This window comes from Cavia porcellus, unplaced genomic scaffold (genome assembly GCF_034190915.1).
Source record: "Cavia porcellus strain 051 isolate PalLab524CR breed Dunkin Hartley unplaced genomic scaffold, mCavPor4.1 scaffold_24, whole genome shotgun sequence".
In the NCBI taxonomy this organism is placed as follows: Eukaryota; Metazoa; Chordata; class Mammalia; order Rodentia; family Caviidae; genus Cavia; species Cavia porcellus.
Window position 1 is genome coordinate 8,770,362 of NW_026947507.1, and position 72,089 is coordinate 8,842,450.

Below are 72,089 nucleotides of genomic sequence, written 5' to 3' on the forward strand. Positions count from 1 at the left end.
AACATGATACGACTATACTGAATAAAGCAAGTGACGAACTATGTCTGATCATATTCTATGGCCTGTTTCACATATATTTCATCCAAAATTTTGTTTCAACATTGTTTTAGCAGCTTACATACACTTTCAGAGTGATAGCACATGGTCTGTATAAGATATTTCTTTGACTTGATATTGTCAATGTGTAGGACTATTGCTGAACTCTGCAGACAGCCCATATGTACAAATCATAGGAAAGAAGGAATAACATTTGTGGAAATCTTTGTCTAATGGTAAACAAAACTTAGTTGTATAACTAATTCTATTCTTTCGTATCTAGATCAACCAACACATTTGACATATATATATATATATATATCTTTGAAATTCTCCCAGAATAAATGGGCCAATAACCCCAGATAACTACTATTATTCAGCATAAAACATACATGTGCATTACATTCCTAATAAACTACATGCATGCAAATCAGGTTTTACTTTGGAGTAAAGTGAAAGGAATCCAACCTAATAAATCTATGAATGATTTGATTAAGTAATTTATATGCTTTGTGTGGCAAACAAGCACTTTTCCAGAGAAACTACATGTCCTCATATATTCACTATGCCTAGATAGGATGAATATCAGTGAAAAAAAACCCCTGAAATTTATAGACAAATTATGGGCACAGAAGTATTAAAATTACAGTAATAGTAAATGAAAGACAGTTTGATAAAGTATTGAAAACATAAAGTCATCTTAAAAGTGTCTGCATTATAATATTTTACTCATTCATCCATGTATCACTTACTTTTACATTTATTTTTCTCATACTCTTGGAAATGACAAGTAATTCAAAGCTCTCAGATTCTGCATGGTTCTGCTCATTAGTTTTTTTTCCCCCTTTTTTGACTGAGTAGTGATTGGGTAGACATAATATTGTGGTATATATATCTAAAATATTCTCCACAATGTCTATCTTTAGAGGTAGACATTGGAAGGGGAATAGATCACAGTAGCTCTGTATTTATCAGGGGATTGACCTACTGCATAGTTCATACCTGAATATGCTGTTCGGAGTTGGGGCTGGTGGGAGGAGGTGGGCCACTGGCGTTTGACCAAGAAGTTATATTATTATCCCCTGTGCCTTCTCTCTCTGCCTCTTGGCAGTTGTGGATCGAGCTGCTTTCCTCCACCATGCCCTTCCACCACACTGTGTCTGCCTTGGAGCCAGTCAGGCATGTAATGAGCTAACCTACAGTTCAAAACAATTCTTTCCTTCTTTAAATTGAGAGTTTTGGATATTTTATCCCAGGGTAGGAGCACATACTAATACTTACAATAATGAATACCAACCCTTTATCATAATGTCGGTAGTTTGAACAATACTTTTGCACTCATGTGGAGGGAGAGGCATACTCCTATTAATGAGCATCAACAGAAAAAGTCTTGTCTCATACTACATTTTTTTCTTTTAATTCCTATCTTCTTTGAAAGAAACTTTTATTACTAGTATGTAGTAAGAGTTTTAGGTTTAGCCAAAATTTTGTCTTATATTAGCTGTTTATCTATTTATTTTTGAAATACTGAAAATTGAACTTTGCAATGAGCTACATACCTATTCTTTATTTATATTTTTCATTTTGAGACAAGTTAATACATTTCTCTGAATGGGCCTCAACTTCAAGAGTACAGGGATTACAAATGTGTGTCATCGAGTCAGGATTTAATAAACTACCTTAAAAGTCAAAACATTAATCAGATATATAGTGGCTAATCCCTATAAACCCAGAACCTGGGGAGGCTGAGGCAGGAGGATTACCAAGTTTCAGGTTAGTCTGGCAATTTAGTGAGACCCTGTCTCAAATTTAAAAGAAAAATAAAATGAAAAGGAGTAAGAATGTAAGTACAAGTCCTTGAAATCACTCCCCAGTTATACCAAAACATGATACATTGTTAAATATTCTGACTTCATAACCTTATTATAATCTTCATGTGAGCCATAGGATAAAATATATTGGAGATTTTAACCAACATTAAAATCATACCTTCATCGAATCTGGAGACAATGGACAAATGCTGCTCCCTAATCTCCAGGGAACATTTCAAGGTGCTAAAAGCTCTGGGGGAAAACAAGTCAGGATGACAGAATGTGGCACCTTGTTTTGATAGTGTTGTATCAGTGGGGCAAGATACTGTACTTTCAGGACACTCTCTAATTCCAGTGTGTGTGTGTGCATGAGTGTGCTTGTGTGCGTGTGTATATGTGTATGTGGGGGGGGGGGTGAAACAGGAAGAGGTGAAGAATGAGGAGGAGAAAGCACTTGAATAAGTAATATAAATGGCATGATTCCCAATTAGAGGAAATGAGAAGATGCTCCTTGTAACTGAAAAAGTGATGAAACTAAACCAAAATGGAAACCACACCTGCCCCTGGAAGTGGTTATATTAGTTGATGGAAATTTTATAACATTCTGGGAAGGCCCAGGATTCCCAGAAGAGAGCCACAATGCTCCCTCAGAGAAGATGTATTCCAATCCAGGGCTCTTTAAGGAATGCAGAACTTTGGAGACATTGGAGTTCTTCCTTTTTGCAGAAAACTCAGCAGGGGGACACTGTTAATTGAATCTGGAAAATATATGTCAGTACTTTGCCAGGCTTCATGGTGTAACTGACTTAAATATACTATATGCTCATAAATTCTTGCTGATGATGAGGTTATTGAGGCTAGATTAATTATATCAGGAGTATAGGAACCAATAGCATCACTTGTCAAGACATATGAAAGAGACAGATACATTGTATAGGATGCTGTTTACTTAAACTGTATCAAGTGGTACAGAAATCACTTAGGATATTTACTGATTTTAAAAAGAAAGAAAAATAACCTTGGGAGTGGTAACACTTACAAGAATGGTAACAAAGATAAGGAAGTTAAAGAGTGTACTATAAACACATTCAGAATGTACGTAAGATAAAATTACCATTCTATCTGTATTTTAGCATATGTGCTGCCAAAGTGAGCACATTTCTACCTATATTTTACATGAACATTAAGAAAAGTGTTAAGAATTACAGTCCCTCATTTGAATTTTGTCACATAAAGGAAATAGTGCCTCTAGTCACTGTCTCAGAAGCAAATTCATAACGATTTTCACTCTTAATCTCCTAAGAGGACAGGAGAAATTCAAAGTATATTGGTATCAGAAACTGAAGCTAACACAAAACAGATTGCCAAGTGTAGTAACTGGAATTTTCTTAATGACAAGTTAATAGATGCCCAGAAAATTGTTGATTGCCTGGCATAGAACTTCTCACTGGCCAAATAACAACTCAAGGCGTGTTGCCAAATTACTAGCACAAGGCCAGACTGATTCATTACCCCAGCCCACAGTGCACACCCGTGCACCCTCCCTTTTCGACAGGTATTTAATGAGAAGTTGTACATGCAAATGCATCTTTATAAAATATCATAACAGCAAGCAATTCCAATATTTTATACAGGAATAAAATAAGCTAATCAGGTTCAACTAGCATTCATGTTGAAAATATTAAAGTGTTTTTAGTCATGTTTTAGCAATGACTGTTACATAATGTCCATTTAATTTTTTATCTTAAAATTTTTTATTAATGTATCTATGTGCCTAAGTAGAATATTGCCTTCCCATAATTACTTCTAATTATCTTTGCATATGTTTCATGCATGATAAATGCCATTGTTCCTTTTTTAGTTTTTAGAATTACTTATTGTGATTGGCAGTAATGTTTTTGTGAAATATTTTTACATGACATTTGGATTTTGACTTGTACACAAAGATTCCCAAAATATTTCACAGTTTAATCTTTATAATCCACTGCCATGAAGCTGAATCATTTCAATGTGGACTTCTCTATATTTTAAAGTATGTTTACTTCAGAAAGGGTTTAGCATCTTTATAATTCTTTCTGGCTCAGTTGCCTGCTGCTACATCCTTCTTCCAGTGATTATGGAAAAGTTTAGCATTATAAAATATTTGCTTGTCTGACATTTTCTTCATTCAGAGTTATTTCAATCCATGTAGGTAAGAGTTGAATCTGAGCACTTGATAGTTTCCTATTTCTTATTTACTGTCATGAATACAGCACACACACAGGCTCACAAAGACACACACACACACACACACACACACACACACACCCACACACACACACACACACAGACACACACACACACAGACATACACACAGACCGCATGGCTCTTATCATATATCAAGCCTTATCAAAGGTCTTCTACTAAATGTATGTATAGTGTTGCATAATGGGTTTGTAGGGTTGGCCTGCCAGAGTTGGAATCCTGGCTCAGTTACTCACTGACCAATTGATGTGGGCAAAGTTTTTTAATCTCTAAAATATAGGTTTTTCAAATTGTAAAATGACAAAAAAGGAGTATCTATCATTTCAGTTTATTTTCATATTAAGAGGAAATCAATGTAAAGAAAGTGTCAGTGCCATGGCTAGCACATAGTAAATGCTTGATGCATATTAAAGTTTTCTTCAGTGAAACTGTTAGAAAATGTCTGCATACTGACCTAAGTAATAGAAGTAGAAATGAAAGCAGTTCAGTTAAAACTGCTAAGTGTTAAGAAAATTGGAAAATGTAAGTCATGTAGACATCTAGACATCTCTGTAGTCAATGGTGGTGGTGAGTACGATGTCTCCTTTTCTTGTAACAGCAAAAATAAATAGATAAATAAATAAGAAAACAAAACCCACTTAGTTTTCTCCTAAGAGATCTACTTCATGTAGTTCAAGTAAAGTGACATTGTGTGTCGCCTTTTTCTATATGTGCATATGTTTGAGGTCTTGCTGAACAAACCCCCAATTTACTGATCATAGTGTTCTTTTGGGGGAAAGACATATGCATTGATAGCCTTTAATGATACACAACTTACAATTTGAGGATCAAAGAGTCTTTGTCTTACTTTGTTGTCATAAACCTTAAGAACAAGTCAGCTATCAACTTTTTTTTTACAAAAGGTCTATCTACTGAAATATAAGACTGAGTGACCAATAAATTTCAAACATCAGAGAGACAGAAGAGGAGACAACACATTTGGTGGATTTCTTGAACTCTGGGGTCTGATTATACCAGAAGCTACATATCATCTTGGACTTAGTAATTTTGTGAGGAAATGGAAGATAGATTTCACGATTTGACTTTATTCATAGGTATTAACATAAGCTAGTAATTCGGAATCCTTAACTATAATTTTCTTCATAATAAAATAAAAATATCAACCTTTACTTGGCTCATAAAACTTTAGGAAGTTCATGTAACTGTACTGTCTGCTTATCCATGAGGAATGTATTGCAAAACTCTCAAAGGATTTTTTCAGACTGAACATAGCACCAAACCCTATTCATACTGATTTCTTCTACATACATATGATAATGTTTAATTTTTAAATGAGGCACAGTATCAGGCTAAAAAGAACTAATAATAAAGTAAAACAACTATAGTAATGTAGTCATAATTTTTTAAAAAAAATTAAGAGTTATTTATTTTTGAAAATTACCATGCAATATTTCCAGACTACAGATGACTATGGAATTGAAACTGCAGATAAGGGAAATGGCTATGTACAGTGTGGACTATAAAACAATTGGTATTACATTTTGAAGTCATTAAAGTAGTTGTCTGGAGTGTTAGAAATTTCTTTTGCTGTTGAGAAGTACAACTGTAAGTCATAAATACTCACTTGCCTTTACACTTAAACATTGCAAACACAGAATTTAATAAGATAGAGCAGATCTAGGCATGGTAGCTCATGCCTATAATCCCAACACTAGGGAGGATTGCCATGAGTTCAGAGCCAGCCTGGGCTACGTAGTTCAAGGCCAGGCTGAATTATGTAGTGAATCCTGTCTCAGAAAAAAAAAAAGAATAGAATAAATAGAATCTTTCAGTTTATAATATATAAATCTCAGTATCTACTGAATACATAATTTCAATGTTTTCTGAGAAGAATTATTGATCACAACCTTTAAAATTGTATACTCAGCTTAATAACCAGGGCTTTATTACTAATAAAATGCACTCTGGTTCATCACGAAGAAGGATATCTTGAGGACATATTTAAACATGTGAATTTCAAGCACTAATTCAGTGCACGTTGGCCTTTGTGTCATGCGGTTGATATTCTTCCTTACTGAACATTTGTAAGTTTACATGTATGTACATGCAAATATGAAAGAAGGTAAATGAAATATTATTTATACTTGATATTTTCATTAAGCATGTTGCTAGTGTTAGTCTTCCAGAAAATGTTTAAAATACATCGACTTTCAATTAGAACCAGTAGCTGAAATTTTCAGACTTTAGCATTATCCTGGAAGGATGAGTTGATGAGAAGTAATATCTGGAGTTCTTTTGATATAGGTCACCAGTCTAATTTTCTTCTATCATTTGAGCTAAGAACTAATAATGCCACATTCACTAATCTATAGTGTAAATAGCTGGTTTACCTCTCAGTTCAGTAATGCAAAGCATAGGCAACATCAAGCTGATTGGAATGTATGACACAGGTTATGAAAAGGCTTTCAGAAGGTGGGGAGAGGTGAGTGACAGGAAGGTGGAATAATGAATGCCAAAACACAGTTAAATAAGAGTAATGCGTTCTAAGTGTTCTATAGCATAGACAGGTGACTTTTCTTTGCAATAATCTTGCATGAGTCTTATTAATCACTAGAATGGAAGATCTTGAAGGTTTCAAACATAATGCAATGATAAAACATTAACTACCTTCTGTGAACACTACATACCAAATATGTCTATTAATATATCACACTGTATCACATAAATAGGTGCAATTATAATGTGTTAATTAAAAATGAAGAAAATGCTGAAGTTGAGAGAAATGTTTTATATTCTATTTTGATCATTTTCATTGTATACATATATTGAATTTGATGTTTTACCTCATACATTTGTAGATAAAATTTAAAAATAAATTTACAAGATAATGTTGAGAAAATAAATTGAAACCATTACTGTAATATTAATGGTTTTGTCAGAAAGGACATACTTGGCTTCAAAGCGAACTTATCTTTTTCCAAGCCAGCACTGAGTTCCTGATACACAACTGTGGCTGAAGTGATGTCTTAAAGCCTGAAGCTGCCCTCATTCCAAATTCTATTCTTTGTAGGTGTTCATGTAATATCTTTAAATTTAAGATTTTTTAAAAGCTGTATAGTTTTCTTCTTGGTCTTGTTATTTTCTCAGAAGAACTCTTAACAATTCGTATTGTGTTCCATGCACATTGGGAGTGTGTCCAATCCGATCAAGCATAATCTGATCGTAGGGCCAGAGTGAGCTGAGATCTGTAAGAGTAAGATACTGTCAAGACCCGATTTTTCACAATAGTCTCCAGATTTGTGCTGTGTTAGACAGATTGGAGGGGCTGAGTGTGCTTTATCACCTTTCATAATGTCAGCAGCCAGGATATTGTATCGGGATTGTGATCTCTCCTTGAGATCTCAGCTCAGGAATTTAAGTCTGAGGTCCAGTCACACAAATCTTAAAAGCATTTCAATCTGGGTGAAGACTTTGACATTTAAGGAGAGGTATTCAAGAAGGAATTCAAAAGACATTGCTACGATTACATACATAATCCCTCATGATCTTGTTTTCAATCTTGTTCTAAAACTACTATTCAAAAAAAGGTATAAAGACGTATAATTGTGTAATTTTAAATTTGCAATGTTACAGGATTTAATTCCTCTATTGTAACGACCTGCACGGAGAGTGGTGTCCTGAGGGGGGCAATGGGAGATTAAGAACCAAAACACACGAAAAGAAAGCTGAGACCAGGTGGGACGTGACCTCTCTGCTGGAGAGGCAGCGACAACCAGCATGGCCTGTGTCTTTATTTATACACAGTAAAAGGGGGAAGTGTGCATCGGAGTCAAAAGGGCAAGGGTCTCAGTGTTTGCTGAGAAAGCTGAAAGTGACACATTCTCAGAGCTGTCTGTGCTGCAGTCGGCGGGGTGAACGCCAAGGCTGGACACCTGCTGGACTGGCTTTGCTTAGGTCCCCAGGAGTTCGCTGACCTCTACTCAGCAGCAGCTTAGCTGCTCCCTACACTCAACTGTTTCAAAAAGGAAACTTGAATGTGCATTTTGAGAAAATGTCTTTGAACATAAATTTGTTTCATTATAAAACCAAATGTATTTTGGGGAAGCGCAGTTAGTTCCTATGATGGAAGATAGGGCGTGGGATTTACAGAGACACTGAATCTCCTTCAAAAGCATCTTTAGGCTTTGCTGAAATTATTGCTTGAGATGGTTTAGTTTATTAATACTAGAAAATTTTAAAAATAATTTGACCATGCTCTAGTGTAAAAATATAAGTATAAAAATTTGAGTTTTCATTCTTATTCAATAAAGTTTAAAGAAATCATTTTTCATTATAAAGTTTCCTGTACTTAAACCAGTGTATTCTTTTTTCTTTTCATTTACATTGGTATTGTAATATTTGGGTGCAGAATTCTGTGATAGTGAAGGTCATGAAATAAATTTTCCAGTTAAACTATGAAAATAGCTGCTTTAAACTTTATATGCACATGATTTATCAGTTTTAAAATGGACTCCAATAATAAATGTTTGCTAATGCTAACATTCTGATCACTGTTTAATCTTTAGCTTTTCTGAAGCCCTCTGTGAAGTTAGAGTTCACTGTGTCCAGGACACCAAGAGGAAAGGAGTAAAGTCTGAGAGACTGTCACTCTTAGGCAAGCTGTAGATTACAGATAGTTGCTATGGACATGTCCTAAGTTCCAAGTTATAATCAGAACCCATAGATATCTTTGCTTTCTCCTTACAGAAAGTCTTATCTGTTAATGTTAGTGGGGTCTAACTGTAGATGCATATTTACCTTAAGCATGCAGATAGTGAGATGGCCCAGTCTATTTACTTTGCAGCAATGGATTTCTATCAGATTTTGATTGACTTTCATCATTATGAAATAAGAGCTGCTTAGATAAAAAGGGGGAAGTTCGGCTTTTCAACTGGGAGAAGTGACAGCCTGGGCTGTGGCCAGCGCTAAGGAATTGGGTCAGCCCTATCATTTTGAAAACCTTATGTGATGACAAATACAGGATTTATATCAAACTTATTCCTTTATTATTAAATGTGAAAACTGACATTTTTAAAATTTTTTTCTTTAAGCTTAAAACTTAATATTTCTTTGATCTTATACTATTCACTGTATATTTAAATTGAAAGGGGTTTTTAAAGATCTTACTGAAATGCATAAGAATATTAAGGAGAAAGTAAAATAATGACTACTGAGCACTGATGAAGTGGTGTGCATTCTTGTATTTTAGAGAAATAATCTTATTTAAACTTTACTAAATTCTTTTGTAAATGACTAGACCAATAACATGAAAGGAGAAATGACTTTAATTGTGTCCTTTCTGTTGTTTTGCCCTTGTAAGTTCCATTTCCTTCTTAAACAATGCAGTAAGTTTTATTTTGCTTAAATTATTTAGCAGAAATTGAAGATGTGAAAAAGCCAGATACTCTCTTCTTTAAAAGTATGTTTATGAATTGAACAAAAGTGCGACATGAATCTCTTGATAGAATCTAAAGTTTAAAAAGTAGAGAAAAAAAAAGTGTGTGTTGATTCCAGGAAGGAATAAAAAAAAAAAAAAAAGATGCACATCAGGTGTGACTGAAAAATAACGTGAATGCTTCAATTTAAAAGATTTGTTACAGGAAAAGGCACATTGCCATTAGTACTCTTCAAAATTCTCCCTGTTGCTTTAAATACACCTATCATTCTTGTCCCTTTCCAAAGTAGTGGATTAGCAATGTGCGATTAAAAAATACAGTGAGTGCTGTTGCCAAGTGCCATCAATGGAAAGGCAGACTTGTAAAAGAAAAAGTACTGGGTTCCTTATTCACCTGATTTACAGATCTGGCAGGTCGCACTTCTGTTTGTTGCTGTTTTTTTTTTTTTTTTTTCCAAACTCAAAATAACCAAGAAAATAAATCTTATGAACTGATTCAACAGTTTGAGATAGTTACTGCAGCACAACAGAAGACCAAAGAAACTTCCAGAACTGCTTTGAAAGTGGCAAGCATGTTAAAAGTGTTGAAAGAAATATTTTTAATTAAACATCCACCATTTATAATGCATGCCTTATGTTATTATAGTGAATATCTTACAGACATAATGTGTAGTCTGTGATATTTCAGTGCTTCTTGGCTCAGTGACTTGGAAACAACTAAATGCTACTCCAAAAATTCTACACATGTACTCTAAAAGAAAATACTAGCTACAGCAGTCTTGTGTATGTATGAAGTCATTTGGAAGCTGGAGAATCATTTCCCACACATGAAACATTTGCTCATTAATGGAGAGCATTTGATTCATTGCACATCATAGCCTTTTTGGCATTTTGTGTTAGACAAATAAAATTAGGCTCAATTTTATAGAAGGAGAGTTATGTGTAGAGAAGGTACTTATGATCAAGTGTGATTGGGGCTGTAAGGAACAATAATTTGTCAACCTCGCTAGGAATTCAGAACCTGGGCTATTAATTCTGAGATATGAAAGGACTTGAATTAGATGTTACGTAAAAACACAGTTGATGAAATTGATGAGAAGGTGAAACTCAAATATCGTTTGTCCTTTGTAGATTTTATTTTGGTACCCTGTAAAAACTAGTACACACTTGGAATTTTATGTCATGCCTTTGAAAGGCACACCATGCATTATCCTAGCTCCGTACTGTGACCTACCTGTTAATTCAGTAAATGTGTCCTGACCTTCATGACAGATCTGAGTTATGCTGATGCCAGAAGCATAGCTTATGCTGAAAATGCTCTCAGAATTTGGTGCTCTCATTTTTATAGTTCACAGTTGAGGGTAGATATTTGGGTTGCCATAAGCATTTTTATTTCTGTACAATCGCTTTATTTCCTTGTCATTATTGAACATATGCTCAGTGCAGTTTTGTGGTCAGATGAAATGAACTGAATTGCCTACAATGAGCTGGTTTGCATGCTGATATTTAATAACTTGTTCAATACAAATGTATTTGTACTACTATAAAACTACTTACAAAATGATTATAATTTCTGAAGTTTTTGTGCATTCTCCTGCATTTTCTAACAGGTTAATATCAATTTAAATACACTAGCTTTTTAAAATCTATAAAATACTTTGTTGTAGAAAAAAATCCTCCTTGACCTCTATTCCTTCTTTCAACTACAAATTTTAAGCCAGTATAGGTCTAAATTGTTCATAAGTGGGGATTTTAATTCTCTCTCATATTCTATGTTTGAAATCTACTTTGCCTGTATCTGGGTTTCAAACTATGACATTTTCTTCAAGTATAGTTCAAGGCCACTCAAACAAAAGTGTGACAAGTTACTAAAATTTGATTGTTTTATAGGAAGTAGATGGTTCATATATTTCAATGCTTTTGAAACAAATGATCTTTTATATATAGTTCACAAAGTTTTAGTATATTGTTATCTGAAATCATTTTGGTTCATTGATTAAATAAGAGGCAATTTAACTTGTACAACGATATTTATATGAGGATATGTATTAATATTTGATTTTACCTGCTGCAAAATGTGACTATATCTTCTGTATTTCTAACTTGTAGAGATTGATTTGAAGTTCAAGAAGGTTAAATATAATTCTTACATGATACCTTGATTTATTTTCAAAGCTTTTACTTATTTCTGTAATTTTAAGTAATAGGTATATATTATCTATTATCTCTAAACATAAATAATATACAGTCTTCTTACTCATTTATTTTCTTCCTATAAGTGAAGTCAGATTATAGATTATCCAAAAAAGTTGTAAAGAAGGTAGATGGCAGGCCATTAATTTATTAAGCCAGTAAATCTTATCATTTTTGAGTTGTAGTGGCCCAAATACACCCATTCAGTTTTACAGGAAATGTAATATAAATAGTACATTCAAACTTGGGTTCAAATTCCTGTTTTTCAAATACCAGATAACTGATCTTGATCAAACTACTGAGGTTAAATGATTATTTGTTTTTTAATTTATTAAAGTGATAATTGTTATAGTAGATATGCAGAATAATTATTATGGTGCATATTGCCTTATTTATAAATTAATATAAATTATACAAAGAGTCTTGAGTAATTGGTGAAAATATATATATATTTATTTAATGAGGAAATATGGAATTATTTTTGCCTATTTTACGTCAAGAAGTTCCTATTTTTCATATTCAAGTGAAAACAGAAAGACAAGAGCACCATTTTGTTACAAGTGCACAATGTAATTTGTGCACTGCTTCATAAATTGAGGATTCCAGGATAAAATGTGCATTGAAGGTTTTAATGTCTCAACATAGGTCAAAGGCTCACAGCTATGGTATCAATCTTATGGTCATTTTTCTAGCATATTCTTCTCCTATGGGCAGATGTGTGGTGAACAACCCCCTACCTCCTACAAAGCCTACATTGAATCCAATATCACCTCGTGCTTTAATAACAAAATCTAAATCATTTTTTGAAATATTGAGAACGCATCTTTTCACCTTGAATTTACGTTAATGAACGGTGTGGCTCTTCTATCCATTAAATCTTACCAAATTCTTACCAGGCTCAATGGTTATATCTGGTATAAATCAGATAGCATGTGATTAAATTGATAATTAATAAATGGTTGTTTGAAGTTTTGTTCTTTCATAGTGTTTATTGAGGCTAGCCTAATATTTGCTACACTGACAAAGTACTAGAAACTGATTTCTAGCTTAAAAAGTCTGACTTTGAGACTGAACACCTTGTGTGGTAACTCTGAGTCACACTAAGCAGGGAAAGGTGTGGCTTGTACTATAGATGGGGTGTGTTTCCTGAAGATTCTTTGTGATCAGTTAAAGCAGACCATCATGAAAAACATCACTGAGAGGGGGATGTGGGTTTACCCTCTTGTTATAACAACTCACGGAGAAATAGTTCCTACTTTTTTGAGAGTTAATGAATGGTGTGGCTCTTATATCCATTAAATTCTTACCAAATCCACTTTTGATTCTAGGCCAATTCTCTTCCCCGATCAAAACAATTCCAAAACAGGGGAGCAGTATTAAATAACCAGGTTAAGAGCAAAGAAGACTGGCATTAACAATGTGCAAACTGGTGTGGGTAAATACCAGTATTTATGTTCAGTTCCAAATGCAACCAAATCTCTCTTATCTGGAAATTACTTGAGAATATAAGAACGAAAAATGTATCTAGAGCCATGTTTTAGTATGAGTGTGTCAGAAATATTGTAATCCAAGTTCTTGCACAAGATGGTATTTCCCTGTTGGGCATCTGGCTGATCTGCTGAAAACAGCCTTCAGTGGGAATGATTTGTTTTCATATAAATATGGAAATACATCAATAGAGGTTTAGTACTGTAATCATACTTTGCTTGAGTATATTATTTTCTTTTAGCAATTGCAAATTTTACTTTTCTCTTTGCTTATGTTAGGGAAGATAGACTCATTTTTATTCTACAATCACAGTTACTTTTACATTTTTAGCAAGATGCTCCCAGAAAACAAATGAGGAAACTGTATACATTATTTCTGCAGGTTTCCAACTGTGTGGGAAATAAATATTTTGGAACTTCAATGTATTACATATAAGTAAACATACTTCATTCATCTCATAGGTAACATTGATGTCTTTTTGAATAAATGATTTGATCAGGCCGTAAAGCAATAGACAAGGTTTGTGTCTGAAGGATTGCTGTTATATCCTGCAATTTTTCTTTGCTGAGGTGCTGGTTTAACAAAATATTTCTAATTTAAATTCTGAAACACTCTCATTTTTCTTAGGAATTGAGTTGTTTCTTGAGTCTGGTATGTCTATAGGTGGCAGTTACTCTACACTGTTGCAGTGGTATGGATTTAAATTACTTAATTGTAAATGGAGCATGAGTTTATCAAGTGAAATCCAACCTCATGGGTGTACTTTCAAGTAGGGTTATCTAGTTTTATGAAAGTAAAAGCTTGTGTTGTTTAATTTGCAGTAAGGAAAAACTTCAGCCACCAGCCTAAAGTGGTAAAATGATCTATCATAGTTTCTGACCTTATAGCATGGGAGACTTCTGATGGGGTATCATAATTTCTTCTTAGTGTACCTGAAACATGATAATTGACTCATTATGCAATGCATTATGTAATGTGTTTCCCATATCCTTTTTTTTTTTTTTTGGATGGTACTGGGGATTGAACTCATGATCTCAAGCTTGTCAGGCAGGTACTTAGGCCACTGAGCTCAATTCCCAGCCCCTTTTCCATATCCTTATTTCAGGAGATTATTAATGGTTAAGCATTAGGAACGAATGGAAAACTTTTATTTTCTTCGGATTGATATGTACAACATATTAGAAAAAGAAAGGGGGCTGGAGGTTTAGCTCAGCGGCATAAGCACCTGCCTTGCAAGCAGGCAGTCCTGATTTAGATCCCCAATACCGATAAAAAGGAGAAAAAGAAAGAATGCTTTTTTTCTTTTATGAAATTCACATTTGCACTGAATACCATTGTAACTCTTTAGATATTTTATGTACTATTTGTCTTCATACTAATGTTAACATTTCATACAATTATTTTACCATACCTCCATTGCTTTAATGGCTTCAAAAATCTTTCATTAAAGAAATTTATTAGTAGGTAACTTTCTAAAGAATTTTCTTCATAGTGAAGGATTTAAAAATACAAAATAACCATGATGTAGAATTTCCAAAAGTTATTGAATGTACTGAAGTTTATGAACATGTGATAGATTGGCTAGGAGTAAAAATAGCGCCATAAATACTGTATTGGCCACTGAAATTTTTAGATGGAATTCATTTGAGTTTGCATAACAACTCCACTAGATTATTTTGATTCTGTGGTACGTACTTTCCCATGTACTAATCATTCTAAAGTTAGAATATATTTTAAAATTTTGATTTCCATTTGTGACCCATGAAGAGAAGCTGAGATAGTATCTGTTAGTATCTGTACACTTGGAAAACATCAAAATAACCAAGTTCTAGCTCAAGAAAATACATATCAGGAAGATAGAAAGGAAATTCCATTCTCTCAAGAACCAGAATTTTATCACTTGTCATTGTTTAGTGCCTTTTATTTGTGTTTCTGGACATAAGTGGAGAATAGAAAACATATGATTGAGAAGAAACTATCATGCATGAATATTGATAACCAACACTATATCAGTATGATATGTTAACTTCTGCTCATCAGTCTTTCTAAATACAGAGAAGAATTAATATTACTTTGGGAGCTCAATTCATTCTGAAATGTTTGTCTTAGGAGAATGTGCTCTGAGTAAGATGTTTAACTGGCATCATCTTACTGCAGAAAACATTTCTATCAGATATAGTCATTCTAATACCCAGCTTGAAACTCAATAAGATTCAAGTAAGTATGAGCCAAATATTTCTATTGACAATCCTAATAGTGCTTTAAATTTTTTATAATTTGCTATACTTACATGTCAAAAGTGGGGCTCGCTTGCATATGGTACATAATAGAGAAGTGATTAAGATTTCATTTTGGTAAGTAAGCATTTTTTTTTATTGTGCTCCTAATGTTTTTTTTTTTTATAACTGATGACTGACATCATGTATTTTGGATCACTGTGGTTACCATCAGTTTCTTCTTTTGGGAGTGTAAAAGCACATCATGCTGAGGTACTTTGAATTTTTTCATGCCGTGTTTGTTTCACGTTGTCTTTAATGTCATTGTACTCAGAATGCATCCTTTGGGAATAATTGCAAAAGGTCAATGGAATTGCTTCATAAATATCTTGGATCTAAGATTTAATTCTCCCTTTTGTTTCATTAATGCTTTTCTTTTCAAAGAGGTGAGTAGTTAACTTATTTTTTTTTGTACCGAGTATCAAACACAAGAACTTGGGTTTGCCAGGCAGCTGCTGTGCCACTGAATTAAATCTCCAGCCCAGGTAGTTAACTTTGAAAAAATACTTAGTGTACATTTTTGGCAAAAATTTTAAAGTGCAGTATGTTCTGTCAGCTATAAAGTTTACTTATGTCTTCTACTGTTATTATCTACATGTAAATATTTTATGTGCTGAAGTTATATATCTTGTCATAAATAAAGAGAGTTCCTAGTCATACAGCCACAATATTTGTCATTGAAAATCTATTATAGACCTCAAAATGGAGGATCTTCCCTGGAAAAAAGCCGTCTGTGGATGATAAGCCACTATCTAGGAATTTTCAACAAAGCAGTAAAAAGGTTCATGTTTCTTCCATGGGTTATAAAAATGATTTTAATTTACCTACAAACTATATGGCCAGATCTGACTGAATTGATATGTGCTAATAATACTGACATGCATGGGCCTTATAGAGTTTTCCTTTTCCTTTTCTGGACCTCAAATTGAATTTATGCCTGTATTATTAAATGTGTATAAATGTACTTTTGTTAAAACTGAAATATATTGATTTTTCTGAGAAAGTACTGTTGTTAAATGTAATTTGCAGCTACTGTGTTTTTACCTCCATCACCAACAGGGAATGCAGTTGCACAGGAGCAGCGGCGATCTCCTCAAGGTGTAGAAGCAAAGGGCTGAGCGTGGCTCACTGTTTACTAAACACACTCTGGGGTGTGACCTCATGATGTCATCCCTTCCCATATTAAACTTCAGAACATTTTTCCTATCATAACTATAAATGTTACAAAAATATTAACTTAAATATGATCTGTTCTTGAAATTTTTTGATATACTTGGAAATATTTCCCTAAGAATCTCATGTGGCTCCTTAAAACTTCAATCATTCTTTCCAAAAATCTTTGTTACTATCTCTCAGTGCCAGCCTATTGTAAATCCTAGAATTATAGCAAAAAATAAAGAAAAAAATTTCCTTGTGTTTAAGAAACTTTCATTCTCTAGGAGGGGACAGACAAAAACAAATTAGTGAAATATCAATATTGAAGGGTGAACAATACATTTGGAGAAAAATTTGAGTGGAAGATGAAGGGAAAGGTAGGGATGGAGAGTAGGAGATGAGTTGATCCGAAAATATCTCATTAAGAATGTGATGTTTAAAAAGGGCACAGAAAGGATAATCAAATGACTTAATGTGACTATGTAGAATTATATTTTAGAGGCAACAAGAGGGGTATGATTAGCATGCTAGAGAGAATCAAACAAGACACAGTGCTAAAGATAAGACTTCCAATTTTGCTTCTGTTCTGGAGTAAATGAGGGCTCATCATTCAAGAAAAAAAAAAAAAAGGAATGCCATAAGTATGTTGATAATCCCAAAATTCTAGATCAAAATATGCTATTTAATATATTTTTTCCAAAACGTAACAATACAAATTTAAGAAACTGAGAATTCCAAGCAGACAGGTTTTCGAGTTCAGAATTCTGAGATAACATTTAGAATCCAGAAAACTTAAAAGAAAGAAAACTAACATAATGAATACCAGCTGTCTCTCACGCCTGCATTAGTTTGCAAGTTATACTAATTTTTATGGAAACATTGAAAATTTGCATTTAAAATCAATTCAAGCTGCAAAATTTCCAGTGCTGCCAACATGAGAACATGCACAATCATGTCTAGAGAAAACAATGCAGCCTTTCCATGGAAGGACACATAACTTTGGGCATGCTTAATTGTTGTTCAAATTGAAGTTAGTTTCAAGAATCTGTTAAGTAGAAGGAACAAGATAAAATGATTAATATGATTCCAAAAATAAAAGGCCAATGGAAGAGTGGAAAATGTTTTGAAGGTCAGAATATATAGAAATCTTATAGTAGAATTTTTGCTTTGAAGAAATTGATACTGTAAAATAATGGAACCGCATCACAAATATGAGTCCAGCAATTTGGAGATGGAGAGAATGAATATAGTCAGGATATATTAAGGTTTAAAAAAAAATTGATATGTATGTATTATAATCTGGGCCAACATTAATCAGTGTCTGGATTGCAGATAATTTATGAATTGAGAAACAAAGAGCCATAAAACCTTAGTTATAATTCAATTTCTAAAAGTTATTTGTAAGAAGAAAGAGGCATATGTTTGGACACAAGGAAACTCCAGCAGAAATTAAAAGTCACCATGCTACCTAAAAGTGAGTATAATATATGAGAAGCATACTACTGATTTGTAAATAGTTTGGTACATTTGGATTGTATCTACATGGAATAATTAAAATTAAACTGTTTAGTGTGGAACCTTTTAGCAACTGTACCAACAATTGTTGCTATTTTGAAAACAAGTTTCACACTGTTAAGGAAAATGGCTGATCATCTGACTTTTGTGAAGTTATTAAAATAACTGTATTTGTGGTACAACCACCGTAAATGAATGTGACTGCTGCAACAAGTTTGAATATTCAATTTTTAGGTAACTGAAGCAGTCAACTGACTTTGCAGCTGAGTTCGGTCTACAGGGCACATTGAGTCATCATTTGTCTTCTTTGTTGATTGTCTGTTTCTGGAAAGTGCAGACGTTGATGTTGTTGACTACATGCTAATACTAAACTAGATATTGGGATTGAGGTGGTTTAAAATACCTGGAATGACGAGAACTGTAGTGAGTGATTGTTTTAGGAAAGCAAAGTTATAAAAGTAGAGGAAACAGCGAAAGTAATCATTTTAGTACCTACAGAAATTATCAGTAGAGTTTCCTAACATATTTTAGTTTTTATATCTATTTGATTTTCACAACTATTTTGAATATTTTGTGCTAATTTTCTTCTGTTTCAGATGTGGAAATAGAGTCACAAAAGCTAATAATCTTCTCAGTGTAATGAGTTATTGCATTTATCCAGGCATTCATTCAATTTAATTTAAGCACCAGATAGATTAAAAAACACATTAGAGACATTGGAAATTAAAGGATGTCAAGACTGACTTCTGCCTTTTGGGAAATCTCAAGCTGTGTCAGGTAGGTAGACATGAGATTTATGCATGTAATAATGATATCTTCTATAATAAACCTAAATTTTAATTACCTTAAAATACAGGGGAAGTATCCTATCCACAATATAGACAAGCATAAAGTGAGAGTTCATATCAACCATACTTAATAATATGCATGCATGAATTTGAAATTTGTCCATCTTTTATGTATAGTTTACTCATACATATGGCATAAGGTGGTAAACATGTGTAGAAATGGAAGCTAATTTAAATTAATTTAAGATGAAGAAATCATATAAGGTAAATACAGAACTTTCTATTACTTTATTTGATCTCCCAGTTCCATAGTTGCTCATCTGAATGAGAGGAATAACCTACTAATTTCTTTACAGAACCATTGAAAGGACTAACTTATATAAATACAATTTATGTCATCAATCAATAGAAATTTGTTTACAGAAATTTATTCATGAGGTATGTAATTATATATAAATATATAATATAATTTGTAATTATAATTTATAAAGTAGTTCATACATGCAGGATGCTTAGAATAAGGTAAGTACTTAGAATGCTACTTCGTGTGCTTATTAATATCAGCTTTTATGCATTTTGGAAGTTTATATAGCTAAATAGTCATAAATTAAATTAAACACAAATATAGAAACAATTAAGTTTGACAAACTTCACAGTGATATAAGTATCCTTATACCATGTTGACTAAGTTTTAGATTCATTTGTAAAACTAAAGAACATGAAAATATTTTGGTTAATTATAGTAAACCCTTTGCCTAACAGTTTTCTCTAAGGAGTGTCATACTTCAATTAGTAATTGTCTGTTAAACCCCTTCTTTACTGAGATGTCACTCACACAAAGACATTCTGGAAGAATGGCAGACACTGCTGTCAGGGCAGGCGGCTCCCTTTATGTGTGCCACCCCTGCTTAGGCCAACGAAGGGATGTGAGTGATATTGAAAGCTAACTGCACACTCAAAGGAAATCGGAAAATATCGGGCTATCCTCAGAATGGAAAAAGCCACTGATTCAACTTTCAAACACTCATTTTCTCTTAGCAGGAGTTCATGAAATTTGCAGCTCTTTTTATCCTGAAAACCATGGAAAGAAGATTTCTATAGTTGATTTTCATGGTTTGCATTCCATCTGAAAAATGGGTGTCATATTGATTGAACTTGGATACAGAACATGTTTCTCTAACTACCTCAAGAAACTGTCCATGTTTTGAGTTTTAATTTTCATGTGCAAAATAATAACTGAATTATTCTTTCGCATTTCGAGAGCTCAAATACTTAAATTTGTGTGTTTATGAAAAACTATGGAATCTATAGTCATTTTTTAACTTGTTAAATAAAATAATGACACATTGGAATTGTAAGTTTTGTGTAATGAGTGAAAATAAGTTGGTGTTTACAATGATTTCAAACTTGTGTGTAGGGTTACTGATGTGTGTACAGTTGCTTGTGTGTAGAGTTGATGATAATCAATACAGAGAGAGGTAAAACATACCAGGAATTTCTTTGAGGAAAACCATAAAACACCCTGGTATCATATTCTTTTGACATCTAAAATACATTTTTATAAAGTCTTAATGTTTTTTCAACATTGATGTGAATGAATGTTGTCTTGGTTACTTTTCTCTCATTGCTGGGATAAAAACACCTGACATCCAAAATGAAGGAAGGAAAGGTTTATTTAGCTTATAGTGTTTGGAGGTCTCAGGACATACTCAGCTGACTCCAAGGCAGGGTGGGGCCTGAGGGTCAACCATTCATGGTGGCTGCAAGCAATAAGAGCAAAAGATTAAAACGGGAAGGCATGCCTCCTTTCTTCCCTTATATTGTATGCCGGATACCTCCCTGGGTGGGGGCGGCACTCACACCAGCAATCCCAGTGCTAGACAATGAACCAATCACAGATATTAGACTCAGTTGCCTTTGAAAGGCCTGCCCCCATGACCACTTGAGGCTCTGGAGGGACATCTAGACAAAAACCACAACATATGTGTTAAGCCATTTTTTTCATGGTCTTTGAAGACATAAAGCATGAATCATTATTTCAAAAACAATGTTAGGAGGCCATTATGAAACTCAGTGATTTCACTGTCAATATCTGACAGTTTTTACATTTACACCAAAACTCTGCTTCAACTTGTCTATCTTTACAGATTTAACAATCTAATCATGTGATAATTGACCTATTATCCTGAACCCACAGTGATAAATGTACCTTACATTCTTTCTATAGTGCCACCTATGAATTTGGAAATGTTGGAACTTATTAGAGGAGGCTATTTTAGCTAGAAAGTGACTAACCTATAGATATATAAAATAACCATATAATTGGAATACTGCTATCTAATGGATTTGCTAATGCATAATTTTTCTTGTTTAGTAGGGTAACTAAGCATTTTGGATTAGTTTTTGAGCATCTGAGATGGAAAATCAGAGACAAAATAGTGAAGAAAGGGAAAGAAGGAAGTGGTTGAGGGAGGAGAGATGTGTGACGTAAACCTTTGCACCAAAATTTGTAAAATATTGATGCTAAAAAATAGATTTCAATGTACACTGAAACTTTATTCTTAATTCTAGCTTAGTGTTTCTATTATTATTAGTTTTAATAAATCAATTGCTTTACCATATGTGCATCATTTGTTAGTTTTCGAATTTCAGGTTGCTTTTGTCTCCTTCGTCCTTGGACCATTAAGAATACTGCATTGTAATTGGTTTAAATAGCTCTAAGAACAATCTTTACAAAGGCTCCTGACTCATCCCTCTGTATTAAATGAAAACCAATTACAAGGACCCTGAAAATGTATGAAAGTCTTGGTTATCGTACTATTTCTTTTATGTTCTAACAAATATTTACATAAAAATGTTGCATATATAGAGTAAGAAAAACTGTTGGTCATTTCCTAAATCTCTCACTTAGAATGTCATAAAAATCCAAAGACTTGGTTACCAAAATACGCAATTATTCATTTTCTTCATCATTTCTATAATCAATAATATTTTAAGTATCTGTATAATCTTCCATAGTGTCATTTAACATTACATAAATAAAACTGACTAGGTTATATGATATTTCAGAAAATTAATGTGGTCAAAAATTCAGCAGGGAAACTGCTAATACTTGAGATTTCTAGGTTCCATTTATGCAATTTTAATTAGGAAGTTCAAGATATGGTTCAGGAGTTTTCCTTCTAATCAACACCTAGATTATTTTGATGTGAGTGTTTTGTTACTAGTACAATGAGAAAATATTGATTCATGATACTCCAAAACATTGTTAATTTTTTTTTCACTGTAGCAGAACAACCTATGAGGTATAATAATCATTTATAAAGAGTTAAATTTGCAAAGTCTAAGCTCTTTTAATTGTCACAGTCAGGGAGATGGGAAGTAATACAAGCTTCATGATTGTACATACTAGGTATGAATCTCGGGTAAATAATTCTAAGTTTCTAAAATCAGTGTTCCTATCTGTAAAATAGGAGCCACATAAAAACACTATTAGATAATAGAAAGCATTCCATGTGAGAAAGAGGACTGGGTTAAAAGACATAAGTTTTTCTAAAAAACTGTCAATGCCAGGGCCAGCAGGAGCAAGCTATCACGCACCTAACATTTTTCTCTCTGCTCCATGAAAATCTTTATCTTCTGTTTTGTATATTGCAGATAAAAATCCAAGAAAAGAGAAGATCAAACACCTATACTTACAAGTGACCATTTCCCTTGCACTTGCTTTTTTAGGTTAAGTATTAAAAAATAAGAAAAAACCAGAAACAATATAATGATATTTAACACCATATTATAACAAATTCTTTGAGTTATTTTTCTACAGAAAAGAATTAACATTTTGATATGAATTTATCTTTAAAAATAAATCAGATTCTATATTTATCATTTATATATTTGTATCTCCTTTGGGAGATTTTGGTAATGTTTCAGAGCTCTCACAAATTAGCAAGCCTAGTGGTAATAGTGGAAATACACATTAACCTCGATTATGAAACGTAAGGAGTCTAATAAAAGGAACCAGCAGGAAGGCAGTGGCGATAGTTCAGACAACTAAGACAGAAAAGAAAAAGTAATCTTTTTTAAAGCATCAATTAAATTTAATGCTTTGAATAAACGAACAATCTCAAAAAGATTAAGTTGATTTAAATCGCTCATTTAAATGTTTCCTTACCTTGACAAATGAAACAATAGCCCAGAATTTAGTTTGCAAATGTAATGTTTCTATTGATTTTTTCTCTCATAAAGTACTACCATTGAATAGGATTATGTGCCTTTCTATTATAACCTGTTTCTTTATGAGTTTCCTCCAATTTTAAATTTAGTTGTTTCTCTTCTTTTAGAGGAGAAATTCTATTTCTATTTCTTATAGAGGAGAATTCTATTTCTATAATAGTCCATGTATCATGCATTTATTATCTGTCTGTATTTTTTTAAATGACAATTTATATTTGAACTACTTGTAGCAATATTTAACTGCTGAACCTTTTAATTACTTACACTGCTGACAAGCAGAGTACTTTAAGAGTTGAAGAAAAAAGCCCAGTGCTGAAAATGAATTGAAATTGCAAATGACTGTCCCTTTTCCATTAGATATCTGCTCTAATTTATAGCACAATTAAACTCAAGGCTGATGTCAACAGCTACTGAGGACACCCAATCTGTAGACAATGCATAGTACAAAAATGTAATTGACACATTCTGTTTGAAGCAAAATATGTATAGACATGAATGAACAATAAAAGAGGAATGCTCCTCCTCTTCCGATTAAGGATTGCAATCAAGTAGGCCTTTTCCGATGGATCCATTAAGAATTGTGGGGCTATCACAGGTTTCTGTTTATGGAATAAATATTCAACATGTATCAGCCATCTAGCTATAATTAGTAAGATGATAGAAAGTTGCTTTGCATACATTCCTCATTTTAGAAACGCTTTCATTTTTATTCACTGGACAAACAATAATTCTCAAAATTAGTTTTTCTTGTTTTATGCAGCTTATATTGAATACCACTCTGTTCTTGTATTTGTGTTTGCATAATTTATCTAATTTATGTAGAAAATGGCTTTCAATATTCGCTTAGCCAAATAAGCACTAAAAGTGTCACAAGATACATGCAAAATTAGATTGTTGAGTCCTAGTCAAAATAATGTCTAAATTGACTAAATCCTAGAACTAGTAATTCGCCAAAGGATGGTGGATCTTATATTGAAAGTTCTGATGATTAATCTCAATTGTCAACTTGATTGAATTGGGAAATTAGTAAACTACATTTTTGGATATGAGTTTCAGGATATTTCTAGATATTTCCCAATACAATTGGTATGTGGGACAACATAGTAAGGGGAGACCTTTCTAGAACTTGAACAAGACTATTCAATAAACGGGGTACCCTATGGGATAAAAGTGGAGGAAGACTCCCGTGCATGGCTCATCTCTCTTTGCTTTATAGTAGCCGAAAGGTGAGCAGTGTTTTTTTTTCACCACACCCTTTTGCTGTTACCTTCTGCTTTACGACAGGCCCAGAAACAATGCTACCAACTAACAGTGGACTGAAATCTATGAAACCATAAGCTAAAATACACTTTGCCCTTTCAATGGACTTTTTAGGTATTTTGTCACAGCTATGGAAAGTTGACTAAAAGAAAATTGAAGGCTGATCTAGAAATTATGGAAATAGAATTAATTTTCTATCCTTTGGCTTACTGTATTTTTAATGAAATTTTAAATTTTAGAATTGGTGTTCTTTAGTGAAAAATAGTATTCAAAAAATAATAGGAAGAAAAACTACCCATATATCTTGTTTGAAGATACTTAGTATTTTCTGTCACATTCAAATTTTATTTTAAATGCATACAAATGGTAGATACAAACTAGAATTCACTAGAGTGAAATTATAAAACAACTTAGTTATATTTCAGGTTTACTGTTAAATTTACCTCTCTCGAGGACTTCGTCTTTCTCTACATGAAATTCCAGGCAGTTCTTATAGTCTTTCTTCTAAACAAAAAGTCAGAAAAAATAAGATCGTCAATCCAAAATTTAAGATGTGATTGCTTTCAGTTGAGCTCCTGGTTTTATCATCCGCAAGCGCATCCTGTGTTAACAGTATGACTAAACCTTAGGGTCGTGGGTATTTGATATGTTTTTGGCCTCCAATTTCTTGAAGCAAAAAGGCACGTGGGATGTGGTTGGGTTTAAATGCAAATAAATTTATGTTTTTTAAATTTAACATTGTGTCATGAGCTTTTTCTACATTGCAGGGAGCAATATATAAATATATTTGATGTCTGTGGAATAGTACATTTTAAAGCATACCCCATCTTTGTGCCCACATTTTTACAACAGATAAATATGACTTAAATGATTATTTTACAACGTGTATTCTTGTGTAGTTTCAAAAGTATTTTTAAAGTATGGATTTTTTGAAGTAGGCTAACTGGATAAAGAACTAGCAGCACTTTAAGACTCTTGATGAATTCTGTAGAAGTGTAGAGATTTTAAGAATGAATTGGCAATGTCTTCAGCTAAATTTGATGTTACCCAATTTACTCCAATTTAAACAACATGAGGCTTTATTTCCGTGTTCACTTTATAATGAGTTTACAGAACCCTATTATCAATTTCAGAAATTTAAAATTATTTTACCTGTATTTTCTAAACTGTACTATAATCTACAAAAAATGATTATCATATTTTCTTAGACACATATGATAACTGTTTCTGTTTCCTGTTTTAGTCAGCTGTACATAATTCAAACAAAAGTTTTAAATATTTAAGGAGACTGCAAGGGTAACAAGGTAGACCTAATGCCATGTGATAACACTGGCCACTAAAATGTACAATCCAAAGCAGAATATATGCTTGATTTTGAGAACTGCTATTGGATAAAGTCATTCTCTTTTGAATTTGTTGAGATGTGACAGTCAGGAAGTCAGAATTAGCCATTTAGTATAATCCTGACTCCTTAACCAATGAAAATCTAAGAAAATGTTTACCTGTTAGAAAAAACAACAGTCAGTCAAGAGAAGCTACTTCCTCTCTTCAGTTTACTCTGAATTGGAGTGAAGATCTAGTGGAAAGATTTGGAATGTCATCACCACATTATCCTTCTAAATTAGAGAATGGTGATCCTGTCTCATTTGATTGTTACACTGAAATTGTTTTTCTAGAACTCACAGTACTATTCACTAGGTCAGGAAAGAGCAGAGGGAGAAAGTGAATTTCACAATGGGTAGCTGGAACTGGAGGCAGCCTGTTGGTCACATAGCAAGAAGCTCTATGTTGAGTCATCTGCATAGGTGTGAAATCTGACAGCAGGCAAAGCATTTAAACAGGAATACGTTTAGAATAAACAAAACTTCCATCTTTACACACACACAAGATTACCACCTCCAATAAACCATTTATGTTGCAATGTTCTTGATTATACTGAGCATACTTCATGAGTTTCGCTTTAAGAATTGTCTAGGTTATGAGATTGACAAAAAACATAGATTTAAAAATTATACCAAAGTGTTCTGGGTTTCTCCTACTATTGACTCTTCTACATGTTTCTATTTACTCTCTATCTCCTACAGTCTGACGTTTACTTTCAATACATCAGCAAAATAACTTTTGCTAATGTCAGCCAGCACCTCCACACTAAATTGTGTTCTGTTCTCGTTTTCCCTGCTTTCAGCATTTCGTTTGTTTGCTTTTTTTAGTGTAAGTAGTTGAATCCAAGGACTTGCACGTGCAAAAGCATTATGCCACTGAGCTACATCTCTACCTCTTTGGAATTTTACGCATATTTTGAGAGATTCTCATAGTATGCTCAGGCTGGCCTCGAACTTGGCATTCTTCTGCCTCACTCAACAGCGGGGATTACAAGTGTGAGTCATCGAGATTAGCTAACATTTTCTACTGCTGAACATTTTTCTTTGAGCTGGGGTATACCTCTATCTCCTGCCTCATCTCTGACCTTCCCAGCTGCACCTTTTCTGTGTGTTTCCAAGTTCATTTTGTTCTCTAGATCGATGTACTTTGAAGTTCTGGGAGATTTGTTTGGCACTTTTTTGTTAGATCATTATCTCTATTAACAATCTCACCCCTGGCCATTGCTTTATCAGCTACATAGAGATGATTCAGAGATAAATTTCCATTGCTCAAACCAATTTTAAACCTGAGGTAGGATTTTAATTTGTTTTCCACTCACATTGTTTTCTTCCAATTTCTCTGAGAATTATTGAACTCAATTGTCCATTTCTTATATTGAATTTTTATCCTGGTAATTTCAAGAACTTTTTCGTATTTTCTGATTTTTCTGCAAATTATGCTACTCTTTTTATTTTATTAAGTTCCCATATGATTTTAAGGTTGGCATTTCATTTTTGATGATATTTGTTATGTTTCTAAAATTATGTTTTCTTTGTTCTGGTAATGCATTTTTTTTGTGTTTTGCTTCAGTTCTCTGTTTTATTTGTTCTTTATATCATTTTTCCAGCTTTGTCCAAGAATGTGGAGTTTATTAATTAATTGGCCATTTGGATTTATTGGTAGGGATAAGGCAAACTGCTCAGAAATGCTAACTTCTGACCTCTGATTGTCTTTGCCTTCAGACCACCTTATTGGTGTTCTGAAAATCTTTTGGGTGCTAAAAAATCTCCTTTTTCCTACCCTCTATTTGTTTTTTGAAGTGTCTGTATTTTCTTTTGGTAACTGTAGTGCATTTATCAACACATTTTTTCTTATTGTTCAATAAATCATTTACAATTTTCTCCTTCTAGCTGAAAATTATTTTCATGGTCTATTCTAACACTACCTTTTATCTGCATCTGGCCTTTGTGATAGCTAAAGTGAGATTAATCCATTTTCCATTTCATTGTAGTCCTTATAGTTGTATGGTTCATAGTAATGGTTTAGTCAGAATTCAGAGGGAGGCAGGGAAGGTAGATTTATGTATTTCTTACTCCAAATTCTAATATTACATGTTCTTTATGGATAATTTTGACAGTTCTTTCAGATTGTACAATGATTTATTTTAAATTATACTTTCTGTGTTTCTGACATAAAGATAATTCCTAAGAAGTATTATTTCTTAAAATCACTTAAGTATTTCATAATACACTTCTTCCCAATAATTTCAATAATACCGAGGATATGAATTTTCAATTGTCATTCATGTTCTACTTTTTGGTTATGTCTTAATTCTAAATTTTCATATAATATTTAATTGGTTCTTAAAACAAGGCATTGTTATGGTTCAAAACAATTTTAACTTTATACAATAGAGCTCAAAATATATTTGTGATGAAAACAGTATTACATAATTCAGCTTCTACAGAAGACTCTGAGAATTTGAATACTTCATTTTTTAAAAAGTCATAGTTAGAGAATACATTAACTGTATGATTTACAACAGCAAATCACTTGTTTCTTAACCATTTCTCCTTTTTTAAAAACCAGAGACTTCTGACTTGAGGCAACACATAGGTGGTAAAATATTTAAAAAGAAGAGGCCATCGTCATAGGACCCTATTGAGACAAACTGGAGCTTTTTTGCAAGTAATTTTTTAGAATAAAAATTAACCTCAAGTTCTGATATCCCATAACTCCATGGAGCTTGAAAATAGGATAACAACAGTGTCCTCATTTCTGAAGTCTTTAGAATGTTTGTGACACTGCCTGATGTGGCCGTGGAAGTTCTTCAGTCTACCATTTTACCCATTAAATGATAAATATATTTGCTCCTATGATCAGCTGTTCTTGGAGAAAGTTGTTTGTGAGAGAATAAAGAGATTCACTAGAGGAATCAATAACTAATATTTTATAGGTAGACTATATTTCATATCTACATATGTATATGTACAGATATATGTAGAGCATACACGTTTGTATATGTGCATATCAGCATGCATATTTAATATATAATTGAAAGCTTTTGACTGTGGTATAGATATTTAAAGAGCTAGACAGATTAATAAAAGTTTGATGATCAACAAGAATCTCCTAGTAAATGCATATTTTTAAGCAGTCTGATACTTTCTTCAACAGTTTTTATTATGGAATATTTAAATATGAGTGCAGTAGTCTGTGTATAATATAATAAGGTGCCATATTATTCATAGTCTATCATATTTCTTCCACTAGTCTTTTTTCCATTCCTGTATTATACTGATGTAAAATCCCAAAAATAACATTACTTTGGCAAATGTGTAATTTTTCTAAAAGAAAGTAATTATCATGTTTATGCAACTATAATATCATTTCACATGTGAAATAAGTTATAAGTGATCCTTTATTTCCAATCAATGTGCAAATTTCTAGTTTTCTCATAAATGTGCTTTGAAAGACTATTTGGTATCAAAACAGGCATGAATGTTATATTTTTTTTTATCTTTTGCCATCTCTATAATTTCTGCATATCCTTTATTTTGTACTGAGAATTGAACACAGAGTCTTTACACTGAGCTACATCCCCTACCTCCAACTCCTTTTTTAAAATTTTGAGATAGGGTCATGCTGAATTGCTCAGTTGTCCAGGCTAGGGTTGAATTTCTGAACCTTCTCCCTCAGACGTCTAGAGTTCTGGGATTACAGATGTGGGACACCACTTCTGGCTTTAATTGTTTTTTGTTAATAAGTCTGAGACATTTTTAGGAGAATTCCCCACAATCTGAATATTACTGACTGCAGAATACTTTTTCTCCTCTCTGGTTTCCAGAATGCCAGAAATGCTACTTTCCCTAGACAGCCACTTGACTATGATTGGATATATTTTATCTTAGTAGGTTTGACCTTGAAGGATCAAAATTAAAAATTTACTTTTCCACACTACTTTAGTCATTTATAAGTTATAATGTGATACTAATGTTTATGCCAGTTTTATGTTACCATTATATTTTCACTCTCTGGAGATTTTTAACATATTAAAGAATGCACACACACTACCAGGAAAGAAAAATAAACAAGAAACCTGTGCAGACCATTAAATATATCTTTCTATGTTTACTTGTAAGCAATATGTTTCCTAATTTATCTTCTGACAAAATGCTTCCTTCAGGGGGAAGTAACATTATCAAAATAGAATGGCTTGATTCCTTCCATGTATTTTATTGTTAAAAATATTTAAAGAAAAATATGAAAATTTAAATAACTTTTGATTATATTTTAACTCTTTTTCTTTAGACAGTATCTTGATATATAATTCAGGTTGGCCTTGAATTTACTATGTAACCTGTGCTGGCTTTGAAGTCATGATGATCCATCCACCTCATTCTCCTTCGTGCTGGGATTACAGGTGTGTGTCACCAAACCTGTCTGTTTGTGTTTTAGGTGTTTATGCTCTTAGTTGCCATAGATTGCTTATTTTTTAAAATTTTTTGAGACATTGTAGTACAGGCTGGCATTGAACTCACTATGTAGCTTGGGCTGACCTCAAACCCATAGTAATCATTCTACCTCTTTCTCACAAATGCTGGGATTAGAGGTGTGTGCCACCACACCTGGGTCTGTAGATTATTTTAATGTAACATTGAGAGGATATAGGTACCATTAGGACTAATTTTGAAACTGTTAGAACAATACCACACTTCTTTTCATGACTGAGTTTTCAAAGTCACAGACTAACAATTGCCTACTCTGAGATGAAAGTTTGAAGCTTGGTTCCAACATTTATTCACTAACACTGTGTCCTTGGAACTGACTTGTCTTTTTAACCCTTTTGATAAAATGTAGATAATAACAATAAGAGTTATTGACAAGTAAAATGAGAGATGTAAAATAATCACTCATCACTTATCAACTCTTCAATTAGGCTTATTTCATTATCATTACTATCCCTTATTCTACTTTTAGGAAACTAATCAGTTCATTAATGCCAAAACTCATTTTTTAATGATGTCATAATTTTAGAAAAAGAGTATTAATTTTTTTCAAATCATACCCAATTATAAATATAGTTCTTGCATGTTGTGTATCTTTTCCTTTCTCAGAATATCTAACAGTAATGAGGTGAAATTTACCACAATTTTCATATTCTTTCTCTTGCTTACATTATGGACTTCAAGAAACATAAATTGGATATAAAATATTTCCTCCTGATTCATATTTTAGCTGAAAAGTGAAATCAAAGAAATATATATGGTATTTATATCTTTCTCTTTTTCTCTTCCAATCATGTCGATATCTATTTATCTATCCATTCATCTATGCACTTCTTAATTCTATTTTTATTTCTATCTACTTGTCATCTACCTAAAGCACATATAAAGAATATGTATGCATGTATATGTATATATTTGTATATATATATTTAGCATATTTTACTACACAACTTGAATCCAGATCATTGCATTTCAAGTAACATTACAATTTTTGGTACTTCATTCATTCAGGTAAGTATACTGTCAGCAATTTTTCGATACTGCTTTTCACCTATAAAATTATGGCTATCAATTTGTTATAAATGACCTATGTTTAAGGTGCATTTTATATTGTAGATGTCTTATAAAGTATTCTCTTAGTGCATGACAATTTGATTTTATTTTTAAGCATTACTTTTTGCTTGGCATTCTAATCTTGCAAGAATTGTTTTTCATCAGAAATATTTTTTTTCTGAGACAGGGTCTTGCTGTGTAGTTCTGGCTGACCTTGAGTTCACAGTGTAGTGCAGGCTGGCCTGGAACTCACAAGGATTGTCTTGCCTCAGCCTCTCAAGTGCTGAGATTACAGGTGTGGTGATACACAGCCGTGATCATTTTTAAATGTACTGTCTACAGCCATTATCCTTTTTTTTTCCCCAGGGGATGTGATTGGGCATAGAGGAAAACATTATTTGAGTCTGCCTCTCTAACTTTAGCTGCTTGGGTCTAAGTTATTTAAATGTTATCTCCTAAAAATTTGATAGGAAATAAAGATATCAGAGATAATGAATGCTAAATTAGTATACAGTTGACACTGAAACAAGTTAAAGTTACATACAAATAAAAATTATGGGGCAAAAGGAAGCCACAAATAATAAGAACACATGATTATGCAGCATGTAGAAGAGTGGGAATTTGAAGACCAAGCAGGTCAGGATCGGGTGACTGTGATGAGCTCTTGTCTTATCTTAGGAGCTCTGAGTTAGCCACCTTTCTCTTGATCTAGGATGATTGATTTGCTGGTCATTGTTTAAAACATGCCAGCTACAGCTTCCCTCTTCTGTTATGATTGAGATTTTCATATTCATATACTTTTTCAAATGTCCTTTTCTAACTATGTGCCAGTTTGCTATGTTAGTAAATTTTAAAAGCGAAATAACATTTAAACAAATGCAAGGCATTGAGAGCTTATACACAGGATATACTAGAAAAACAAAAGCTTTGTAAATGTAGAATACATTTATTTAACAAAATTTTGACCAACATTAATGCGCTATTGTGGGAGTTTTACTCTTGGACCACATATGTGCTGTTTAGGACACTATAAAAGTTTCTGGCCAATTAATAATTCATACAATTCCATACAGCTTAATATTAAAATCTTTAAATATTTGAATATAATTTTTTCAGGAAAAATGTCATAGCACTGATTAATATTATTAATCGTTGTGGATTGTGGACATAAAAACAATTATAGGTATAAAAGCATAGTAGACTATTACGATTGGGTCAATTTTATTGACTCTTAATGATGTTCATTGGACATGGCTGATTAACAGAATTACTAACCCACTTTCAACATAATTAGTGGACAGTTTTATATAATTTACATATATTGTGTTAAGAACTGAGTTTAAAACTATTTCCCAATTTTAGATGCAATTAGCACTACTTTTAAAAGAGCAGGATTTTATAATAGATACTTGCTTAATATAATTTTACTAATGTAGACACATGGTTTATTCTTTAGTATATGACTTTCTTTTTATTTCCTCCAAACTTTCTAAAAGACTGAATTTTCATTTATGTCATTACAGTCACGCACAAGTGCTAGAATACAGTTAGATAACAGATACAAATACAGGTCCAGTCATTATTGGAGAAAACGTGTATGACATTTTGCTTATGATTGGAGACAACTTGTATTTTGATAGCTCTAGAGGAAATGCTAAGTGAAAAACTTTTCATGCTTTTAATATTAGTGTGTGATACCTGTGTGTGCAACTGCAGCTGTGTTTGCAGTTGTATGTATCTGATCCGAGGGCCCAGAAACAACATCAGATGAACGCTTGCATCACAGAGTAGCACAGTGATACTGCAGGGCCTACAACAGACAAGGAAGCCAAGCAGCCCTGGGAGAATCAGGACTGCATGCAATATGGATTTGGGATTATTTAGAAATATTCTTTTGGAAATATGAAAATATGGCCATATTTTATACTCTGGAAATTAAAAAACGTTGATGGTGTACTAAAATTCCTCCTTGCTGTGAGAATTACTTGGCCAAGTATAAACCTATACATATACATATATGTATATGTATGCCTAGATTTTAGCTACTTATCAGTAATATTACTTAAAGGATTCCCATAAGTTGTATCATTGGTTCCTGTTTTTAAAAATGCAAAATAATTCAGTAGGGAAAATGACCTCTATTATGAAGTCTTTCTAACTATTGTGTTATATTAGTATTTTTAGTTTCAAAAAGTAGATATTTTGAGTGCTGAGACACTTAAAAGAAGAAAACATATCATATTTGTACTTGACTAGAAGGTCCCTTGAGTCACTATTAACAATGTATTCATAACTAATTGAAATTTCCCATTGACTCTTCAACTACAGCTCAGTTGCTCTGGTTTATGATGCACAGTGAATATTTAAGAACACTTAGACCTGAAATATTAAAACCCATGACACTACAAAGTGAAGATTCTTTTTGTTTCTAAGTATAATGATGGGTTTTGCAGTCACTTATGGTGATGCAATTAGTTTCTACTGATAGATTAAAAATCTTTTTTAGTGTGTAAGTCTAATTTTAGTGATATAATTTAAGAATATCAAATATGTTTCTATGATCATAAAAGGCAACACAAAGAGATCAATAGAGTGTAAACTTGTACTCTCATTGTTACTACATTTCAAGTATGTGAATGCTTTATGGATTTGCTGCTGGTACTCCAATAAAATAGTACTTGAAGTATCCGGGTTTCAATGCCCAAAGGCAGTAATTAGCACCCTATCATGGTAACCCATCCCCAGGGTTATATTAGAATCATTTAATACTTCTCTTATAATGATACCTGCCTTACATTTATTGATAAAATGGAAAAACAGATAGACTATGATGATCTGTGTTTACCTTTTGGGCAAACAAAGGTCTTCTTGGGCTTTCATGCCTGTGTTTAATGTTTGTGCTGTGGGTTTTCATTGTATCAAACATGGCACACTGATCAGATTCTACGTGAATGTAGCTAAAACTTAAATAAAATATTTTGATACTTATCTGACAGAATGTGATCACCTTTTAAACTTCTTTTGAATAGTTATTTTTAATGTTATTTTTTTCCCTGGGATGAGATGTGTTGTTTACAAAGAAAAAATACTGTGAATTAATTTAAAGAGATTAAGGAATGATTCAAAGAGAGACATTTGAAGATTTTTATGCTAAAAGTGGCAAATTTGCTTAATATATACATATTTCAATGCATTTCTTCAAATATATATATATATATATATATTTGAAGAAATGCATTGAAATACTGTCTCCAAAATCATGTGCAGAAAAATCTTGAGATTAAAAAGAAGAGAGAAGAAGGAAAAAAAGTACTGAATGCCAAATTTGAACTTCTGAAGGCATAGGTATGTTTACTTGAGGACCACTCACCTGTAATAAAGATTCCAAAAAGTCTGAAAAACAATCATTAATTGTTCTTGGTTTTTCAAAATGTGTAGCCAAGATAATGAGTGGCATCAGTGTTTGTAACTTAAAAACTGACAGTTCTCATGACAATATATAAATCGTTTGTTCTTTCAGAGGGTTGTGTATGTGCCTTAGTGTTGGTGTCAGTCACAGGGAAAATATTCAGTTTCAGTGGCATGATAACTTCAAAAATGGTGGGATGTTTGTGGACATTTCTCATGCTTTATTTTGCCGGTTTTCTCCCCATTTAAAAAAAAATTGTGGTGGTGGTTATTTCTCACACTCATCAAAAAGGAGAGAGCTATAAAAGTTTCATGAGTTCATTAAAGTTTAACAGGCACTGCAATGCCTGGAAAAATAGTCGCTGCTATCATCCCCAACAGTAATTCTGATTGGGTGTCACCTTAATTATTATAGTATAAGGGACTGAGGATGCGGATTGGAAAGGGACTAAGGAGATGCCAGTGCTGAACAGTGCTATGTTTTCAGGACCAAATTCAAGGTTCTTACAGTTTCTTGTGCTGCCATGTGTAACCTGAAAATCACTGTCTGAGAAGAAGAAAATAGGTCCCTGGAATTTGTCACAGTAGTTCATAGGGCATCAATCAGTGTGAACAGTAGCAAACGTGTGCAATATTTTGCTAAAACTACAAGATAAAGGTTGAAATGTATGAAATCATTTGTCTTAATTTGTTCTTTGAAAGTGATTTTTTTCTTTGTTGTACCGGGAATTGAACTCACAACCTCACACTGGCCGGGTAGGCACTGTGCTGCTGAGCTATATCCTTGGCCCTAAAATAATTTCTTTTTATGTGAATCCTATTTAATATAGTGTGACTTAAGGATGCCCCTAATTATGCAGCATAACTGGTAATTTCCACTGAAGAACTGTTAATATTTATTTCTAATCAAATATGGACTAAAATTTTTTTGAGAAAGGGTTTGTGTTTCACTTATTTGTAAATTTTGCTGATGTCTGCGTACTTTGATGTGACACTAGAAGTCGCTGGGAAAGAAAAGACTGACTTCCTAGTGAATTCACAGTGTCTAGTGGAATCGTGTAATGTGGACAGCTGAGAGAGGTGCAGGAAATAAAAACAACACTAAGATTTGAGAAGACAATGGCTAATTTAAAAAAGAAAAGGAAATAATGAAATAATTTAAAGTAAGGAAAAATAATGAAATGATTCAGTTGAAGGTGATCAAGACATGCCACCAGAAAATATTCAGATTTAACATAAGAATGATTTTAAACTAAAAGCAGTTTGGTTCATGAAATACACTGTCTAAAAGCAGAACCTCTAAAAATAACTCACTGGTCAGACATTCTGTCCTTTTGAGCAACTCTCATGTTTTCTTGGAGAGGAGTTTTAACTTTACCAGACTGACATTTTAGCAATGTATCTTCCTTCCTACCTGATTTCCTAAGAGCTCTTTATTTTTCAAAGGAGTTCTTTGTTTTTTCATGAGACTTTTTTTCTCTTCCTTTTCCCTCACTAAGTGAAATGCATAAACCCCAAATTCTAATCACCCTTTTTTGAGTATTAATAACTGAATTTCTCACAGATGTTTAGGGAATGAACAAGGCAATATAATATTTTATGTCAGCTTATCCTTCGCTAATCTAATTACCGCATCCCAATCGAAGAACATAAGTTACCATAAATAGAATAGATTTGGTCTTTCATATTTCTTGGTTCTGATTCTGTGACTCCACATCATGATTTAAAATGATTAATGGCAGAGTAGCTGGAGAAATCCCACTAAGCATGTACAGACTCTTTTCTGCCCTTTTTCTATAAATCAGAAAGCATACTATTTACACAGAGGTGATCCAAGCTATATGAAGAATGTTGAAGGTTTCATGAAAAATCTTACTGTTTATTTTTTAAATTTTGTATTACTAGTACCCTTTTTCTGTTTTTTTCCTTTTTCTCCTTAAATAAAAAAAAAAAAATAAAAGAAAATAATGCATTTTGTATGAGGAATTTGACCATCCACAGGTTTAGGCTTTCAAGGGGTCGTGACACCAAATTTTAGTTACAAATGTACTAGAAACCATAGCAGGTTTGTGCAGCCAGTTACTAAGTATTAGATATTTCATTTTCACACCTAAGTTGAGCTTGCCTTTGACTGTTTTCGAATGTTCTTTTCTGTTGCTGTTTAATATTAGCTTCCAGGTAGAAGTGTTAAACTGCATGTCACTCTTGCACAGTTGCTCACTAATCTTGCTAATATCTCCATTAGTTCTCTTAAATTCCCTTAGTCTAATTTATTTCCCTAGTTTTATGGAATAGCTTGTTCTTTTACAATTATCACCTTTCCCTCAAGATTCTTCTTACGAACGCCTGAGCTTTGTGTGTTCTGTGCTAATGAGTCTCCTAATTACTGCCCACACTTCTGAAGTTTCCAAGGAAATGGCAAAAATCATGCTGAAGATCTTGTCACTTGATGGTTCTTTTATATGGCATACTAATAATAGGTCCTCAAGCTAGAAAGACCAGGAACACTTGCAGGATAATATGGAGGGCAAACTTGAAAAATATTATACTAAATCTACTATATTAAAATTTAGAAAATTTAACATTGACAAACCTCAAAACCTTGGATTCAAACTGTCATTGTATGTCTTCTTGTCTTACCGAACTCAATGTGTTTCCTTTTTTCTGCTTGATGGAAAACACAATTGTCTTCAATTTGTCCGGTATTTCAGATGTAATATTTACTCAGATCTTATTCACATACCAGTGAATACTTTTTCCTTCTTCATAAATGCTTACTATTTTGCTACCAAGATCAAGGATATTCTTTTATTTATGTTCTACCAGGAAGCAAGGATGTTCATTCAAGACCTTTGAAATGTAGCCTAGTGTGTCACATGCCCAGTTTTTAAAGGCAGGACACAACCCGCATATACTAGGAAACAAGCTAATACAGTGACTCCACTAGGAAAAGTGATGCTCTCTCAGGGATGGAGCATGCTAAAGACTCTGGCTTAGCTTTCATCTGTTCACTCCCACCATACAGGCCCACTCAGGTCCTCCAAGGTCACAGCCATTCCTGTTCCATCTTTTAATCTGTGCACAATAATATTTGTTTTTAATTTCTCAAGAGTAGAGAGATAAGTTATGGAGTTTAACTCTTCCTCCAGGCCTTTCCCAATTCCATGTTATACAGCTTAAACTGAACATAGCTTTGCTTCTTGACTAATCTTCGTAGCCCTGTGAAAAAACAAAAATAGGGAAAAATATATAGCCACATACACAATAGTTAAGATCGTTATACTACTAATTGCTACTAATTCATTGTAAATAAATGTTTGTGCCTATATTGTTGGATCAAATTTTCAGGTCTGTGTCTTGTAATACGAGCAACTATTTTGAAGATAACAATATGCAATGTGCTTACTATTGGTACTCTCCTACAATCTCATTTTGAAAATTTGTACCATTGTTTTTATTGTATTTTTCTTTAAAATAAAATGTAAAAGAAAAATAAACTATAGAAAAATAAAAATATAGAAATCCTTTATAACCTGCCTGTTAAATTTAAGTGACATAGTATAAAATCTTAATGAAGCCTTTTCCAACTGGCTAGGAAAAAGACCACCTAAATGAGCTAAGGGGAAAGACCTCTTAAAATAAAGCAAGGACTATTAGTATTTGAAAATATCATCTCAATAAATACATGTAAGTTCAATTGTGTCTCCTGCCTCCCTTCTAACTTATCAGGATCTTCTCTGATACAGAGGCATCTTTAAGGTCATCACATTACCAGGTCATGTTGTGTTTTTTGTCATCAGTAACTTTGGATGACTTTTCTGAGCTATATATATAAATAGAACAGGCTTGAATACTATCTGAGTTTTAGGTACCTAAACCCTTCTTTGTTGACTTCCATTGTTTCTGCTTTTTCTCTGATATATGATACAGAAAGCTTTCTACAGGATTGTCCTGGTTGTACCTATCAGATTCCACTGCAGATATAGTTTTCTCTGGCATTAAATTCCATACAGTCTCATGGTGTGCAGAGAGTTTCCTCTGCCATCCTGTTTTTATATTAGCTCTGGAAAGCTTAGTGGAGTTCCCCTGCTTTACTCAAGAACTGTCTTCCTCTCTTCATCCACCACTTACTGTTTCCACAGAAGCAATCTGATAAGAAAGATTGTTCTCATTTTTCTAGGGTCTCCAAATTCACTGAGGAATGTTAAATTAACATTAATTCTAAAAGCCTTTCCATTTCTTTGTGCATTCACAATTGATTTAAAAAGATGAACTTTAAGTGTCCCTTTTCCAAAGAGTGATAGCAATAATAAACTATTTATATCCTCTCTCATTTCCTGATGTAAAAAGATTTGGGAATCTCTAATGAAAGGACTGTCAACAATAATATGGACAAAAGGTATCTGTTGCCATTAAATGTGGGGTCAAATACTTCATTGGAAGGAATTATCTCCACAAAGGACATGATGATAGGATTAATGAGAAAGATAGAGAAACTTGGAGAAAATTTTGTGGAATTATCATTGGAATACTCTTCTAATTAAAATCACAAAAGAAATGAAAGACGTTATCAATTCAGGTTGCTTTGTCTGGGAATAATTTGGTTCACAAACAGAAACAAATGGCAAAATTTTGTTTTTGTTTATGAATTCTGCATCGGGTAAAGAACATGATGGCAGCCATCTTTCCCACATATGAACACAAGAGTAGCCATCTTTTTCAGAACTGTAGAACAAATTTGTGAACAGAGGAATCTGTATTTGTCTGAAATTTGAAAAAGAAATTGAAATTGAATGTCCTAGAAGAGGTAATGAATGGATCGGGAAAATGTGCTGTGATAACGTGAAACATTAAGAGCTGACATGAGGTTTGTGACTGTGAACTTCCAGTAGGACCAACCAGCAAGATTCTAGCACTTTTTCTAGCCTCGTTTATTTCACTTAAGGTATCAGAAAAAAGCATGACAAGGCCAACATTTTACTAAGATAAGGTTTTTCCTGGGAATGGGTTTAAGAGAGTTGAGGGCAAAGGCCAAGAGGTAAATATAATTATGGATTCTAAATTCAGTACATTTGAAGAAGTCATAGAGTGAGAAGGTTGAATCCTAGGTTTTTAATGTAATGCCCAAAAGATGAAGAAGTCTTGGAGTAAACAGCAGATGGGGTAAGATTATGGAACTTATCATAGCAAAGTTCATTACTATGAACATGAAGATGATGAAGGATAGTCTGTAGCATTCTACATTGTTAGATAACTTTAGATCATGCTTGTGTTTCAACCAGTTATTTTTGAACTTATTCAATTTAAAACATAGAGCCAGTTCTCTTTGTAGTATTTTATTTGATTCTTAATAACTAGCAATAATAGTTTTTGTTCAATCATTTACTGGAAGCCATAGTACAGTTGTAATAAATATCCTTAATTACTTTAAGCTTAAAGTGGAAGGAGAGAAAAGAAAATTATGTACTGAATAGTTATATTCATTTTAAAACATTATCTAATTTGTTCCAAACAATAACTTTTCATTATAGACCAATAATAAAATACCACAAGCAATTATTTAAAAATACAGTCTTCATATAATAAAGTCCAAGATAAAAAGTATAAAACTAAAATTGACCCAATAAATATTCATTTTAAATTATTTTTATAGCACTTTTCTATACCATCATAAAATTAACCAATGAAAAACACTTTTGTAATTATAACTGATCACTTTATGGGCCCCAAATATGCAAAGTAACCTTGTTATTTAAACTTTTAACTCTGAAAATAATACCTAATCCATAATTGAACATATAATTTATTTTCCTACTTAGTAAGAAATAAAGATTTTTCAGACCTTAAAGGAATGTATATGATGGGGTTTTAATTAAAATAATACAAGTGGATCTTTTACTAATTCCCACTTAAATTCATTGCATGTACCCCAAATCCTGCTTCATTTTTAGCATAAATTCACTATAGCTAAATGTCACCAGGAAAACATCTACAATTGCACAGTTGAGATGTTCTTGCTACAGTGAGGGACACTTCACATTTTCAGGAAACCGTGAGAGTTTTTGTAAAAGAGTGGTAGAAAAATTTAATATATGACTTGGACTTTAGATTGGTGATTCGTGAAAGAGACCAGTAACTGGGGGTGAGTAATTGTGGGTTGGAATTGTCAGAAATAATTATTTTTGACTGATTATTTCACTCATAAATCTTATCGATGTACAAGGAGAGTCAAATAGAGTGGGCCTTTATGCACAATACTAAACAAATACCACTTATATGAGCTTATAGAGGGAGATGGTGATTATTAGAGACCATTTCCATGGTGCTGGTTATTGTGGACACCTGCAGCAAATCCCCAGTCTCCTGCCTGGAATTATGGCATGCAGTGGGAAGAAAGAGTAAGAGACAAAATAGGTGTATAGGCGGGTGTCTGGGATGACCATTTGTTCTCAGGGAGTAAAAGACCATGAGTTACCCAAAATCTTGGTATTTAGTTATTACATCTGAGTCAGACAGCAGTGATGGGCAGTGAGTGTTTCCAGGAACTATAGTGGGCTAGTCAGAAGAATAAAGCATTCTTGCAAAGAGAGGGACAAGACGGGGGCGAGGAGGAAACTATACCTTTCCCAGATGCCTTAACATCCAGCAGGTCTTATCTTGCCTGGTGAGCCCCACAGCAGTCATTAGCCCTGCGGTTTCCAGCTGTGACCAGAAAAAAGCAGTGAGCTTCCAAGTCCCCATCTGGTTCAAGGGCAGGGCAAGAACAAGCATGGATGTTCCCTAGACTCACTGTATAATTTTTTGTCTCCATCATTTGATATTTTGTGAGTGACAGTGATCTGGTTCTTAGGCAAAACTTAAAAATGCCCTTACATTTTCTCATTGAATAAATGGTCTCAGCCTAACCTTGTTTGAAGTCACTTTTCAGTAACATTTTTATGTTTAATGGAAGAACTGCTTTGACTGCCACAACAATTTTGGAATGGCAGGGACTGTGACTCATTTTTCCAATTGTTTTTCTGTATTAGTCAAAATTACTTTCTTATTCTTTAGAAACACCTTATAGAGACTCATTATTTTAATTTTTAAATTGAAGTATAGTTAGTTTACAGTAAAATTCATATTTTTTAGTATAGAGCTGTGTGTTTTAAACAATGCATGTATTTGCATAACCAAAATATAGAAGAGTTCTAACATGCTGTCAAGTTTTTCCTTTGGCTTACAAGCTCTTAATAATCACTGAGTAGTTCTTTAGCTCCGTAAGTTTGCCTTTGATAAGATGTATAATTGTTAGGTGCATATAGTATGTAGCCTTTGGAATCTGACTTCATGTGAGAATCATCTGTGTGATTGTATGCGCATTGTATTCACTGCTGGGAACCATGTTGTTGTATGGTGATTTGTGTATTACATGACCCATACATCAAAAAAGTTTTAGTTCAGTAACTATACAGTCTTATGCTGTGTAATAATCAAGCTTCAAACCTGATTTTGAATTAAACTGTTTTCATCCACATCTAAGGCAACATCTCACAGTGTGCACTGAGATGTCAGGAAAGGTGTATGCCAAATGCAGACGAATAGTGTACTCACTGCTTTATTTTTTAAATTTTATTTTGTAAATTAACATCTAATGTTTGTACATATTAATGGGGAATAATATGATAACTCAATATATGTGAATAGTGATGAAATATACATTAAAATCAGAGCAGAATTAACATTTACATTTCATATGTAAACACAATTGTGTACATAAACACTATAAAATGTAAAAAAAATTATATGATCACCCCAATAATTGTATAAAAATCATTCACTGCCGTATAACACTCTTTCATGGTTTCCTGGCTATTTTCTTTTTGAAGGTGTTCAGGATGCGAATGGAAGGATGAGAATGAAAGTTCTTCTGTACTACACAGAATCCATTTTCTTAACTATTTGATTCTACTTCATGGCCACATCTTCTGAGCAATTGCAAAGAAATTTGGATAATTCCCCAAATGGGAAAAATCAACCAGCCACAGAAATTTGAAAGACAGTGATTATCATAAAATATGAAGCATCATTTTACTTTCCAAAAGATCACTTCACAAGTGGAAAAGGAAAACATTCAGGATCCCCAACCACTAACATGTAAATAAAGCATATGAAAAGAGATGTGCAGCCATTGCCACGAGAAGAGGGTGGGTTCTCCACAGATGTCTTCAGAGTGACTTATACATCATTGTTTTTAAAGATTAAGCAAATATGCCATAGAAATAGATTTGTAGGTGGTTTTGAATACATAAAGGGAAAATTGTATTGAAATGATACATCATTTCCTGGTTGACATAAAAGAAAAATATCTAAAACAAAACTAGTAATCCATGAAATCTATAAATACATGCCTTTACCCATTTGGACACCTTTTAATGAATAAGTAATAATGTATATAACAGACATGTAAGATGTATATTTAGAGGGCTATAGATGCAGGACTCCAGGTTTGTTTTTCATAGATTTACTCTTTCTAGATGTGTGGCTCTGGACAATATTTCTCTATCCAAGCCCCAACTTGCCTTATAAATAAAAATATGAAAACCAATGTATGCCTTCCTCAGAAAGTTTGTGAAGATTAATTAAATGATGTATGGATCTATATGAATCTATATATTTAAACTAATCTATATTAGGAGCTCTAATAGAGAATGTATAACACAAAATGAATAACCAAAATAATCTAGTAAAATATTAATATTTCAGATAGCCAGTAAATCTTATGTAACTATAAGTATCAAGAAAATCAATAAACTAAAATTCTCACTAATAGTTCAATTATATTTCGAGTACTTTATCAATAATTATGTTAAAAATTTAAATTGATAATGCAAAAAAAGTAAATTTTCATAGTAATTATAGTAATTATCCAAGTCTAGTAATCATTATAATGTATTTCATAAGCATTTTGAAAAGTTCTCTCTTAGGGATATACTTTAATACTTTTTAATGACTAAACTACTTAGCTTAGAATATTTAATATGTTAAGATAAAGTGACATAAATAGTAATTTATTTTTGCATTTCAATTTGTACTAATATTTTCATTTTGGTACTTTTCTCTTTTATCATGTTAAGATTTCAGTAGTGAAATTATTAGATTTATATATCTCTAATGTATTTAACCATTCTTTTGACATCATAACTCAATGTAAAAAATGTACATTTTAATGATTTATATTGAAATTTAAAAACAAACCTGAGTAACCTACAGCATGCACACATATTTTGATTACACTATTCAACTGGCTTTAAGGCAAAATATTATTGCCAATATACTTTTTGTCTTTTCAGCAGTTAGCTGTTTTATACAACAAATTATAAATGGTAGTATTTTAAAAGAAGAGGAAGTAAATTTTCCCCTCCTAGAATATCAGCTTCACAAATTCATACATTGTGGTCTTACTTTACTAGTAATATATTTACAGACATTACAGTTTTTCTGATGCGTGGTAAGTAGCCAGTAAATTTTTATTGAATAAATAAATGAAACAGTGTTTGTAAGCTGTAAATTAACAAAATCCATGATAACAAGTAGTGATATAATTATCTGGCTATACAGCATTCAGTTCACAATTTATAAAATTTAATTATGTGCTGTACAAAATATCAGCATGTATTTAAAATTCTTGTGTAATATTCCAAGGAAATTAAAAATCCAAGAAAAATAAAGTCAAAACCACAATAGATTTGAATTTTTTTTTTTTTGTACCTGGGATCAAACTCACAACCTCATGCTTACCAAGCAGGCACTTAGGGCTTCTGAGCTAAACCCAGCCACCGATTTGAAGTTTTTTGAGTGGATTATTTCGAATAAAAATATTATGAAGCAATTTTTCCTTAATAAAGGATGAAAAGTGTTCTACCCTTTTCATAACATTATTATAATTAATCAAATAATTTTGTTTATGTTTCAAATTAATTTCCATGTTGCAGACAATTATAGTATGCCATATATCTCAAAGATATATCATGTTTCCTTAACATTTTCTAGGTATATGTTTCTCTCAGTGGACAAAATATAGTATCATTTATGTCATTTTATTTATTTTTAGAACTTAAAATATACTTAGGTTAGCTTGTTGCAATAAAATTGTTCAAATGATTCTTTTAAAAGTGATATAATGTGCACAGAATACATTTTAATGGTACAATTCAATTACTTGTAGCAAATTTAAAGAGGTGTCACCGTTATCTAAATCCAATTTCTGAACATTTTCATTCCTCCTCTGAATTCCTCTTGTCGTGTGCACATTGACTCTTTCACAGCCGCATTAGTCACTTTCTGACTCCATGGATCAGCTTCTTGCGAATTTTTGTGTAAATGGAATCATACATAGTGTGGTCTTTAATAACTCACTTCTCTATTTAGCATGTTTTCATTATTCATATTATAGTTTGTTACAGGGCTTCATTTCTTAAATTACTGGATAATATTTGCTATGGTTTGGACGAGTGTACCTTAAGCCTCCATGTGATAAAGGCTTTGTCTCCATGTGGCACTATTAAGAGGTGGTGGATTCTGTAGGAGGTAGGGGGCATGGTGAAAGTCTACATCCCCGAGGTCACCTGCTTGTTTTGTTTTGAATTTGGAGGAAAGACTTAATGAACTCCTCACTTTGTCATTCTGGGAAGCAAAAGGATTCAGAAAAGTGACAACATTAGTAAGGGTTTAAAAATTAATGGACTTGAGTATTGTTTCTGTATAGGTTATAATGGATCTAAGTCTTGGAGCTCTTGCCAAAATCGATCAAGATCTAGGGACATAATTCTTGACAATATTTTGTTTACATAAAATAATTGGATAAAATAAATGGAAATGTTCATAATGACATTCAACTGATTGTTTTTAAATTACAATCTGAATATCTTCTTGAATGAATTGATTCCATTTGCATTTTGTATTTGAGACAAGGTTTTGCTAGGTAGTTCAGGCTGGCCTTGGCCTCACTATGTGAGGCAGACTGGCTTCGAACTTCTAACAATCCTTCTGCATCAACCTCCTGACTGCTGAGATGAAAGGCATGTGCCACCATGCTCAGTTATTTACTTGTGTTTCATGTATTCACTGAGATTTTTGGATGTATATCCACCTTTTTACAATTGGTGGAATGAATTCATTCTACCTGCACTCTGAATCTATCCAGTTCTTCTGTACTGCTAACTCCCATCCAGCATACATTCCTGATTTCTAAGAACTGACAAGATCCCATTTGTTTTGAATTAACAAACAGACAAGCAAAAAGAAATGAATTTATTCATATTGAAAGCTTACCTGACATTCTTTTAAAATTGAATGACTCTATTGAGTGCTTATTTGGGACACTTTTGCATTCTTCTGTATGATTTTATTTCACTAGTAAAACTGTCAGTATTAGATACAGACTTATACCCCATCTGCTTGATTGCTGCAAAAAGAAATGATTAGATCTTTACACAAAGTTAAGAAAAGAAATGACAAATACTGACTATATCTTATAGCTAAGTCCATCACTGTGACCAAGAGAATCAGTTAATCTTATTGGTTAGGTTTGAATTAGTAACTATCACCAGGGCCAGAAGGTATCATAATCCCCATTAGAAGTCATAATATTTGAAAAAAAAATATGTTGCATTGGCATGAGCAACAACTTTTAAGCATGCCATTTTGTGATAATTTTCATTCTCTTTTTTGATGGTTTGGAGTGGGGTTTGAGACGGGCTCTTGTCATGTAGCCCAGGCAGGCCTTGAATTTACCATCCACCCACCTCAGCCTCCAATGGCTGGGATTACAGGTATGTGTGCCACTACATCTGGCATTATCTTGACATTCTTAATTTGATCTTTCTTTCACTGAACTGACAGTGATGGTAGAAATGTCCCCACCACCACTCATTTAATAGTTCCTGGAGTAACATCAACTTCTTCTTCTCCTTTTTCTGTTTCTCCTCCTCCTCCTTCTCCTCCTCCTCCTCCTCCTCCTCCTCCTCCTCCTCCTCCTCCTCCTCCTCCTCCTCCTTCTTCTTCTTCTTCTTCTTCTTCTTCTTCTTCTCATTCTTTTCCCTCTTCTTCTCCTCTCCGCTCCCCCTTCCTCCTCCTCCTCTTTTTCCTCTTTTCTTTTCTATTTTTTGGTGTGTGTACTGGGAATTTAACTCACAACCTTTCGCCTGCCAGCTATTCTCTGTGATACTGAGCTATACCCCTGGCCCTGACATCAACTTTTAAAAGAGTTTTGCCATTTTCCATAAGGTATTAAAATCTTATATTTCCACTGAAATTAAAGTGAGAAAAAAAAAAGAAAAGATTGCATCCCTCCAGGGTTTTTATATATGTGTTTTGGTTGACATGTGTATGGAACATGTACACACATACACCATGCACACACACATTCATATTTGTAAACCATTTCAGATAGTCTTATAAAGTGGCTGGTAATCCTATGAAGGGGTGAGGTCTATTTTCCTAATGCTTCTGACCATAGTGTGGCAGATTTGGTACTGAGTTTTGTAATTAAAATGATAGAGCTGTTCCCCAGCTCTCCAAATGCAGGCACCATGTTGGAAAAAAGCTCAGACCTTGGCTATAGCATCACTTGCCTTTAATTCCACCACTCTGGAAGACTGAAGTAGGAGGAATGGAGTGGTGACAGGCCTGGACAACTTAGCACATTAACAACAAAAAAAAAATTTAAAAAGAGGCTGGAGATGGAGCTCATTGTGGAGTTTTTACATTTAATCCATAGTACAAAACAGAAAACAAAGGGAAAGAAAGCTCAGAGTGTGCTGAAAAATCGTATGCAGCTGTTTGGGAAAGTAACACTAGGTAGGATCTCAGCAATACCAAGAACCAAGTGCCAAGTGTGTGGTTAGTGAGGCTTCACATGACTGCAGCTCCAAGACTTTGGGCTTCCCATCTGATCCCAAGGGGAGTGGAGTCGTGGTGGTTAATTGTGTCAACTACACTTAAAAGCTGCTCTGAGGATTAGTAAAACACATTTCTGGTTATACCTGGATATACCTGGACAGGTTGCAGTTCCTTTACTTTGCTTCTCTGATGCCACCAACTAAGAATTTGTGCTCTGCTATTCCCTTCTGCCATGATGATTCTGCCTTGGAGCCAGCTGACAACAGAGTAACTCCCCTAAACCATGAGCCAAATTAAATCTCTCCTCCTTGAAGGTGTGGGTGTTAAGTATTCCATCTTGATAATGGCAAAGCTAGCACAAAAACCAAGTAACTAACAGAGCTGTGTTCATGTTGTTGATTTGAGAGGAAAATAAATTTTGTTATTGTTTTTGGTTATTTCATTTTGAATTATTTATAAAACAGACACATGCACTCCAGTTGAAGGCTAGTGTGTTTAAATAATGCTATTACCCATTTGTATTTCTATAATACATCTATATAATAAATTACATAAAATGGCCTTTTAGTTACTTTCAGTGTAAAACTGTAAGGTAATAACACTTATCACTAAAGCTATTGGCAACTAATTCTTGAAAGATGACTTGGTGTACTTCAATAGTTTGATATATATGATTTAGCAAGACCTCAAAATACACTACTGCAAATGCTTTTCATATATTTACTTTAAAACTGAAACAATATGAATTGTTTTAGGTCTTAAAGTGATGCCTTTTTCAGAAGGCATCAATACAAAATACAAAATATATGCTTCTATGTATGTATGTATGTATTTAGGTAATCTCAGAAAGATACTATCTCTGAAAATACGATTCATTTCACTTTGACATTTACTAATCATATCCATTAAGTGAATTATTTAAATTTCATGTGTTTTTTTTTTTTTGGTTGGGCTAATTTAGCTGTGATACAAAATCAGTTATTTTAAATTTTAAAATCGTTTTTTCTACATCCACTAACTTTCTCTCTAACAATTAACTTGAGATTCATTAGTTGAGAAAACTGCTTTTTATTAAGAGAAAAGTACTTTGGTGTGTAGTTGGCCTAATGAACTCTAAACAGAGAGAACAGCAGTTATTTTCAGTGATTAAAATATTAATGAATGTGCAGGTCTTTTGTGGCGACAAGTGAAATAAAATAGAGGCTGATAAAAAAATGAGACACAGTGAAAGAGATGAACCTTTCTGAGACACTGTATCAAATCATTAATATCCTAGGAATTAGCTATTTCATATTTCCTTTCAAATATGTTAGCATATAGAAGTCTATAGCATTTTATTAGAACCTTTAAATTTATTTTATCTTTAGCTATATTTTGTCTTTTGTCAGTGGTTTTATTTATTTATTTCCTTTTATTATTCTATAGTAAAAAGTAGCTCCTGGTCTTCACTATTTTGAATTTTCATATTAATAATTTATGTTTCTATCTGTTCCAGTTTGCTTTGAAATATTAACAAAACTTTTCTAGTTACTTGAGTTAATTAACTTTAAATGATTCTCTTGTAAATTTTATATTTTTAAAACAATATATTTTGTATTAAATAGCATTTGAGTTTTCCTACAGATTTTCTAATGTTTCCCTTTTTATTATGTCCTGTCATGTTTGTCTAGATGTTCCCCTAATGCTTCATGTGTTCAGGAGTGGTGGTTTTTTCTAGAGGTGGCTGAATCTAGAGTTTCTGACTGATTCATGGTTCAGTGCTGGGACTAAGGGTGTGGGTACTACCCCTGCTGTAGGACGGGTGACCTGCATACAGTGAGACAGACATTGGCTTGTCCTTTTGCTCTCTGCCACATGTTGCTTTTGGTGTTTTCTGCTTCTATGAACTGCTGCCCCACTGCAGTGTGCCACCCTGCCTTGGAGCCAGCCAGGGATGAACTGAAACCTCCAGAAACTGTAAGTTAAGTAAACTTTTCATCCTGTAACTCTGAGTGTTGGGTATGTTATCTTAAAAGTGAAAAAAATAGCTAAAACATATCCTTATAAAATGAAAGTATTTAAAAGTGTGCTTTTATGAATTACCTCTATTTCATAAACTTTTGTTTAAGAGAAACAAAGCAGCAATTAACATAATTCATGTTACATAGTATGTGCTTGGTAAGTATTCTTTTAATTGATTATTGGTAATAATATTCACAAATTCTGAATTCTGAGGCTTGATTATGTCTTTATTCTGAAATGATGTTATAACATTCTATGCATGGAGCAGATTTTAATTTTTGAAATTTCATTCCAGTTTATATTTACTTTTGATTCAGGATCTTGCTACTGATTTCCACCTCAAATATTGGTATCTTCTACTTTGCCATTCAAATATCTGTCTTTATAGTCTGTTTTTGATATCTGCATTATATTATGCCCATATGGATTATATACCTTGACAAAAAATAATCAAGAAGTTACACAGCTACTTTTCTCCCGCCATATGGTCTATTCTTCCTCTTCTCACTCCATCAAAGGCAAGATACTTGATATTCCATGGAAACATATTCCTTTTTTACTGACATGATACTCTTCCTCTATGTGCAGTGTTCACTGACATTAGTCTTTCCAAGACTCAATACTCTCACCTTGCATCACCTTCTAAATTCACTCCAAGCACTTTCAATTCTATGAAGATTTTTCCATACTGAGTCAACATTCTGTCTCCTTGATTGTAACTCCCATAATATTTGTTAGGACTACTCATTTGGTATTTTCCCTTTAAGCTTTGTTTATAATATCTCTGCTATATTAAGTAAGCTATTGCAAAGAAGAAAATATATTGTATTTATCTAATCACACTCTTTTATGGCCTAACAGATAATGAAGTCTTGTGTGAAAAACTGAGGTTAAGCGTGAAAAAGAATTGTTCTTATGTATGGGTAGGAAACATGCCAAGTTGCTCTGCTCATAAATCACGTGACAAAGCTGAAAGTTGATGTATCATTGGCTAGGCTAGTGTTTGCAATGACCACCTGGAAGAAACCTGAGAATCATGAGATTGCATAGCAGATAGAGATATCAGCCAGGATATGGACATCAGAGTTAAAATAGAAAAACCCTTGGAATTGGTAAGGGTAATTCTTCCATCCAAGTACTAACCAGGCCCGACCCTGCTTAGCTTCCAACATCAGATGAGATTGGGCGTGTTCAGGGTGGTATGGCAGTAGACAGTAAGGGTAATTCTTAAATCGTGCGGACAGGAGTCACTGTCTTTTGTCAAAGTCTTTTTGTCATTGTTATCATTTTCTGCCCCCCTAGGCCTCAAACCTCCTTTTATACTTCTTTTTACAAAGATTTAAAGATTTCAAATCAGTAAGTCTTTTATTTTTATTTCAGACTTTCTGAACACTGAAAATTTTATTTTTTTCAAGAAGTTCAAATGAATTCAAGTATAAGTACTTGAGAAAAGTCATGAATAAGTCATGTCATGTTTGGCTACATATTTGAAGAATGAATGTGTTTATGACTGGCTGTGTATGTGTATGCATTTCGTGTAAACAGTCATGTAGACAGAGACGTGTACACTGTGTCTGTGATTAAAATGTTTATCCTTACTTTTTTAAGCTATGTTTTAATTGCCGTAAGAGCTACAGGTACTCTTTTGTGCAGTTTGTTTGTATGTCATTTGTCACAGATTTTTACATAATTGATGAATGCAGACAAAAATCTTGGCTTAGCATGAGAATGATCTCTCACAGAATGATTAGTCTTTGGGAGCAGAGTAGTGCCAGCTGTTGGGTGGCCCACCTAGTAAATGGAACGTGTGTTATTAGATGATTTCAGCCACAATTAAACTATGTTTGCAAAAGTAAAGAAATAAATCAACACCAAATTAAAGTCAGAATGCATTCTTCAGTCAGTGAGCTAAGCAATTAAGTCTACAGGCCAAAGTCCAACAAAAATCCAACTGGTACAGTGAAGGGATTCACTTGGGTGCAATGACATTGCCACCAAACTGTCCTTGATAATATCTAATAAATACAGCAGAATGGCAGTGGAGGCTCAAGTAATTCTAAAGCCAAAAAGGGATCTGGTCATTGATAGTTTGGTACCACGTGGGGTTGAGAGTCTCTGGTGATCAAGGTTTCTGTTGGAGTGTCAAGTCCTCTGTATTTAGCTCTGTATACTGTCCTGTCAGGAGTTCATATAGGCTAAAAGAAATAAGCTATAACAAAACAAGAAGAGATTTCTGCTTACCTGCTCTACTTCGTAGTTCCTAAATTCATTCTTGATTTTAAGAAAAATCATTTTCCAACAAATACACATTCTGAAAGTGCTGATCATGGGTGTATATCCAAAAATATAAGAGTGAGAAGTGAATTTCTGCTGCAGTATGACTGATGGGTTCTACATATTGGTCTCCTTCAACAAACGAAATTCAAATTATAGTATAATAGGATTTCCAATCTTTAGTTTCTTACAAAAATATGTTTAAAGATTTTTAATATGAGAAATTTTAATAAATTTATGCAAGTTTGAAAGAGGCATTTTTCACTTGAGTAATTTGTAAAACAACACTAAGATTTTAGTGTTTATTTGATGTTTTATTATTGAGTTTCTGTCTTTGAAAGTGGAATTCCTATTTCTCAATTTCTTTTTCTTTTCACTCTGGTTTCTCCTGTAGCTTGTGATGCAACTTCTTGGTAAGAATTCTTAGAACTCGATGGCATGCTTTTGTAACTTTTATCTCTGAACAGGGCAAAAATTACCTCTCCCTTCAAGCCTAGCAGTGCCCAATTCAGTATTTAGATCACACTGCGCTTGCCTTGAGTTGATAAATCCATGACACTTTGTCACACCTGGTGTTGATCAGATTGAGTTCCAGCTCCTTTTTGTCCTGTATGGATGTCTTCTAATTGGTTATTAAATGTTGTTGATTTCCTACTGGATAACTATTTAAAGTTACACTGAGTCTGTCTCCTGGATAGATTTCTAAAGGGTTTAACTTTTTCCAAAAGATGGCATTGACTCAATTACAGAGATTCTTTTAACTTGGCAGACTCCGAATTTGGATTTTCAGTTTATGTTTGTGTTTAGGAGTCAATATGGTCTTATTTTCTAGAGAAGAACTAGTTTAGAGCCAGATTAACAATGGAAAAAAAAGAAAGAGAGAGAAAAGAAAGAAACTGAGTTTCTGAGGGTTTTATGAAATTAAATGAAATTGTGATTGAGATAAAAAGTGTTTCTCTTCTTTTGCCACTTTTTAATGTTTCCCTTTTACTAATAAGTCATCAGAACTGAGTTGGTATGACTACTTCAGAAGTTTTCTTGAAAATTTATAATTTTCTGTAGTACATATTTGTTTCACCATAAGAGTATTGATGTTTGATTTTTATAATTCCAAAGTTTCCAGGTGTGGTGATGCATACCTGTTAATTCCACCACTAGGAAGGCTTGGCCAAGGGATCACCATGAGTTTGAGGCCAGCCTGGGCTACATAGTGAGGTCAAGGCTAGTCAAAATTATGTATCAAGAATATATCTCTATTTGCTATTTGTATTTCTTCATCTGAGAATTGCCCATTTTTGGATTGGGTTAAACACATTCATTTGCAAGGACTCGAGAAATGTTTCAGACAAGGGCACATACAATGCAATAAATGTGTTCACAGTCACTGGAGGATATATTGAGAAGGGCTTAAAGGCAATGTATTCTTTAATGTAATTTTTCAAATTTAAATGTTTACCATATGTTTTGATTGCACCTAGTACAGGCACAGAATTTGCATAAAATAGAGTTTTTAATGTATAGTCCCCAACAACTGAAATCTACCACATGTCCATCAGCAAGAGAATATAGGTATATAAATGAACATTCTGCAATAAAAGCAAAATAGCCAATGATACGTATAACATGAGTAAATTTCAAAACTCTTAAGCAAATTCAGTTAGGTAAAAGGTACATTTTATGCTTCTTATTTAAGGCTTAAAACTAATTGATAATGATGGAAACCAGAACAATGTTTGCTTATAAGGAGAGATGAAAAAATGGTAACTTGGAAATATTTTGCATCTGTTTTTAGGCTTTTGGTTATTTGATTGCATAAATAATCAATATTTACTGAATTTGGATTTAAGTTTTTGCATTTTACTACATAGAAAATTTTACATCAACATTCAATATTGTATCTGCTTGTAAGGCAGGAATCAAAGTAAACTTGAACCATGAAAACAGAGACAAAATTCAGAGATACTTCATCATTTTGCATATACTTGGAATTAACCCTCTTAGAATTTTATGTGGATGTAATTAGTTAATATGAAGCTGATGAATATTTACAGCACAATTAATAGATTCTTAAACATTGATATATTGATATAAAATATATACCATCATCTATATATAAAATATATACTAGTATCTATATGTAAAATTCACCTTAAACATTACTTAAGATGGAGAAAGGGTATCCATGGATTAGAGAAAATTATTTCAAATAAATGTGTAGCCTGGATAAAAACATGTTATAGCTGGAAGGGTCACAGCCAGAGAAATACCAAGAAGGAAAGTCAGCTTGGAATAAAAAAAAATCTTGTATTTCTATGGAACATGCATAAGTGTCTCTGTCAATTGTTTGTCACGATAGGTCTTTACATAAAAATGGTGACAATGCTTAGAGTTTGTGGGTGAGGGCAGAAATCTCAGAATGTAGCATAGGACAGTTTGGAGCAATATTGTGCCGTGTCTTATAGCAGTATATAAAGCACTACCTGAGTCTTACATAGCTGTTCAGCCCTTGGAATACTTATATTAGTTACTTGCGCATTGCTGGGAAAATACCCAACATGTATAACTTAAAGGAGGAGAGGTTTACCTGAACTCACATGTACAGTTCACGGTCAGCTGACTCCAAAGTGGAAATAGCCTGGCAGAGGGATATAGTGAAGGAAAGCTGCTCATGTTATGGGGGCAGAAAGCAGAGTTGAAGGAGGAGCTGGAGAGGGAGACACATCTTTCCAGGTGCACTGCTCTTGACTCACCTCTTCTAACTTAGCCCAACACTAATACTAGCATCAGCATGAAGATACTGACAAATCTGCTGATGAGTGTAGCACCCTCAAAGATGCAGTCACTTTCCAAAATCCCCACATCTAAACACATGAAGCATTTGGGACATATCCCAGAACTGAACTGTGACACAGTTCCTGCTGGCTCTTCTCTATGTCATTCTTCTTATCTTATCTCCTTCTCATCTCTCTGGAAGGTTCAAATTGGAAAATGACTCTAAAGTAATGTCAGGGATCATGAAGATGGCAGAGTGGTAAGCAGAAGAGAAAGAGCCTTTTAGAAAGTTGCTGTACTGATGATGGAATATAGCAAGGAGAGGAAGACAAGAAGGAAGGGAATGAGTCCCCTGGACCCAAGAAGAATCTAAGTTCAAATATAAGCCATCAGAGAGAGTGAAAAGACAACCTCCAGTGAAGGAGGATGTAGCTGGTGGTGCCTTCTCTCTGAGATTGAACTCACTGCACAAGAGCAGTGTTTCAAAGCTGTAGATATACAGTGACTGCTAGTGCTCCCAGAGGCCTCCTTGGAGAGACACAATGGTGGAGTGTAACAGTGGATATACACTCTACACTAGCTGGGGGTGAGTGCTGAGGGCTTTCATCATCCTGTGGGAGATTGGCTTGGATCTCTCTTGGAGTTCTGTGATGCCTCTCAGGACTCAGGGCTGCCACCAGCTCTATGTAGTGGCTCCCATCTGGGCTCAGATTCACAGAAGGTGTACTGGCAGTTGTAGAGCAAATGAGTCTTGTCTTGGCCAGAAAGTGCAGGCTCATTGAGATTATCCTGTACCCTACCAAAAAAGCTATTGCTGACTTGCTAGGATAGAGCAGCATGGATCAGAACCCTGTCCCACATGTTGTCTCCAAGTAACAGCAGTGACAAAGGTGGAAGTGGACCTCTTTATTTCTCTCATTTGTTTTACTGTTGTTTTGTTTTGTTAGGGTTTTTGATTTTTACTTTTTTCTTTTTCTTTTTCATTACTTGATCTTGTTTTTATGGAAGTATGAACATGATTTCTAGCCGCTTTGTGGTAGAATTTTTGTTGTTATTTTTATGTCTTACTTTTTCTTTTCCTCCAGTCTTCTGCACCAGTTTCTCAAAGTTAGCCTGATGTCCCTTTGTCCTCAAAACTTACCATTTTAAGTTTTGACCCCTGAGGACAAAATTGACATTATTAAAGACTTGTGTACTGCATGAAATTTACTTGCTTCTTTTAAATTTTATTATATAATCACAAATCTAGTTCATGCATTTAAAAGTGCAAATTAATGGTTAGCTCAGTTTGTCATTTTCTAGGCTGTGTTTGATCCTATTGGTACCAGTATAGTTAAAAGTCACAAAAGCTGCTCTATCTGGTAATCCATGACTGAGACTGACTAAGGTTACAGAAAATATTGTGGCTCAGTTCCAAAGAACCAGGGACTGAGCCAAAAAATCAATAACTTCTTATCTCCAACAAATTTGAGAGATAGGATCTTCCAACAGACTGAAAATCCTGAAAGTAGCTACACCTAGATGAAAACTCTGAGAAGTAGTGATTACCTGTGGGTCATAAATATGAGCAATAAAGCTTCCTGTCACAGGAAATTTATGCAGATCACTCTAGAAAGTAAAATAAAAAAGGAAAAGAAATGAGAAAATTGCAACCCCATACATCCAGTGTACCAAAAGCAAACCCAGGAAGCATTGATATAGGACAAACCAAAAGACTCCCACCTGGCCTCTCTGAAGTGGTAGTAGAAAAGCAATTGAATGAGACTCTGGAAAAATCAAATCAAAAATAATCTCTCAGATAGCCGCATAGATGGTGTCTAAAATAAAAATCATGCTTAGTGATGCTAGAGCAGATACAGACAAAAAATAGAGGAGCTTAAGAAAATTACAAGAAGCCATGAATACTCAGCATAGGAGAGAAATAGAATCCACAAGGCAGATTCAAGAAGATATTCAAGAGAATAAAAATTCCATTGCAAGTATTCATGGCAGATTAAGCCAGTGTGAGGGCAGAGTATCAGAGAAAAAAAAGACAGGCTTGCAGTTATTGATCTAAAAGAAAGATTTCTCATTGCATGGACAATGAGATATGAATCCAACAGCTACTAGATGACACAAAGAAGAATAATTTAAGATTGGTTGGAGTGAGTGAAAAGGCAGGAGATACCACAAGTGATATTAAAAAAAAATTCTGTTCACAGATGTCATGGCAGAAAACTTCCCTCATAGAGGAAAAGAATTGTCATACGGATAAGTTAGGCATCTAGAACTCCAATTGGTCATGATAAAAAAAAAATTCTATAGCCAAGTATATTATACACAAGATTCCAGAAATTCAACAGAGGAATCATATCTTAAAACCTGTTAGGGAAAAGAAACAAATCACCTACAAAGGAAAGACCATCAGGGTCATGGCTGACTTCTTAATACAAACCCTTAAGTCAAGGAGTGCAGTACTTTGTGTTCTAAAGGAAAGCAACCTTCAATTCAGATTGATGTACCCCAGAAATATGTTTTTCAAAACTGATAGAGAAATAAGATATTTCCATGACAAAGAACATCTGAGGAAATTTGTAACCCACAATTCCAAAATTCTAGAAAGAGATCCTAGAGATTCTAGAGAGAGATAACAAGGACTACAACTCTAAGAACTCCAACAGAAGGAACATATCAGGAAAGGGAAACAATCAAGCACAGGAGGGAAAAATAGGTTGGGAAACAATAACAGGAAAATAACATGAAAAAGATAAATCACAACATCAGTTATAACCATCAATGTTTGAAGTCTCAGTTTACCAATCAAAAGACACATACTGGTGGAATGGATCAAGAAGCAAGATAAAACAATATTCTGCATACAAATGCCATTTAACTAAAAAAGAAATTCATAGACTGGAAGCCAAAACAAAAAACAATACTCCATGAGATAGAAATGCAGAGAAAAGCAGGGGTAGCAATTCTATTTGCAGACAAAGTGAATTTCAAGCCAAGACTGATTAAGACAGATGAAGAAGGTGACTACATCCTTGTAAAAGGAACACTCCAAGAAGTGATAACAATCATAAGTATATATGCAATAAATACCAGGACACCCAACTATATAAAAAAATACTACTGGGCATGAAAAACAAATAAACACTAATACAATTTTATTGGGAGATCTCATACTCCACTGTCACACAAAGACAGATAAACTAGACAAAAAATCACCAATAAAATGTTATAACTAAACTGAACTTTTCTGCAAAGGGATGTAGTAGATGTTCCCAGAGTGTTGCATCCAACAACATCAAAATACACATTCTTTTCAGCTGCACACAGGATGTTCTCCAAAATAGACCTCATACTAGCTCATAGAACATGCTTAAGCAAATGAAAAGGAAGTGAAACTATCCCATGCATATTATCAGATCGTAGTGAAATGAAATTGGAAATCAATGGCAAAAGAAACCTCCAGAACTTCATAAATGCGTGGAAATTAAATAACACCCCCCTGAACTACCAGTGGTTCACAGATGAAATTAAAAAGAAATCAGATAGTTTTTACAATTGAATGATAATGAAAATAAAATATCTCAAAACTTGTGGAGCATAACAATATCAGTCCTAAGAGGGAAATTTATAGTGGTAAACACTGTTATAAGGAAAACAGAATAATCACAAGTAAAGAACTTAATGGTGAACCTCAAACTTTTGGAAAAAAGAGAAGGCCAATCTAAAAGCTCATACAAGTGAGGAAATTGTAAAGGGCAGAAAGTAATGCATTGGAGAATAAAAAATACAAAGAATCAAGGAATTGAATCATTGAAAGATTAAATAAAATCAACAAACCCTTATCTAACCTTATCAAGAAAGGGAAGAAAACAATCAAATCCACTCAATTGGGAATGAAAAAGGTGAAATAACATGAACCCTGAATGAATTCAGAAGGTCATCTACACATACTTTGAAAACTTGTATTCTAATAAAATGGAAAGTGAAGAAGAAATAAAGAAAGGGATTCCTAGATATATAAACATATGCATAGATACAAGAATTTCCATAGATGCATCAAGAAGTCATAAAAATGCTACATAGACTAATATTAGTCAATGTAATCAAAGAGGCAATGAAAAATCTATCAACAAAGAAAAGTGCAGGTCATGACTGATTCATTGCTGAATTCTACAAGAAATTTAGAGAAGAAATAACACCAGTACTTTTCAAACTTTTTAATTAAGTTGAAAGGAAAGCAATAATTTCAAATTCACTGCTGGAAGCAACCATTACCCTGATACCAAAACCAGAGAAGGATCCAATTACAAATGGAATTACAGGCCAATCTCTATTATGAACATAGATGCAAAAATTTTCAGTAAGATACGGGCAAACAGGATGCATCAAATCATCAAGAATATTATACACTATGATCAAATAGGATTTGACCAAGTGATGGAAATATGTAAATCGAAAGCATGTAATACACTATATTAACTGAACTAAGAACAGAAATCATATGATCATCTCAAAAGTTGCAGAAAAAAGTTTGACTATGTCCAGCACCTATTCATGATAAAAACTCTACAGAAAATTAAAATGGATCTTTATATAATCTGATAAAAACCATCTACTATAACCCAATATCCAAAAGTTTACTTAATGGACAAAAAGTAAACCTTTCTCTCTAAAATCAGGAACAAGACAAGATTGTCTACTATCGCCACTCTTATTCTACATTGTCTTGGAAACTTTCATCAGAGCAATTAGGTAAGAGAAACAAACACAAGGAATAAAGATAGGAAAGAAAAAAGTTAAATTATCACTATTTGCAGATGACATGATACTGTACATAGAACAACACAAAAACTCCACTAAAAAACCTGCTGTATTTAATAAGCAAATTTAGTAGCATAGCTGGATACAAAGTCAACACTCAGAAATCAATAGCCTTCCATTACATGAATAACAAACTCACTAAGAGAGAAATTAGGGAAACAACACCTTACACAATAGCATCCAAAAAATGAAATATGTATGAGTCAATCTAAAGAAGGATGTAAAAGACATCCACATTGAAAAACTACAGTATTCTGAAAAGGGAGTTTAAAGAGCCTATCATAAAATGTAAAGACATCCCTTGCTTTTGGATAGGAAGAACCAGTATAGTGAAAATGGCCATTCATTCAAAACTGTTATGCAGACTTAATGCAATTTTTAAAGAAAATTCTAATTTTCTCAGAAATAGAGAAAACTATTTTAAAATTTATCTGGAGGAGTTCTGGTAAAGATGGTGGATAGATAACAGAAGGCTACAGAGGCTCCCTGAGATAGTCAACTTGGATTCCAAAATAATATAGTGTGAGGAGTCCCGAACAGAGGGAGATGGATTGTCTCAACCCAGGAAGAAACTAGTATGAGAAGAACCAATCAAACATACAAACCTGGTGCTACTATTGGAACAGTTAAAGATTCGGCGCTCCTGCTGCAGTGCCAAAACTCATGCAATGCAACTTACCAAGCCATCCGAATACCCACCACTTCAACTCACTGGAAATGCAGTCACACTGAGGTCAGGGGTTGGTGAGTCAAACAGAGAGCTAAGCAGGCAGGGAACCTGCATTAACCTGTGGTGAGTGCCAGGAATAAAACCATTCTACAGAAAACAGGGGCTCCAACGAATGACATTCTGGTACTGGGCAGGACTGGCAAGAACAAGGAGCAGCGGTGACCTCAGTCAGCTGCTCCATGCCCAGACAGGACTGGTGGGGTGTGCTTGCCCTGGGTCATGCCCCTAGATGAGACCCAATAAGCTCCTTTACCTATTAAAGCCTGTCTTTCCAACCCAATTTCCCATGCCCCATGGTACACACTAACACAGTGGAGGCCTCAGCGGGTTGACTGACCAGGAGGGGAGGCAGCGCACACTAATACAGTGAAGGCATCGGCAGATTGACTGACCCAGAGAGGAAGGGAGAGTACACATGCTTCAGAAGAATTGTAACCAACAAAGAAAGAAACTTGGGCCTCCTATATATACCTGTTAAAAGAAACAAAAAATATGAGAAGAGGAAGCAACTAGAAAAAGTTCCCAGCCCCCAATCCTGAGAGCATTGAACCAGGAAAGGTAAATACAAAGGAGACTGAGGACAGCAAACATGCAGTATCAGACACAGCACCAGTGGACATAAAGAGATATATTCGGGACCTCATAGAAGAGTTCAAAAGTGAAATACTCAACCAAGTAAAGCAAGATAAAATAGGTTAATAAAAGCAATGCTAAGCACCTCTCAAGAAGACACAGATGGAAGCATGGAGGAACACAAAAAAAGGGGAGAATTGTTTGATGAGAAATATAAAGAAAACATAGAATACATGATGCAGGTTCAGAGAGATTACCAGAAAATTAAAAACTCCATTGAAGGCTGGCAAAACTGCTTGAAAGAAACTAAGGATGATTACCCAAACAGGAGGACAGGTTTGCAATGTGGGAGCATGAAAGGAATAATTTCTTAAAAATATCAAGGAAATAAGCAGTAACAATACAAAGGCTAGAAGACAACAAGAGGATCTATAACTTAAGAATAAAGAATGTGAATGTAGAAGCAGGGGTATAAACAAAGAACTACAAAGGCTATTCAAAGAAATAATTAAGGAAAACTTCCCAAACATAGGAAAAGGAAATGATATTCAAATGTGTGAGGCATACAGAACTCCAGCCACCTATAACCAAAACAGAGCTACACCCAGGTATATAATAATCAAGATCCCAGAAATCCAATATAAGAACAGAATATTAAAATCTCTCAGAGACAAGAAACAGATTACTTATAAGGGAAAACCGATAAGAATAATGGCAGGCTTCTTGACACAAATCATCTAATCAAGAAGAGCTTGGAGCAAAGTATTTCAAGCCCTGAAAGAAAATAATCTCCAGCCCATATTGATGTACCCTGAAAAATTGTCTCTAAAAATTAATGGAGAAACAAGATGCTTCCAAGACAAAGAGGAACTTGAGAAATTCACAACCACCAATCCAGCTCTACAGAGAATACTGTAGAACATTCGAGAGAGAGAGAGAGAGAGAGTGAAAAGTACTAGGATTCCAGGAACAGTGGCAGAGAGGCCTCAATGAATGTAGCAGAAAGTTAAATGAAGAAGACAAACAGACAACTAATGACAGAAAAAGAGCACTACAGAAACGAGGTAGAGAAGTTTGGCTATAGTCTCTAACATAGATGGCCTTGATACACTAAATTTAAAAAAAGAAAAAAGAGAATCACAGGTAGAGTAGATCAGAAGGTAATGTCTACTGAGATGCTCTTTATAGGAAATAAAATTAACCTGAAACAGGGTATATAGATCAAAAATCAAATACAAGTAAACAACACTATGTGACAGGGAACCAGAGAGTAACAGGGGCAACTAGACCAGTATTTGTGAATAGGTTGGAAAGACAGGCTTTAATAGGTAAAGAAATGCAACCAGAGATCCAGTTCAGGAGAGAGAAGTTCGGAACCATTTAAGTAAATAGCAGGTTGCTCCCCCAATTTAAAACAGAGGGTATTGGTGAGACCCCAAAATGCACAGTGTACCCTGAGGGAGTGAAAGGAGAGGAATAGTCTTAAAAAAAGATGGCAGCAGATATTGTTAATAGTGTACCTGGAATTAAGTCCATATTACTCACACTGCTCTGCTTAGATAGAACTTATTCTGTCCCAGTTTGTCTACAAGCATTAGATCTGAGGACACAGACAGCTATCCCAAAAATGTCAGGATATAGCACAGTAGTCATCTTTAACTTCCTGTTAACTTAATCTGGACTCCTGTATAACTTACACTGTTTTATCATGATTAATCTTAGTTAAATCTGGTTTGTTTGATTGCTATTTGTTATTTACAGACTTTATTCAAAACTGCTATGATTGATAGTATCAATTCTGAGACTATAGACAACTACACTGAAAATGACAAGATTCACTATGATACCCATTCTGGTTTGATTACTACCTGTTTTTGTAGTTTTACACTATATACAAAGTTGTGTTTCTATTAATACTGTTATGTACTGATATATTCAATTATATTATGTCTGATGACATAGCCAATTCTATCAAAGATAACGAGACACAGTAATCATGGTAGAACTCCTGTACAGTGGTTTTATATGTCTTTCATTTTATGTGTCTATAAGAATATGTTTTGTTCTGTCCTGCTTTGTTTTGTCTCTCTCTCTAATACAGAAAGAATAGGAATACATAGGTGCAGATGATTTAGCTCAGTGGCATAAGCGCCTGCCTTGAAAATGCGCAGTCATGAGTTTGATCCTTGGTACTGATAAAAAAAAAATACATGTTAAGACTCATGCAGCTGTAAAACCTATACACAGTTTATGAGAACAAATCTTATGACGCATGACGAAATGAACAAATACTTTGAAGAAAAAGAAACACCACAGTACCCAGTGCTGACTGCAGTGTCATGATGTGAAATCGAGCAATACCAGTATTCTTTGTTCAGAGTGATTTTAACTGGCTTTGGTTTGTTTAATCTCAACATAATTGAAAATATAGATAACTGCATATATGTTTAAATGTATAGGATTGATAACCATGTGTTGCTAAGTATTTTTGGATAGTGGAACAGAACTATTTGCAGTCTCACTGTTTGAATTCCCACTTATATGTTCCACTTTTGTATCTTGAACAATTATTTGTAAGAGGACAATATGAAAACATCAACTAGCGATTTATTACTGTTTATTTTTTCTTTGAGGGTATATATTATTTCTACCAGTTTTTGTTTTGTTTAGTCTTTCTTTAAAGAAAATTATTTTTAAAAAATAAAATAAAAAGTGAAAGGGGAGCAATTGTGTTAAAAGGGAAGGCAGTGGCCATTGTTTATCTTTTATCATGATTTGAAACCCATATTGTTTTCATCGTTCTGTTTAGTTTGGTTTTATTCTGTTCCATTTTGTCCTCTTGTATTAAATTTGATGGTATGGACAGATATTCCAAAAATAGCAGGATATATTATGGTAATTTTTTTATTTCCTATAAACTTGATTTTGAAGCCCTGTATTGCTCTCACTGTCTTGTTTTAATTGATATTACTCTCCTGTTTTGTTTGCTAGTATGAAGTCTGAGGATATAGGCAACTACTTTGAAGACAATAAGATTCAATATGATACTCATTCTGCTTTAATTATTAACTTCTTTTGAAGCCCCGTAATGTCTCCAGTTGGCTTCATCTCTGTTGGCTTTGTTCTGTACTGTTTTGTTCATTTTCATGATACCTGATGATATGTGCAATTCACTTGAAGATAGCAAGAGGCATTATGGTAACCACTGTTGATCACATTGTATTTTGTTTTTACATCATGTACTATGTCCATCCTTTTGTTTTGACTTACTCTATTTTGTTTTGCCACATTTGGTTTTATTCTCTTCCAAAAATGTAATAAGAACTGAAGGAGTAACTCAAAATGTGTAATTGTTATAAAAAGAGAGGAAAAGAAAGTGCTCTAAAGATATACCTGCATGTAGGTTTGAATGTGTAAGATAGATAACCATATTACTAAGTTTTTGTTGGATTGTTGAACAGAACTATTTGCAGTTTCACTGTTTGAATGTCCACTTTGTATGTTTTAATTTGTAACTTGAATAACTATTTCTAAGATGACAATATGTAATCTATCAACTAGTGATTTCTTACTGTTTATTTTTTTGAAATTCTGTACTATTTCTACCCTTTTTTCTGTTTTGATTTTTTATCTTTAAATAAAATTTTTAAAAAGTTAAAATTCATGTGGAACCAGAAGAGATGTAGAATAGCAAAGGCAATTCTGAAGAACAAAGAAGAGTCAGGGGCATCACAATTCCCAACTTGAACTTACACTATAAAGCTATAGTGATCAAATCAGCATGGTACTGGCCAAAAAACCAAAAACAGACCCAAAGATCAAGCAGATTATATGACGCAGAAATAACTCCAGACACACTAAACACCTCATCTTTGACAAAGGTGCAAAACACATTCACTAGAAGAAAGCCTCTCTAACAAATGGTGCTGGAAAACTGGTTCTACACATGCCAAAGATGAAAATTTGCACACACCAAAGATAGGACCCATATATTTCACCATGTACTAAACTAAATTTGAAATGGATCAAAAATCTGAATATTTACAAAAACATTAAATCTTCAGGAAGGTAGACTAGGTAAAACTCTTGAAGACAGGTGTAGACAAAGACTATGAATAAAACCCTGATTCCACAGGAACAATGACAAAGAATCAAAAACTGGAATCTCATCTTATTAAAAAGCTTTTTCACAGCAAGAGAATCCAGTGACAGCGTGAAAAGATAACCCACAATGTGGAAAAAAATGTTTCTCAGCTGTTCCTAATACAAAGGATTACTATCAACAATATATAAAGAACACAAAAAAAATCAGACCTCATAAATTTAGAGGCGCAATCTAAAAATAGGTATCTAAGATGAATACATACCTCTGAGATAGATAAATACAAATGGAAAATAAATATATGAAAACACGTTCAACATAACTTGTCATTCAAGAGATGCAAATCAAAGCAACACTCAGAGTTCACTTTATCCCAGAAAGAATGGATATTATCAAGAAACCAACAAATTACAAACGCTGGAGGGGCTGTGGGGAAAAAGGAACCCTTCTCCACCCACTGCTGTTGGGAGTGTAGCCTGGAGTAACTACTGTATAAATCAGCGTGGAGAATCCTTAAAATACTCAAGTTGGAGATCCCAACTGACCTAGATTTTTCTGCTGGGTACCTTCCCAAAAGCATTGAAAACATCATACCACAATAATGTATGTGTACCCATTTTATAGCAGCACAATCGTTAATATCTAAATCTTGGAATCAACTCAAATGTCCATCAACCAAAAAATGAACAAAAACAATGTTGTATTTTTATACAATGGCATAATGCTCAGCCATCAATAAGGATAAACTTGAGATTTTTGTGAGTAAATGGAGGCAACCAGAGACCATACTCATAAGTGGAATACATTGGACTCACTTGAGTAAATACTGTATTATCTCCCTCGTGTGAGAGATTGAAAGAAATAATATATATTAGAGATAGTTAAGATAGTTATGTTACTAATTTCTCTTAGTTCATTGAAAAGAAAGGTTTTTGCTAATATTACTTGGTAATTAAATTCTGATATCTTGTACCCTGAATAACTAATTAAAAGACAACAACACACAGTGTATTAACCATTGTTACCCTGTATCTTGTTTTGGAATTTATTTCTCTTTAAAAATAAAACTAATGTCAAAAATGACTGGAGATTTGAATGCAGGTACGTTTTATTTTTCCTGCCAGTTATAATAAACCAGAAGGTGATGCATAATGTAGTGGTGAAGAAAAATCTAAAGTCTTCTTTAAAATGAATAAGAAAAACACTTGAAGATTGGTTAAAGGGGACATAGTGACAGGCAACGTATGTGACATATACAATCAGACTGGGGATCTGAGTTTACAGAAGTGTACATTTAGTGAGTTTAGCTGATGAAAGATGCTGTTCATCAAGGGACTTTTGAGCATCTAGAATTTTTAATCAAATTCCATTTCATCTTTCAAGTGGATCATAAAATAAGCACTTGGTATGTGACTATCATGTTTTGAGCAATGAAATATAAAGACATAGAATAAATAGTCAATAGTTACATATTGTGTTTTCCATTTATGCATATATACTATATACTGTGTATTAGAGTATCTTTGACTATACTACTAATATCCTTAAGTTCATCAAAAAAAATTTTGTGCTCTCATTGTTGGATTGTTTGATCATTTTTTTCATGTCTAAATATTGTAACCCAAGCAACTGTTTCTAAGATAAAAATATTTAATTTATTAACTAGTATTAACTTCCTATCAATTTTTAAAATCCTGTATCATTTCTTTCTTGTTTTGTTTTAAAATAAAAGGAGTATCTTTGATATAAAACATTTGTTATTAATGTAGGAAATCTAGAATGCTTGAAATCTGCTTGCTTGAGAGTTAATTTCTGGTGCAGTGAGTTTTTAAAAAAAGCTTTTTTCATTATCTTAAGTGTCAGTTGCATGAAGTTTGTCACTGCAGATGTTTAGAAAGCTGAGGTACAAGATGAGGCTTGAGTGCAATAATCAATACACCTGTGATGTAAGTAATGCAATTCCTTGATCTAAGCAGAAGTGGATGACAAATGTCATTTGATTCTTTTAAGTAATTATTAAAGTTTACGCTAGCTCTTGCAGTGCATAGTTTGAAGATATAAACTGAGCTGAATCTGGGGTGGACAATTTACATTTTCTGATGGGCAGGAGTAAAGTATCTATCACATTTAGTAAATGAAACTCCCAGGTGACATGATACAAAATTATGAATGGAAGAGTGGCTCACCTGAAGTAAAAACTGGGTGTCACTAATGCAGGGAAGTGGACTCTGTCCCAGAGTGATGCATCGATTCTCGAGTGATGGCCAGAGCTGGGTATCTCATGCTCAAGCACATGGCTTTGGGTCCTTTCTAGTAAACATCCAGCCCATAGGTTAGGCACTGACCCTGGCGTGTTCTCCATCATCTGGGAATTCTTAGGAGATAACTTCACACCGAGAGCATCCATCAAGTAAAGGAGGCCCTTGAGAGCCATAACATGCTCCCTTCAAGAGCAAATGCCTAGTGGGGACATATTGATATTGCTATTGCTTGACTGAAGAACAAAACCACAAGTCTTTCTACCCAGAGACTCTACTCCATAATCATTTTCATCTATAAAGAACAGTTTGCAGCTGTGCTAAAAACAGATCGAAGCTGTGAGGCTGCTTTAGAATTTTTTCCCATAGAATAACAATACTAGAATTTCTAACCTATAAATTACTTATTCCAATTTAGACTGATTCACTCAAGCATTATTTTCCTATTGCCCAAACAATATTTAAGGTGTGAGATTAAATGTCTATCTTGAACATATAGATAGATAGATGATATACATATAGATATGGGATAGATATATGCTGGCACTTTACAGGAGGGTGATTTTCACTAGTAGAAAACAGAGTTCTGCTGTTGGATTGCCTGTTTTCTGAGGGAGAGTCCTAAAATGTTTTCTTTCCAATGATAATACCACAGTAAGAACTGTGGGCTCTTAACTGTAAAGTTAAATCTCATGGCTTCAGGAGGTACAGGTTTATGCTTAGTGCATACCAGGAGCTCAAACATTTTGCTGCATAAAATGAGAGAAATGAGTGGCGCTGTTCCTTATATACCAACATTCTCCCCTACCAGGCATGACTGCTTGAATTCATTGCCCATGGTGAGGCACTGATTCAGTATATGATATGCTCTCTGTTACTAGGTTTCTTGCAGAATGGGCATTAACAGAGTAAAATGAAGTCACTGGCTGTGATATTCAGCAAGGTAAACTGACAGTTATATCAACCCATGACTGTGATCTTTAGCACAATACCATGCAAGTACAAAAGAAATATTTGGTATAAAACCTAATGTTACCTCTTCTATGTATTCACTTGAGAAACTAAATGTATTGTGTACCCAAAAAGGAACAAAGAAGGAAAAATTTGCAGGTGACTGGAAAGCCTAGAATACAGACTTGTTTTCTGTGCATAGATTAGCAGATGTGCTTACCATTAAAATGTGTAGTGATTAATTGAAACTCACCTATCTTCAAGCATTCTACTTTGCCCTGTTTCACACAGAATATCGACACAGTAACTCTGATAAAAGTATGTAATGCATCTGAGGAGCTATCCAGTTGTTGGTGCAACAACTCTCTCTCTGGAGAGAGACAGGGGATTTTAATACCCTTCTCAGTTTCTCTGCTCTCCTTAAACATGCCACAGAAAGTTCAGGAATCTCTTCATGGTTCTACCTTGCCCAAGATCACAACCAGTCCTGTGGGGCAAAAAGAACTTAAACAGTTTTACATTGAGGGAATTCTTTACCATATTTCTTTGAGATAATGTGGTATCCCAGGTACCAATACTGGATGACTTTATCATGCTTTAAAATGTGACACATATTTCAAACCTCACGTGGACCTGCTGGTCCCAATGAAATGCTTCTGAAATTTTATATTGTTCTACCAGTGGAAGCCCACTTTTTCATCTTCTTGAATAACTGGCTTTATTTGAATATTAGTTTTCAATGCTTAATCTTTAGCAAGCTGAATTAGACAAATGAACTAGTGTTGCTAATCTAAATGGACTTTGTTCAAATGAGGAAAAGTACTTTCCCCTGAGTGGGTGTTTCCTGTGCAGTTGGTGAGTTGACTTAGTGTGTACACCATGTATTATTATGAAATTTGCCAAGGGTGACTACTGCTCCAGGGCTGTGTAATCTCATGCCAGGGCAAGCCACTTAGAAAATAGAACAAATGTTGAATTTCAACCAGATATTATCATTAACTGGAAGCTCATGTGCACTAACAAGATATAATCATATAAATGGCTTAAGACCATTTAAGTTTTTACTATAGTAGTCTTTTTAGTTCAGAAATTTCTCTAGGAACCCACCTTATTTTTAACTGATTCTTTACCCAGAGGGACTAAAGAATTATAGGTAAAAATTCTGGACATTGAACATTAGTGAAATATGGAATTTTAACATCATTTAGATTTAGCAAATATTATATTCCAAATGCCTAATATCATTTGCATCATTTTTTAACAAGTACATCACTCTGATGACTAATTTAATGCCGACATCAGTGCCCCACAGATAGGGGAGATAAAGGGGAAGAAAAATGTGAGTTAAACTAAAGAGCCATTGCACTCCTTGCTCTCAGGGCCTGCCTGCTGTTCAAGGACAAGATTCACAGTCCTCCCATATTAACCATGTCTTCCTGCCAGAAAAATATCCCATTGTCTGAGAATCTGAGAAACAGCAGTAAAGACTAAATACTTCATTTGAAAAGTGTTATTAAAATGAAGATATAATAAGTACATGAAAATAAGTAATGAGTATTGAAAGAAATATTCTGATGAATAAATTGGCATACATTTAATCAATTGTGGTGGAGTAATGCTGTCTTCGACATCTGTAGATACTATAGTGCAGTATATTGATTCATTCATTAAATATTTAACAATAGGGACGCTGATACTGGGAAAAATTTCTCTGAATGCATTTAGCTTGGCATTCATTTCTCCCACAAGTCTTTATACTTGTGGCTTGTTTAGAATCTTATAATCCCTTGTAATTAACTTGTTACATCACTTATTCCATTATTTCTTTGTGGATTAAAGTTTTAATCGTTTTTGTACAGACAGCAAGAGCATTTTGTGAGGAAGGCATTGTGAGAGATGCCTTATTTTCTAGCCCTGGGGATTATGTAGTAACAACCATTCAAAAGCATTAGTGATCATTTGTATGTAATAGAAAATTTCAACTGCTCTGAAAACTTGAAAATGCTCCAGGAAGGGAATGAATGCTTTCTTCCCAAATGTGCCATTTCATATTAGCAGAAACTGGACAGTTTGAGAACTATTGCTTGTATATCTGGAATTAAATTTCTAGCACTTTGAATGCTCATCCTTTACAGGGGTGGCATGTTCTCAGAAGTTCAGCCAGTAATAGCATTTTCTGCACAATAAATACAAGTTTGAGGAAGTTTATCACAGTTACTTTCCTTTTTTATTGAACAAAATGAATGATCATCCATTGCACAGATAACAAAGCAATCAAGAAAGAAAACTTTTACTTTCTTTTTTAGCCCAAATGGAAGGCAGTAAGCATGCTTGACAAAACCTTTGTAGCTCAGAAACAAAATAAAACAAAACAAAATAGTATAAAAGACCTATAGGTTGTTTCCTATTTCAGCAACAGTAAACTTTAATATTGTGACATTTTCCCAAAATGGGCATTGTAAGCATTGGTCATATAAAACAGTCAAATTATGTCCCACAAGTACATGCATGATTGTTTCCTCAATTTTATTTAATTATTCAATTTAGATAAAAATGAGTTACTTGTATGTATAAAAAGTAAAAGAAGACCTTACTTTAAAAATTAACAATGGAATCAGAATGCAGAAATAAAATATAGAGTAAAGCATGAACTAAATCTTGTAACAAGGTTAAGCATGGCATTATTAATTTATAATTGTAGAACACAGACATTTCTGTTTGGCTCTGAAGAACAGAGGGGATTTTGAAAGGTGAAAGTTGTGAGAACAATGCAGGCAACAGAAACCATAGGCAGGCAGATGCAGAAGGCAAAAGGGGCTGTGAGGGCAGGAAGTAGGCCAGAAACATGTACACTGTTTTCGGGGAACAGGCTGACCACAGCACCAAGTGATGTGTGCCATGCAGCTGAACCAGCAGAGGAGTGCATGGCTCATCTAAAGGGCAGTCCATACAAAGCACTTTCTGGTGTTTGTCATTTCAAAGGAGAGGTCCCATTTATCAAGAGTAGTGTTCAAATTAGATTTTTATGTGAAATACCCTCTTATTTCTGTGCTTTCTTTTGTTAGAAGACTGCCACTTATTAATCAGTGTTTAACTGTGCTGTCCAGCACATGCCCTGTGTTACCAGCACATGTTTCAGGGCACACACAATGTAGCAACAGCCAGCTACCCAGCTCCTGGCCCAACCCACGGTGCATGAGACTCTCCAGATACATTTCCTCTGGTCTCTTGAAGTATCTCCTTAACCATTTCTGTCTGCTGGCACCTTTATGTGGCCTACATTTTGAAAAGTATTGATATTATTTTGGCCTAATTTTCTTTTGTCTTTTTTTTTTTAAATTCAGCTTCATTGACCTGTATGTTGTAGATGACAAATATCAAGTAGAGTGTTCAGTTTGCTGAATTTTGACATAAGAACACAGAGGTATAATCATGGCATCACAAGTTTCTTTCTCAATGCTTTTAAAAAGAATTAATTCCTGAGAGCAATTATGGTAGGCATAAAAAGTATACTTCTGGGCTTTCTGTGTGAGACTTTTAGGGTAAGTGGTTCAAGGTTGTAGCTTAAAACAGTAGCTGGAGATTAGTGGTCTATCTTTCACTGAAGGCATGCATACTCTTACAGAGAATCCCAAAGAGCAGTATTTGTTAAAGATGCAGTGAATATCAGTAACATATCAATAATGAGAAAAAATTTTCAAAATTATCACTGAAGATAGAAACTGAAGAGTTATACCTATAAAAATAAAAAAAGTATTTCTTGTGATTTTATAAAAATAATGCTATTTACCAGGAATGATTCATATTCTTTTTTACAGATGAGGGATTATCTTGTAGGAACATACCAATTATATGTTCCATTAATATTGTGAAGATTCTTACACAGTTTATTCTTTATTGTGACACTAAATACAGTTTTCAATGGTACTTGCTCATGTTACGTGATCTTAAACAAAATTAGCATAT